The following is a 71,597-nucleotide window of genomic DNA, read 5'->3' on the forward strand; positions in this document are numbered from 1 at the left end:
TAGTATACAGTCGTCTATCTGTACGAATACCATTCGTTGGAATCTGGTTCACATGTAGTACTTGGATTCAAGCTTAGGAACATGCCTGCATGGGCATCATGGAAGCCAACCAAGCACTTGGCTTTCCTCAAAACGAATCCCAACAAGCAGCTGCAGTTGCCTTCATCATTTGTCTTCAAGAATCCCAACAACCACATCATAAACCCAATGACATTGCAGGCCAGATAACCCCAATTTTTTTTAATAATAAACATATTTAATTGGTATTATATGACGATAAAATTATAGTACATACTTTCCTTTCAGTTTGTCTTATCCATTAAGTTGAAAGAAGTCTCATGTTCGACTCATAAAAAACAGAACGCGCTCAAATCTGTTGTGGATACGTCATCCCGTTTAAAAAGTGTTTAGTTGATTTATCTAAATGCATAGAATTGTTTAAGATCTTCATGAGTGAGCACCTTTAGATCAGATCAAGTTAGATGGGCGAGAAAATTTTCACCAAAACATTAGGCATTTTAATAAAATTAAAGAGTTCAATATCCCATTTCTCCTAGTTAAAATTAAGTGAAAAACTTCAACACACTCAGTATTCTCAAGCACCTGGTCTCAAATGCTATATGCTAGTCTACACTAAGCAAATATGCTCAAAGGACCCGTCTTGTTGGTTGCTCCCAGTCCATTTTCCGCATTTTGCATTCCTCGAATCCACGTCCTGCAACACAGTTTTTCGACTCAGTTTATAGGCGGTACATAAATGATGAAATCTGCTTAGTTAACTCAAAATGGCAAACACAGGAAGCTGTTCTTATGTATTGAAAATTAGTTCGAAACGTTTAGCAGCGTTTGAAAGAAGGGAATGTATTGGAATGAAGATGAATAAATATATCAAGCACGAGACTATTTTTTTCCGCTTACCTTCCAATACTTTCGCTGGCCGGATGCGTTATAATAGTCAGTCTTTTTGCAGTTTTCATAAAATCACTGCATTGCAAAAAGGAGAAGGGAAAAAAACCCAATAAATAAAAAGTTATACTGGAAATGTAAGCTAGGTTTTCATGCATAGTTCAAAGGCATACGACGATTTCAAGACAAGGAAGATAAAAAGTTATACCTGAATGGCTCAACTCCAGTTTGTTTAACAGCACCTGTTACATCTCGGCAAAGAACATGGCTCATCATCTCTGGTTTTTCTATTCCAAACATGTTAGCAAGCCTCCTATATAGCTCTTCATAAGAACTAAGAGCCGAGAGGTCAAGAGTCCGTCCCACATCTTCCGACTCCATGAACACCTTGCAGTGACCAGTTTCTAGGTCAAGGTCAGTAGCTTGAAAATCCTTGTGCCATGAGAACCCAACGCTAGATGATTTTTCTAGCGGAAACTGTCGCCCAAGTGCTGATTCTGAACCGTTAAAGAAAACCTTAGTGTTGTCTTGATTTCCATCTTTTGAACAACTCCGAATAATCTGCTGCTCAGTAAGTATTGGTTGACCGAAGAGTAAAAACTGGTGTTTCTTCACATTATCAGTCTTCTCCGAGTTCTGACTAGAATTCCCCATTGTTAGCAAGCAAGATAGATTCTCATTGCTGCTTGTATGGCCTGCCCTGATGCCATTTGAGATTCTAGAACTTTGATTGAGCCGCTGGAAACTGGATGAAAACAGCTCCGACTGCAGTTTGTTGTTAAGGTGGAGATCTGATAAAGATATTCTAAATTGAGCATGCCTGGCTCCCTGTATGCCTGCAGGAGTATTGTTGGGTAAACAACACAAGGGGCTGCTGGGCCCGAAGGGGTTGCCTGAAAATGACGGCAATGTTAACTGCCCGTCAAGAGAAAAATCTGGGTGTTGCGGGAGACGCAACTTCTTTCTTGGTGGTGAAAAGGGTGACATTTGGATCATGGGAAAATTTGATACTAGCTCAATCAACCATGGGCTGACACATTTCACATTCTGTAACAAATCTGGCTCGTCCCACGTCACCTGTAATATTGTGGTTTGTTAATAAATGTATAAGCCAGATGATCAAATGGAAGGATTTCAAGAAGGTTACACGGTTTAAACATTTGGAAACAAACAGAGAGAGCTGCACCAAATCAACAACGGTGGAGAACGTATAAAACAACTGAGTCCAGAACGCACAAATTATTCAGACATCTCAGACACTGGAGTTCTTACTGACATAAAAAGTATTCTACTTGAGATAAGAGTTAAAAAGTCTCTTTCCATATAGAGTTCATACTATTCTCCCGAGCAATTTTTGGCCTTAAGGATGACGATGTCATGTGTGCATGTTTCCATATCGAATCATGCCGGGATGTGACTGCATGAGATGAGAGTCATGCCAGAAACCTGTTCTAACCGCAACAAAAGTTGGTGCTTCAGACCACATTCACAGCCAAATCACACAAGGAGGGTGGTCGATGACACATATCGGAAGACAAGAAAGTAGAAGCAGAAACTCACAAAAATAATATAGGGAAATGAAAATCTAAAGCAGATAAGGCGACTAAAATTCTAATCGGATCGCAATCAAACAACACTGAATTAGACATGCTATGAATCATTTTTATCTTAGTCCTACAAAGGTTCCGAAAATCTAAACAAACACTCCGATTCACTTGGAAACGTTTGAAGAGCTAAAATCTGAAGAATTCTTAAAGTTATCAGACCAAAAAAAACAAAATTAACAAACGAAATTTGCACAAGAAATACAAGTTGAGCAACAAAATCACAGAAAAATAAAATACCTGCAGAAGCCTCCAAGGCGAATTAGGCCAGGGAATCGGGTCAGCAACCTGAACAGAAGAAACTGTCCCCATGAACCAGCTGATCCTCGATGAGTCCTCAGTCTCGAAAGCCATCTTAAACCTCATTCCGGAACACCACTGCACCCTCATCGCCGCCCTCACTGCCGAGGCCTTCACGCAAAACTCCGGCGTGCTCGCCCTCGGATAGTAAACCACCTCAAACGGCTGCCCATTGGCCGCCATAGTCGCCGCCTCAACGACACTCTCAGGCCTCACTCTCCCCTTCCCTCTCATATTCCCCTTGGGACTCAAATTCCCACCCCCATTTCTCATCATCTTGTTCTCCTCCTCTCTCAAAAATACAGAGAACCCGCCGTAAGGCAGAACACAACCTCCAGAGCCACCGCCGCTGCTGTGGCTGTTGTTCCATCCAGAAGTCAATTCATTTCCTCCACCGCCATCTATTCCCCTTTTCGCCCTCCGAATCCCAACACAGAGATCGCCATTTTCGGCTCTCAGAAACACAATCGAGTCTCCAGCCACCAATTTCTTCTGGTTCACAAATGTGCTCCACCCCGTAGTTAACAAATGCCGCCGTGGCGTACCTCTGTAAATGTGCCTGAACTTCCACACCTCGCCGTGAACGTCCCTCGCGATCACCGTCTGCACCGGCGGGTCCGCCGAGTAATCCAACCTTGGAAAAATGGTCTCGGCGCAGTACCTGGGGACAGAGAATCCGCCGCCATTGTTGGCGTCGGATTGGGTCAGCGTCTTGGCGAAAGACGCCGGCTTTTCCTGATTTTCAGACCCATCTGCCTCCGTACACCCGTCGTCCGCGGCAAAGGCCTCGTTGTTCTCAATTGGGTTCATCCTAATTTTGGCGAACACCTCGTCGGTTTCCGGGTCCGCCATGAACTTGATGGCGGCCACCCTGCAGAGAACGAGCGACGGGATCCTCGGCGAGGCGGAGAAGAAATCGACGCCACCACCAGCTTGGGCGTGCTCGGCGTGGCCTTGCGGAAAGTAGAAGACTTCTGAGTTCACCGGAGGCACGTGGACCATGCCGCCGGCGCAGGCGTGCCACAGCTGAGGATCCAAGCTTTTCTCCGACTCTTTCATGGTTCTGGTTCGATTTCAAAACTACCCAGATGATCAAAAATTAAAAAACTACGACGGATTTCTGGGTTTTTTTTTTTTTTTCTGGATTTGGGTTTTCTTTTTTTGTTGTTAGAACGTTGCTGTTGTATCAAGGCAATGATAAATATAAAGGCTTCAACTTCATGACCACAAAAGGATTTGAGGTTTTTAGAGAGAGAGAGAGAGAGAGAGCGGCTTTTGATGATTTCAGTGAGTAAATGCTGTGAGGAAGAAACACAGAGATTCAAAACAAGTTAATGCAAAAAACAAAGTGAATGAAAAGTGGACCTCCAACAAACAAATCACTGCAATGAATTCACACCCTTTATTTACCTTTCTTTGGTACAACCAAATCTTCAGAAGAATACAAATCAAACCAAACAAAATGTACCAAAAACAAGTCACTCTGTTTTCACTTTTCACTCCAATTTTTCACCCCTACTAAAAATCAACAAAAAATCAGAGAAAAAAAAATCACAGTTCTGAGATCACTACACCACCCAGCAGTAATCTACCCTCGCTTTTCTCTCTCTTCTTTCTCTCTCCTCACTCTCTCTCTCTCTCTCTCACCTGAGTACGCAATCAGATCTGAAGACAGTGATGAGCTTCTCTCTCTAGAACCGAAACAAAACAAATCTTTATAAAGGGAATTTTTCTTAAAATTCAGCAAATTCAAAGAACTTGAAATAAAAAGTCAACAATTCACTAATACAATGTAATGTTATTCTTCGCGAATTCGATAATAAATTAAATTGCATACGGTTTGTTTCTTTAGTGTGTACTAAAACAAAAAGTCGTTTGGTCCCTTGGCAAGATCCCGCATCCCGATAAAATAATGGAAAATATCGGGACCGGAACAAACAGTGGTAATTATAGTACTTGGACTGGCTCCGAAATCACAGCAGTGAAGTGACAAACACTTAAACTCAACCCTTGAGTTAAAACTCCACTCTTGTTCCATTTTAACCTTGCTCCGACATTTAACTGGCCCGTCGGTTTAGGACCGACCTTTGTGTGTTTTCTTGCACGCCATTTTTCCGGCGCGTGCAAGTTTTAGCTCGTGGTTGATGGATGTTGAGGTACACGAGCGCGCGGTAGCGTGGGGTCGTGTCTGGTGGGGAAGTAGGGGTCCGCGATGTTTTGGTCGGGGCAGCCGAGGCGGATTTGATAGGGTGAAAGTGTAGGTAAAAAGGTTAAAAATGTGGGATTTTTTACTGTGATGCGACGTTTCGCAACACAACTTTACTTTGCATTTAAAATTCACTACTTTACTTTATAAAATTTAAAATTCGTTTGATATTACTTTATATAACTTCATTTTGATTTTATTTTATCTTTTGAAATTGAAAATTTATCTTTATAAATCTTAAAATTTGCTTTACGTTGTCTTAAATTTTTTAATTTCTTATGTGAATTTGATTTAAGTGCACCAGGCACATGGAGGTGTTAGGTCAAGCCTTTAAAAGATGAGAATTTTAACGAAAAACTCACGGTACTGTTCATTTGAATAAAAAACCATATTTTTACACTAAAAAGTCAATCATGTTACTATTTACTTTACCCTTTATTTTGTCCTTATCGTCAAAATTCAAAGTTTTCAAACTTTTTCATTAGTTTTCCATTAAAAGATATGGTTTTTTGAGGAGTACAAAGTATGTATCTGACATAAATAAGAACTCGTCACAATTAGAATTAAGAGTGAGAAAAAAGGTTCAGCCAAGGAGACCGAAGATGATATTCACGGTCGAACGTTTCGAGACTTCCGATTAAGACTTTGAGTTCAGACCTCATTGTTTTAAGGATGTGAAACTAGACGTTTTAATGGTTAAGAATCACAAAGAAAAAGAAGTTCAGTTTTTCGAATTGTTATGAATTTTACAATTTGAATCTGAGTCGATGGTTTCGTTTACAATAGTAATGATTGTGTCATAGTTGTGATATAGGAAACAAAAAAGGATCGGTATGAGTTTTTGGTGCTTCATTCATGGTTGTTGAGTCCTTCTAGTCCAATTTATGCAACCCCAAAAATAGACTTAACAAACCAGTTGTGTATGTCGTGTTTTTGTAATATTCATTATCTTAACGGGATCTTAACAGTGACCCGATAACAACCCGATTTGTTAACAAGTTAACGGATCATGCAAGAAATTGTCATATATCTAATAACTAGATTTGACAAATGATATCTAATTAGATTTTTAATAGATGACCCGATAACGACCAAACTCGTTTACAAGTTGACCCGAAACTTGTTATTTTCGTATCGTTTTGTATCAACTTAAAGAATCACACAAAAAATTGTTAGGCCTACCTAGAAATGTAATAAGTTTAGATGTGATTAAAACGCATGCTTAGTTTGTGTGCCCCATGCCCATAGAGTGTGAGCATGGGCGGATCCATAGAGGGACCAAGGTGGTCGCAGGACCATCCGAAAACTGGAAAAATGCCCATGAAGGTCCTTCGGGGACCCTCCAAATGTTTCGGCAGGGGGAGAGATCTACTCCTAAGACTATATAGCCTACGCCAAGGTAATGTCAAATAATGTTATAGTCCATTCAAAACCTGGTCCATCCATGGAGGAGGTGAAGGAATTGCAGGGCTGCAACAGCTTTCTCACGAGGAAGATGAAAGAGACGTTGACTCTTTTATTTTATTTTTTTCCTTCTACGTTGTCGTTTTGGACGTCTCAATTAACATCTTTATGGGCTATCGAATTTAAGAGTGATAAAAGCCCACTAACTTTAAAGACCTTTAATTTGTTTTTTTTTTCTTCTGGAAGTTGCCCATTTTTTAGATAATTTAAAAGAAAAAATAACGGAGTTTAGAGAACTATTATCTTCGTTCATGCCAAAGAAAAGACTTTTTATATTTTATTTATTTCGTAAAAGATAGAAAACTATGAATGTGAGAGAACAAGGGAATTAAGGCTGCTTAATATTATAGTCTAGTGATATTCAGTTTCACTTGTAAGTGAGAGGTCTTAGATTCGATTCTCGCCAAAGGTGAATTCAAACCACATTATTACTAACTCATTGTGAGGTTAAGCTCATCCCCTCCTCCCTTGGTGTAGATATCTTTTGTTAAAAAAAATATGTTTAGATTTTGTAACTTCTTGTTTTGTTTTTACCATGATTTATGGATGAAAAGTTAAGGTTTAACTTTTTAATGTTATTTTCCCTTAATTTGTTTTTGGATGTCTTACATTCGGACCACCCTATATTAGAATCCTGGATCCGCCACTGAGTGTGAGGTTCCATTATTTTTTCTTTCTTTTCTAAAAAGAGATTAACCGGTGTCTTCGATATGGCGGTCCCCCTTTGAGGGAACTAGGAAGACTTACAGAGACATTTCGATCTCTCTCTAACTATCAGAGTGTAATTCACTAGCCCTCCCCTGACATTCCATTATTTAGGTACCAAACGTCTGTCAGAACAATTGCCGTTGCTCAAATGGTTTAAATATAACCCCTCTCAGATCCTTTTTTGGTACAATTTTGAAATCTTTTTTTACGTACAATTTCTTAAATCCTTGTTCTTCAAAAAAAAAAAAAAAAAAATCTTAAATCCTTTTGGGTACAAGTTCTGAAATATTCCAGGCTGGCCTGATTGTCAAGGGCTACAAGACGAAAACGGCAAATTGAGGAAAAACACCAACTACGTTTCAAAAACATTTGTCAACATTACCTAAGTATAACTTTAGACGGGGACTAGAGAATCTCCACAATTAAAAACAAAACCATTTAATTAAAATATTAAGTTGTATCATTACCCAAAAATGTTTTGTGCTATGTTCACTTATTTCTCAAATACAATAAGATAGTAAGACTAAATAGATTTAACGTTAAATTAAGGAGTTTAGATTTTCTGTTTGGTATTGTTATCGTGATTGCTTTTAAAACTACATCGTCATAGATATTTATTTATTAGATTCTAAAAATTATTAAACTCTCAAATGGCTTGTACTTCAATTAGTTAAGAATATCCGCATTTGTGATCCTTCTTCCCTCATATCATTTCATATGTAATTACATCAACACTAAATAATCAAACATTTTCGATTTATTTTCAAGAGAATTCATAAGAATTTTAGTTATGGAGATTCGAAAAGGAATAAATCGTTATCACCTTCTTTGCTTATATTACCAAGAGTATAAGTAAATCCCCAACATTTTTTTTCAATGATTTATATGTTGAATACTTTTTATTTTGTGATTTCATATATTTTGGAAGTCAATAGAAATTATGTAAAGCTGGCAAGTCAATATATTCGTTATTTGCATTAAATTTGAAACTCTGGATGTAGATTAAAGTAATTAAAAATATTTACATTAATTGGACTAAAAATATATATACAACAACAATAATTATAAGAGTAATACACTATTTTAACATTCTTTTAAGTGACAACATCAGACTCGTAATGGAAAAATCTATTTATTGTGAAAAGTTGAAAGCTTCTGGTGAAGCAACGGGACCAACATCAATCCCGACACATATGATACCTCTTGTGGGATTTCATAATCACATTAATTCAATTGTCACCTATGAAAAAGAAAGAAAGAAAGAGTCCCCTCTTATCTAAAAATGTCTGAAGTCTTGCGTTCGGACCATATGTTATTGCGAATTTTAAACACAAAATCTTTCCATGTCTCAACCACCTTCTGTTTAGAGATCCACTAATATTCTATGTAAAGACCCAGCTACCTTCCTCTCACATTATCTCTATGGTCCACGACCTTCTGTTTTGAGACCCACCGCTACCTCATGTAATGATCTCACCCTTTCTCACACAACCCCATGGCCCACCACCTTTGGGTTCTTCACATAAGAATCTCTCCTCTTAGCCTCTAAACATGATTTTAGGAGAGATTCTTGTGTGAGGAACTTGAAAGTGGTGGGCTATGAGGTGGTGTGAGAAGGGGCGAGACTATTACAAGAGATAGTATTGGCCTTAAAATAGGAGGTGGTGGGTCATGGGGGTTTTTGTGTCTAAGGCCCTCACAAACACTTGATTCGAATGCCGGACCTCAGATTTTCTCTGATTTTAGACACCCATTTTACTTTTTAGCTTAACCTACAAATTCTTAAAGTAAAAAATCAACAACGTACCAATGTATGAAAATAAGTCATAGTACATATAACGATTAAATTTACATGTTTAAATCTTGACAACCTTAATCTAACCATTCAAATTCGGTACTTTAGATACATCAATATATTGTGAAAAGTCAAAGAAGTTAAAATTTAGACAAAGATATATGAATTTGGTCGGTTAAACGTACTCCCAATTGATAGCAAAACACAAGATCGAGACAACAAGTGTAAATGATGTGACCTTTGCAATTAATCTAAATTAAATTAGATTCTTTTGATGAAAAATTAAACTAGATTTAGCATGACAACATCAAATTAGGTGGCTTTTGTAACAATTAATTCTTCTTATGTTTGGTCCAATTAACGTACAAATTGCCGTCCCCATAGCCAGGAGGCTAAACCAACCCCTAATAGTACGAGTGTGGGGTCCTCATCATCCCTCTGGATTTGTTTGCTTTTCTTTAAGCTCGTTACTCTCTGTGGTCCTCCAAATTGACCCCTTTTGTTTTAAATTGAGGAAAAACAAAAACTTTGTTGCCGACGTTAATTGAACCTAAATATGTTCACATGATTAATTATTTGTTAAATGTACGTAGATACAGTATGTGTTTTCTTACCAAACTGTTTCAGTATCTTATATTGTTGGTCTGTTTAACCGAACTATTTACTTTAATTGTGAATGTAATTAACTAATGATAATATAACACGTAACATGTACAAATTGTATGAAAAATGAACAAACTCTCCAAACAAACCGCCTTCAACACATTTAGTTACGAGTCATCTACGTGACACATTTAATTACTAATCACGTACGTGATGTTGAGAATGAAGTTCATATTAATGAGATGAGAGATCTTACATGAGCTTATAAGTAAGATGGGCCACTTCCATATTGTCAATTGGTTTTATAGTGGAACTTCAATTTTCTTCATGGTATTAGAGTAAGTTGTTTCATGTATGAAGCCTAAAAGGTCATACATACTTCACGTCACTCCATTTTTGCTTATTGTCTACATGTTAAGCTTAACATTTGCCATACGTAATATGAAATTTTCAGAGAGACGAGTAGAATGACAACTTCAGACAACACTGATATTGTTTCAGATTTGGTAATTATCACCAGCACAATCTGACAGGTGTGAGGTTTTATGACTAAAGGCCTAGGTATTGGTTAGAGCGGAGTTAAGTTATTTAAACTCTTTTTTTCTTCAGAGAAGTAATCAATATGAGTTATTTGAACACGTAAAAGGGCGTACTGGATTGTTGGTAGGGTTTTCCACCATGTGAAGAAGGCCAAGGATATGAACGTTTATATCAAGTGAGCTGGTAAAGTAGCAAACAATCACACCAATACAAGACAAATATCATGTTTTAAACTCTCTAAAAAAGGAGACCGTTGTCCTCCTTTCGATTTCCAATTTTGTTCTTTTTCCATCCGAACACCAAACGGCAACTTAATTTTTTAAAATAAAATAAAATGCCAAGTAAATTAATTTCTGGTTTTCATTGGTCCAAACCAAATGACCCAACGACAGCTTTGTCTTTGTCTTCGGCCCTTAAAAACGACAACCCAACTGACGCTACTACCGGTTAGACTGTCGTTGTTCAGAACAAAAAATACAAAATAAAATAATAAAATTTGTGGGGTTATTGCTGTCATTTGCCAGCATTTGCTAACATGCGCCGTGGGTGCGCCCTTAGCTCTTTGGACCTCCTTCCGTATATCACAAGGCGGAGTGAGGAGTTGGACAGCTAGAGACAACCCATGAGGATGAGCTGACAGAGAGAGAGATGTCGTACGAGTTTTGACTTGAGTGATTTATGATGACCTGGCACTGCCACGTCTGCAGAATTTTTAATGGATTCTCATATTGAGTGCATTTTTGCTCATTATCATTTAGTGTGATGTATGTTCATTATCCTAAATGAGTTTGAATTTTGAGATTTGTTCATATCCACCACACGAATTTCAAAATTCAAACTCATCTAACAATGATAAATAAAATGATGAACATACACCCATTAAATAGTAATCCACGAATCTCTGTGTTTAGTTTGAGTTCTGAACAAACACGCTTGGGCGGAGTTGGGTTGAAGGCTGGATCTGGCGACACCCGTACGCTGAGGATCGGGAGGTGAATAGAATACCCCACAATTGTCTGAGACACATCGTTTCGGAGTCGTGTCGTGGGCCTGCGGCTCCACTCTGTCCTTGTAAGAATGTCGGACTCACACTCATTGACCCAACCCAACACAAACCCAAAGAGATGTAAACATCTCACCTAATATAAGAGACCAGTACACAGTGGTAGCGACGTCTCAGTTTAATAACTTAATATTATTTATGTATATATAATTATCTTCGGCCCATACCATAATAACATATGCAATATCGATATGTATTATTGAACCAGAACGTTAACGTAAACGTATACCTAAACCATATTAAGTCCTTCTAATTTCAACAATATAATGACACAGACTTCATCATGTGCCGTGTTTGAGACCTCTTTTAATTAAAATAAAGAAGGAAGAAAAACAGACGGTAATGAATGGGTAGATAGTACGTAGGTATCATGTTATCATAACCTCTCACAATACGTGGACACCTGCGTTTGAGTCTCATGCTCATTGAACGGTTCAAATTATAAAATTTATATAATAAAATATATATTATTCATAAATAATGAAATAAGCGCAATCTCACGAAAAGGTGCAGATATTACTTTTTTACTCAATGAGTAATGCTTGTCTTAGAACTAAAGAATAAGAATTCTTTTGGAAGTGATTTTAAAATGATTAAAAGCGTTTTTAAATAAAATATTTTTGAGTTCCAAAAACACTTGTTATGTGATTCTTGTAGGAAGCACTTTAAGTGCTTTTCCATGGCTCACTTGCATTTTTATTAAGATTTGTTCCAAAAACATTTCTACCAAAAACGTTTACAGTCATTTTAAAAGCACACTTCCAAATGAGCCCTAAGAGTAACAAATTAATAACCTTAGTTTTCTTTAATAGTTCGAACTGCTTAGTAATATGAAAAATGAACGGTCGAGATTTTTCTTTTTAAGCAATAACAGTCAAGATTGAGTTTTGGTCGAGAAAAAAAATTGACAGCTTTAATTCCATGTGGCTCTCAGGCTTATTCTCCGTCTGTGTAATTATTTTTACTTACCTACCAATCTAATTAATATAAAATCGGACTACCCCATAATCCGGACTATTACAGACTTACCCTAATAACCTGTGTACAATTACTAACTAGAGTGTTCTGTAAAAGTAAATGTAGGGATGGATTCTGGTCCTAAAAAGATCAGGGAAACAGTTGTCCAACTGAGAAAATAATGTTCAATTTCGTGGGGAAAATTTGAAAATCCTTGGACAAAAAGCCTTTTACTCTCGCACAAGTCAAACAGAGAGGTTGCTTGAGGGTTGTGACCATTTTAGCAAGTGGTGATGGACCATGGAGGAGGGGCCAATATTTGTACCAGAGATTGATTGGTATACGCTACAGCATATCAGACAGAGATATTTCGATGTATTCAGAATACAATATAAACCTAAATAAGATCTTTTTTTATAAATATTTTTTCAATGATTTTATGACACATGATGTGCTGCTTTGATTTTCGGATTCACTGAAAATCTCAAGAGTTGATGAGCACACGTGAACAACCTTGCTCCAATACTCCAATTTTATCTATTAATAATTTTTTAAATCCAATTAGTCCTACAATCATTCAATTGAATAATATGTTGCTTCTTATTTGGAGTAAAACATACGTAATAACCGATAATAATTGTATACAGCTTGGCTTTTAAATCAAAATAGTTATTGAGATTGGTATCTCCTTACTTTGGTCTTTAAGATTTAAATCGATAGTTGTGATCTCTGATATTATCCACTGTCAATCATTTTTGTAACATCCCACATTACTCAGGGGAGTGAATCCTGTAAGCCTTATATGTATATTCCCATCTCTACCTAGCACGAGGCATTTTGGGAGCTCATTGGCTTTGGGTTCCATCAAAACGTCGAAGTTAAGCGATTTCACGCGAGAGCAATCCAGGATGGGTGACCCATTGGGAAGTTCTCATCTGAGTTCTCAGAAACAAAATCGTGAGGGCGTGGTTGGGGCTCAAAGCAGACAATATCGTGCTACAGTGGAGTCGAGCCCAGAATGTGGTGGGGGCTTGGGCCGAGATGTGACGATTTTGATCATTTTGAAAAGTCTCATTTAAATTGAGTGCCTTTTTGTCAAAGTAAATCCTCCAATTGAACTAGTGGTTTCTTTATTTCAACAAAAATTTTTTTCACAAAATAACTAAAATAATTAACGATGAATAATCTCAAAAACCATATAAAGAGATCATTTTGTTTTTAGTGATATGCGTGTTACACAAAGAAACACATGCAAGCATGTCAACACACGACCAGCCAAATGGCCGTGTGGCCGCTGCCCACGCTTTGTCTTGTGCGTTGGACTTTTTTTTATACACTTCCGTTGAAAGTCGAAACTCTCTCTATTCATAATTCACGCAATTTATTTTTTTAATTTGTTATGCTTTGTGTGTGATTTCAATATATCATTGTGCTTGATATTCAATGCTCTCCTATTCACTACCTTATCCATTTGTTTGCATCCACTTGGTTCTAACCCTTGGAACTCTCTTGGGTGTTCACATAGAAAAAGCTTATAGTCATTAGCGTTTTTGTTAGAACTACTTTTATTTATTTAAAGTATATTTGTTTTTATGAAAATTTAAGTGTTTTTTTTAAAAGTATTTGGAAGTACACTTCGTCCAAATACTTTTCCAAAGAGCACTGAAAAGTTCTTTTAGAATCTGCACATATTTTCATATTATGCAAAGTATTGTAAAAGTGTTTTTGATTACTTGGAAGTGTTACTAGCCATTTCATACACATACTAGTTCATGTTGAGTTTACTTGTGAAGATAAATGTATTATTATTATTTTTTGTTGTGGACCCTAAGGGCTGATGAGCCCAATAGAAGTGAAGATGATATGGGCCGTTCACTCTCTTTTTCTTAGGCTTTCTCTAATGCACATTTAAGTTACACATTATAACAAAAGTCATCGATCTCGTTTAGTCAAATGATCTAATGGCTCTTATTCATATGTATATTTTGTTGTTGTGGACCCTGAAGGCTGATGAGCCCAATATAAGCAAAGATGCTATGGATCATTCAATCTATGGCTTTTTCTAATGCACATTAAAAATAAACATTTTATTTACACATTCAAACAATAAGCCATTAGATCTTGTTACGTGAAATAATTTAACGAATCTTGTTCATATTTGTAACTCAAATGTGCAGTTTTAACGTGAACTACAGAAAATTGACTCCTTTTCATTCTCTCCATCTTTGCTAAAATTGGATACAAAATTAGGAAGTTTGTTCGTAGTCCAAGCTCTTGACGCATGGCCCAACCCATTAGAAGCCTAACGCTCACAAACGGAACCAGGAGTGTCCTATCTAAGTATTACAAAGAGGTACAAAGAATTTGTAAATAACTTCTTCCAAGTAGTCATTTGCAAATCGATCCCAAGAATCATTTGTTATATGTACTCTTTAAAACGCAATTTATGTTATGTTTTCATATTTTTCACGAACACCACATGGACTACTTAGCTATGAGGATGCACAACTACCACCAAACAAAAGTCTCGCCAATTTAGGACCTGTTTGGTATCCTATTTGAATTTTTTTTATCATTTCTCAAAACATTTATTAAGAACATTTCTTGAAAACAATTTCCCTTAAGACTAAAAAACTTGATTGGTTTGTGATTTAAAAATTTTAAATCTTACAACTTAAACTAGACAAAGAGATCTAAAAATATGGGGTTGCAGGAGAGGGAGAAACATGAGAGAGGAGAAAAGAAAGTAAGAGATGATTGAAGGAAAGAGAAAGAAGAGAGATGATTGGACAAGATAGAGAGGAAGAAGAGTGAGAGAAAGAACTGAGAGAATGAAGAGAGCAGATTGGAGGAGAGACGAAGAAGGTAAAAAAAAAGAGGAGAGAGAAAAAAGAAAAGATAGAGAGATAGATTTGGAGTGAGAGGGGAGGAGGGAGAGAAAAGAAATAAGTGAGTTTAAATTTAAAAACTCTAAAAACTCACTTTTTATGTTTTTAGAGAATAAACTACATTTTTTAGTTAGTCTTGAGTTCAAGTTTTGAAAATAATCATACCAAAAAAGTTTTTAAGGCTTAAAACTTGAAAATTGTTTTTGAGTTTAAAAAGTTGGATTCAAGTAGAGTACCAAATATGCACTTACTAACTAGACTCTACTTTTCGTGTGGATGTACCACTTCTATCAATCTTTACTAGAAATTTCATCAAAATACATCATGTGTTGCACATTAGCTTGAGCACTTTTCATATGTATTTTAACACTCCAAGACTCCTTGATGACTTCGTGTAAGAATTTCGTAGATTATAACTTGTCTTCAAGAAAGCAGAAGATATGTGAGTGCTTCAGTGGAAAACACTTAATAAATTAAAGGAGGTGGTAGATTAACATTGAAACATGATTTTTTTTTTCTTTTTTGAACAAAACAATATTATCTATTCGGAGGGATGTGGACTAAGCCTCACAATATGCTAACAATAATGTGGTTCAAATTCGCCTTTGGCTAGAATCAAACCTAAGATTTCTCACTTACAAAAAGGACGCTAGGCGCTAGTCGGGCAGTGGGCTGGGGCCTAGCACTTAGGCGGGTGCTGAGGTGGACTAGGCGGATTTATGTAAATCTATTGTATTTTGTGTAAATAAGTCTCCTTATACTTAATATATATATAATTACATCATAAAACACAAAATAGAATGACATATATATTATGAAATATTGAAACATAATGAAAACATGGGTAACAAGCATATAATGTCCGTTCATTTAAGTATTCAACAAGTCTTTTACAATTTATTGAAAAAAAATAAAATGCAAAATGAAAGTTAATTATTTTCTATCTAAGTGAATTGCAACCTAGGTGGGCGCCTCAGCAGGTCTAAGTGCCCTTTCTTAATTTTCAAACGCCTAGACATTAATCGGGGCGGTGGCCAACCGCCTAGACGGGGATTTTTAGAACAATGCTTACAAGTGAAGATGATTATCACTAGACTGTACTACTAAGTGGCAACACTGAAACATGAGTTGGAATGGTAAATTGACAAGAGTCATTATTTGAACAGTATGTGCACACGCCTTTAATCAAAGTAGCGTTTGTGAAATTTTTACTAAATCAATTTGGTAATTTAATCTCTTGCCGTTGATGTTAATGTTTCGATTCACATTTCATCACGAATAAATTGAATGTAATTTAGTTTATTGTTGTCAATCTTATTGGCTTTGAATCAAATTGGATTAGAAATTTTGAGCACACAGATTGATAAGTGGATCACCTTAACTCAACAATGCGCACATGCAACTGATAGTTTAAGCAACTCATCTCATCATCATCCATCAACTCTCCATGTGAAACTTGGTCAATATCTCCAGTATTCTACCCCAAAACAATAAAGTTAGGTGGTAAAACCTCTCACTTACAAGTGAAGAAGATTACTACTAGACCGTATTGTTAAGTAGCAACGCTGAAACATGAGCTGGAATGGTATATTGACAAGAGTCATTATTTGAACAGTATGTGCACACCGCTTTAATCAAAGTAGCGTTTATGAAATTTTTACTAAATCAATTTGGTAATTAAATAAGGAAAAATTAGGTTCCCATTCCTATTTTTCCTACTCCATTAATTAAAACCTTATTCCTTTTCAATTTTTGATCAAGGTCCTTAGATTTTAATAAACGTCATTAATTATTTCAATAATAAAAGGGAATTGTTATTAGCACTCAAAAAATCTTATTCTACACTCCAAACTTTCTATATTAGGAAAGAAAAATACACTTGTGAGGAGTGTAGAATGAGATTTTTGGAGTGCCAATAACACTTCCTAATAAAATACTTTTGGTTTCTAAATATATTCATTTAGTGTTAGAAACGTTACATTTGGTATATTTATATTTATGACTGAATTTTTTATAATATATTTTTATATTTAGTTTGTATTTTTTTTTTGCAAGCCTTTTTTTTTTTTGAATTGTACCAATTTTCCTTTTAGCTTTAATTTGTACCCATATATTAATTCCTTTTTGTGCTCATATTTTTTAAACTTTTATTTGTATTTGTACCCATTTTTCATTTTGCTAAATGTACCCATGCTAATTATATGTATTAAAAAATATTAATATTTTTTTTAATATTTTAATAATATGTGGGTACACTACTTTTTTGTTATAATTTTTGTGAAGAATAATATTACTTTAAATTTGATTTTTAAGTATTTATTGTTGTATGCATAATTTACTGAACAATTATAGAGGTAATAAAGAGAAGGGGTGCGGCAGATAGAGAGAAGAGAGAGAGAGAGATGTAATTGTGAGGTGTGTGTTGTATCACCTCATTGTGCCTTTAGTTATAGTAGTATGGAAGGTTAAATCCTTACCCTAATAGGATAATATCTAGTCTAAGAGATATAGTAGAATCCCATAAGGATATCTTAGATATGTTAGGATTTACACAATCACATTCATAATCTAATAGGACTACAACACTCCCATTTGAGTGTGTAAATACTCAACTAAATGGCGCATCAGGTTTTCAGCGATGAAGCAACTACAGTTGATGAAGTTATCGCCACGATGAGCGAATGCGAGTATCAGATCAAGGGAAGAATGCATAAAAGGTAAAACTCACAAAACCACGCTATGGTAAAACCCAAGGTGAGAGAAAAACCCATAGACTAAGGAGAAAAGTGAGAGGTTGCATTAATTCAAAACTATACGTCTTTTAGACCTAAGTAGAAGAGTTCACACAAGTATAACCAGCCCAGGATGGGTGCCTTGTCAAAACCTAGTAAGGTGGCAAAAACCCAGTGGGAAAAATGATCCTAATCATGGAGAAAAAAAAGTACATTAAGATGAAGTGAGTATACTTCTAGATACTCCCCCTGCGTTTGACAGAACTTCCAAATGAGAACTACAAGCATTGCATATGAATGGTTAGGCATACCAATTCCTCAAACAAGTTTCTGAAAGGTTGACTTCGACAGTGATGTCGTGTAGAGGTTAACAAGGTTGTATGGGATCGGCTACCAAGATATTGTGATATCCCTAACGGTAAATACATAACAATTTTGGGATTTACCTTGTGCGGGTTTGATAAGTAACATGCATCAACATAGCAAATAAGGCAAGCATCATTTCGAGGATCAGGGGGTCATATCCGCTCGGGATGCGTTGGGATTAGCCCAAATCCGTAGTACCTTTCAGGGTAGCTGAAAAACCTCTTTAATACCAATTCAGTGGTTGCGTGTAGGCTGTGTTGTATCTTTACCAATAAATCAACAGCAAATGAGGGTGTCCTTTCTAATTGCAATGAGCTAAGTACAACAAAGCGCAAAGTTGAACTCAGATATGGAAGTTTGGATTCCATAACCTTTTCAAGGGTCTCATTTCCATATAGTGTATGGAAGATCATAGGTATACTCAAAGGTAATACCTTCGGGGTATAGTTCGACTGGTAGACCAAATTACTGTCAAAACAATGCTTGAACTTCAGGTCAAGGCATAAACGAGTTTTCCTAAGATTCTTCATCTCAAATTCCGTCTTCAGGTTCGAGATAGTTTTCTCAAGCTCTTCCAGAGTCTTAGTGAGATTCATGTCAACGACATAAACTGTAACTCTAGCAATTTGGAATAAGACTTCATAGTTTAACACACAAGGGCATAATTCATATCCTTGACTGATCAAATAATCACTTCAACGGGTATACGGATTGCTTCAATCTGTAAGTGAACACCTCAAATGAGTCGAGAGGGTGTTTTGTGGTTTGGAGCTATTTGAATCGGTCTATGTAATTCTTCGAGAACTTACATGTCAATCTCCGTTTCAATATCCTCAGGAAGAAACACTAACCACATTTCATAATGCTGCTATCAATTACAGGACGTTTGAGAAAAATTTTGCGCTGTAAGGCGTGCATCATATCGCACTATCCGGTAATCTAGGCTATAATAAACTTACCCTACTAACCTTTGTACAATTACTAACTAAAGTGTTTTGTAAAAGTAAATGTAGGGTATGGATACTGGTCCTAAAAAGATCAGGGAAAAAGTTGTCCAACCGAGAAAATAATGTTCAATTTCGTGTGGAAAATTTGAAATCCTTGGACAAAAAGCCTTTTACCCTCGCATAACATATCAGAGAAAATAATGTTCAATTGCTTGAGGGTTGTGACCATTTCAGCAAGTGGTGATGGACCATGGAGGAGGGGCCAATATTTGTACCAGAGATTGATTGGTATACGCTACAGCATATTAGACAAAGATATTTTGATGTATCCAGAATACAATATAAGTGTAAATAAGATATATTTTTTAATATTTTTACACTGATTTTATGACACGTGATGTGCTACTTTGACTTTCGAATTCACTGAAAATCTCAAGTGTTGATGAGTACACGTGAACAACCTTGCTCCAATACTCCAATTTTATTTATTAATAATTTTTAAATCCAAGTAGCCCTACAATCATTCAATTGAATAAAGTGTAGCTTCTTGATTAAAACTTACGTAATAACCGATCGTAATTGTATACAACTTGTCTTTTAAATCAAAATGGTCATTGAGATTGTTATAACTCTTAACTTTGATTATTGAGATTTAAATCGATAGTTGTGGTTTCTGAGATTGTCATTGTCAATCATTTTGTAATTCTATAAAAAAATCTCTGTTAAATTGAGAGCATTTTTATCAAATTAAATCCTCCAGTTGGACTAGTGATTTCTTTAATTCAATAGAAATTTTTCACGTAACAACTAAAATAATTCACAATGAACAATCTCAAAAACCATATAAAGAGATCATTTTATTTTTAGTGATATGTGTGTTACACAAAGAAACACATGAAAGTATGTCAACAAATGACCAGCCAAATGGCTGTGTGGCCGCTGCCTACGCTTTGTCTTGTGAAGGAATGGGCGTAGTCAGCCTCCTCTTTCATAACAAAGCCGTTATTTCCGACTAACATAGAAGTCTCTCGTGCGGGCGAAGGAGAGGCATTTAAAACGATTGCCATAGAAAGTACATAATGAAAATGTGCAACTACTTTTTTATGCACTTTCGTTGAAAGTCGAAGCTCTCTCTGTTCATAATTCACGCAAATTTTTTTTTTAATAATAAATTTGTTATGCTTTGTGTGTGACACTGTGACTTCAACGTATCATTGTACTTGATGTTCAATGCTCTCTTATTCACTATTTTATCCATTTGTTTGCATCCATTTGGTTCGAACCCTTGGAACTCTCTTGAGTGTTCACCTAGAAAACGCTTATAGTCATTAGCGTTTTTGTTAGAATTGTTTTTATTTATTTAAAGTATATTTTCTTCATGAAAATTTGAGTGCTTTTTTTTTTTTTTTTTTTAAAGTACACTTCGTCCAAATACTTATCCAAAGAGCACCGAAAAGTTCTTTTAGAATCTACACATACTTTCATATTCTGCAAAACATTGTAAAAGCATTTTTGGTTACTTGAAAGTGTTATTAACCATTTCATACACATACTAGTTCATGTTAGGTTTACTTGTGAATAGAAATGTGTATATATATATATATATATATGTTTTTGGTTGTGGACCCTGAAGGCTGATGAGCCCAATAGAAGTGAAGATGATATGGACCTTTCACTCTCTTTTTCTTAGGCTTTTTCTAATGCACATTTAAGTTACATATTTGAACAAAAGTCATTGATCTCATTAGATCAAATGATCTAACTGCTTTTGTTCAAATGTATATTTTGTTGTTGTGGACCCTGAAGGCTGATGAGCCCAATATAAGCAAAGATGGTATGGACCATTCACTCTATGGCTTTTGCTGCACAACAAAAATAAACATTTTATTTACACATTCAAACAATAAGCCATTAGATCTTGTTAAGTTAAATAATTTAACGAATCTTGTTCAGATTTGTAACTCAAATGTGCACTTTTAACGTGAACTAGAGAAAATTGACTCCTTTTCTTTCTCTCCATCTTTGCTAAAAATGGAAACAAAATTAGAAAGTTTGTTCGTAGTCCAAGCCCTTGACGCATGGCCTAACCCGTTACAAGCCTAATGCTCGCAAACTAGTATGGGCTAAAGTGTTATTTAACACCGATTGAAAATTAATTCCGAAGGCTCTTTAAGGGGCCAGTTTAGCCTCGTCTCTTGCCCAAGGGTTTTTAAGGGGTCAATTTGCAAAGAAATTATAGAAAATAAAAATTAGCCACCTAACACTTTTTAATCCCTAGCATATCACAACATCAGAACAACAATAAATTAAGAAGGCATAAATCACAAACGGAACTAGAAGTGCACTTTTAAGTATTACAGAGAGGTACGAAGAATTTGTAAATAAATTCTTCTGAGTAGTCATTTGCAAATCTATCCCAAGAATCATTTGTTATATGTACGCTTTAAAACGCAATTTATGTTATGTTTTCATATTTTTCACAAACACCACATGGACTACTTAGCTATGAGGATTCACAACTACCACCAAACAAAAGTCTTGCCATTTTACTAACCAGACGCTACTTTTCGTGTGGATGTACCACCTCTATCAATCTCTATTAGAAATTTCATTAAAACACATCATGTGTGTGCGCATTAGCTTGAGCACTTTTCATATGTATTTTAACACTACAAGATTCCTTGATGACTTGGTGTAAGAATTTCGTCGATTATAACTTATCTTCGAGAAAGCAGAAGATATGTGAGTGCTTAGTGGAAAACACTTAATAAATTAAAGGAGGTGGTAGATTAACATTGAAACATGATTTTTTTTTTTTTTTTTGAACAAAACAATATTATCTACTGGGAGGGATGTGGACTAAGTCTCACAATGTACTAACAATAATGTTGTTCAAATTCGCCTTTAGTTAGAATTGGACCCAAGACCTCTCATATATAAGTAAAGAGCATTACTACTAAACTGTACTACTAATTGGCAACACTGAAACATGAGTTGGAATGGTAAATTGACAAGAGTCAATAATTGAACAGTATGTGCACACCCCTTTAATCAAAGTAGCGTTTGTGAAATTTTTACTAAATCAATTTGGTAATTAAATCTCTCGCCGCTGATGTTAAAGTTTCGATTCACATTTCATCACGAATAAAATCAGTTTATCGTTTGAAAAACGTTACTAAATTGAAAGTAATTTAGTTTATTGTTATCAATCTTATTGGCTTCGAATCAAATCGGATTAGAAATTTTGAGCACACAGATTGATAAGTGGCTCACCTCAACTCAATAATGCGCACATGCAGCTGATGGTCTGAGCAACTCAGCTCATCATCATCCATCAACACTCCATGTGAAACTTGGTCAGTATCTCCAGTATTTAACCCCAAAACAATACGGGAAGGTGGGGTTCTGAATTTGAATAATTTTGGTAAATTTAATCCACCAAAACAATTTATAAAATCTTTATTTATAGGCGGGACTTTCGATTTTCTTTTTCCCTTCAAATTTTAAAATACAATTGACCCTTTTAACTTTCACACACTAGGTTTTTTATGTTTATAAGAGTTCGAATTGGTGGAAACATTCATGATTCATCTAATCTTTTTAGCAGCGTTATCCACACTCCTTTTTATACCTATTGTTAATTTATATCCGTCAATTCATACATTTGACAACTGAAAATTAAAAGATGTGTGAATAGCACAACCTTTTTCTTCAAAGTTTTACCAATCTAATGAGAGGAACAAGACTCATTATGAATGTCAAATGTCTTGTGGAAGATAAATTGATTATAACCCTCAACAAACTCTTCCCCGGTTTTTTTATTTTTTTTATTTTTGCAACTTTTTTTATCGACGGAGGAAGAAGGATTTGAACTCGGAAATTACGAGCCAGTTGGTAATGTATTTTAGTTCCTATTTTCTTCAAGTTTTTCCCTCCATTTAGGTAACGAGCAATTTCGACGATAGGGTTAACGACCTCTTATTCCATCATATGTACATGAAGAACATATCAAATAAATTAGAACAGAAAGCAATAAAACAGAGGCAAAAAGAAAGGTCTCTCAAATAAGAAGACTGTTCTCATTTTCAAGATAAAATGAAATAATTGCTACCCCCTACAACTACTACTATTACAACTACTGCTACCTGAATTTCCTACTGGGCCGACGATAAAATCCCCATAACCGCCTCCTGGCAACCCTTGCTTCTCAGCTCGATGACCTTCTTGTGCGAGTTCGAATGCACTGCTGCGACGAATGTAGGGCTTGCTGCCGGGCGGTACTCCGGGAAGAGACGCCCAGACCTGTACCTAACTCCACACGCATTGCAGAGAGTCTTCGGCCCTAGTGGCCCTTCTCTCCACTGAGGGGTCTTCGTCACTTGACAATGCGTGCATTTTTTAGCCTCACGGCTCTCACCTGGTTCATCCGTGGTGAGCTTTCCCGTTTTCTTCTGTTTTCTTTTGGTAGTGTTCAACATATCCTCTGTGCGAGAGGATTCTATGTCAAATTTACAAGCATCCCAATGATACAAGTTTTCGGTGGCAGAGGAATTGGATGAGGTACTGGGGATGAACTGTGTACTGAAAATAACAGGGTTTGCACGCCTGCTTCGTGAAAGCTTGCTTCGGGTGCGCTTTTCAAATTTGGGCTCAAATTGGGCAGCACAAGAGCCAATGCTTTCATGGTCATCATTGCGAAGGCTACCTTTGCTGCGGATGGTTTCACATGTAACACTTGGGAATTGCGGTTGATACATTTGTTCATACTGAAAGAAAATAAAAAACAAAAGAGCGAGATGAGCGAAGAACCTACGTTGGCAATTGTTGGCTAAAACAGCATAAAACCGCAAATTCCTTGACAAGAAACATGGCAAGAAAAATACACACATCTTTAAAATACAAAGTACAAACTAGGTATCCTATAATACCTAGATTCAGTTAATTATCATCTGTTTCACCATCAACTACATGAACATTGTCAGTCATTTATATGAAGGACCACAAAGCCATTATCCGGACGTAGAGTATTCATAGGATAATCCAAAATTCAACACCACTCAGACGGATGTTCAAAATGAACGCTTCGAATGGAAGCCTGAAATTACTTTGAGACAAAATGCAGAAGCATATAAGCAGTTTTCTCTAAAGTGAAATAAGTTTATCTTCTATAAATCTTGTCAACAAGAACAAGCCTGGTTGTTAAATTCTATTTGTTCTCCGAGAAATCCATACCAACTTCATATATCGTTCAGATTCTTTTACAATTTAAACTCTAATACTCATATATCATGTTGTCAAGAAACAATATGCTCTATTGATGCTAGGTTTGATGGAAACCTTTCTTCAGCATCCATAAGCTAGATAAGAAAACACCACTGAGAGAATTGGAATGCCGACGCTACTTTTTAGAACATATGTTACCATGAATCTTTGGTCTTTTTCACCATGACTTAGTGAGTCCAAGAGTTCATAACCTAAACAAAAATATACGTTTAACAAGATTTTTACGGCTACAAAAACAACATATGATTTACAACCTTCAGGAACATGTCATATTTGCAGGGACAAAGTTTCACTTAAGGAAAAACAAGAGTAGGCACAGAAATTCAACTACCTAACAGGAAATCACATATCATGGAAGCTCCGAGGAATATACATACCTCTATCCTCTTCCAAAGTATACATCCATCATCACTACACTTTGCTTAACCATAAAGTTCGCAATACAACAAAAGGGTTAGGTGCATTCATCAAGCACTCGACCATAACTAGTTCTGCATACTTTGTGCATCCAACAAGAATAAAATTGCCTATGACGCATCACTAAATCAAATTCTTGTTCAAAAATATTGCTACAGTGCAAGAGACAGACTAAATAGTTATGCAGGGAAGAAAAATTCTTGAAACCAATTTCCGGGCCACGTTAGTAGAAAAGTATTAAACACAATAGTGCCAAGCGAAACAACTTCACAGAGTCATGCATATATACTGTAACACAAAGACAGTTCCACAGCAAAAACACAAACAGAATAATAACCCTTATGTCCCTAACATAAGATAATAAACTCACCGGAGTGGAGAGGTTCGTATGTTTCTTTTTGTCATCATAGCTGAAAATCCCTGAACCAAGCAACTGATCAATGTTCGGTGGTGGCTCTATGTCTTGGAACTTTGTATCCCAATCGTTATCTTCGACACTGTCATCAATGTCTTCCATGGGAAAATCGAGAGCGCTTAGGATGTCGTTGCTGAGGACGCTCTCGTAGTTGAAAGCCCCATCAGTGGGCAAAGAACCATCCATGTCACTAATATTCTGTTGACAGTGGCAAAAGACCAACAGCAGAGGAAGCAAGAATTCAACTACGAAAACTCTTTAATTAATTAAGATGTATAGGCAAACAAGAGAAGCATGGCATTGCTTGTTATATATACAGTGCTAAAAAAATCGAAAAAATATGCCAAAAAAAGAAGAGATATCACAGTAAGAAGTCAAAACGGAAAAGCTATCTCAAGGGATTGGATTGGATGGGATTGAATAGTTGTGGTTTTTGGTCATAAATTCAGAGAGGGAAAGCGTTTTTAATTGGGTAGAAAATCGTCACTAATTGAAGGTTACCCAAAATAGGCCTCTGAATTTCTCAATTCGAGAAATGTCAAAGGGATTTTCTCAACATGAGACTTTTGGCACCTCATATTTTTGACACAATGTTTTATAATATTGGCACGCAAAACATTTTTGCTCACAGCTGCAAACTATGGTGTATGCTCATCATACATTTAATCATCTAGCACGTGTTCTTTCACTTAACCTAGTTGATTTTGTTCAAAATTGAAAAAACAATATTTAATGTGAAAATTAACCTGAGTTAAGTAAAATGACACATGACAGATGATTAACTCACCGTAATTATGGTTTTAAGTATAAATCATAGTTACGGTGGTGAGTAAAAATGCTTAAACAGTGAGGTGGCAGATGGGTGAAATAGTCCCTTTTGCATTTCTCATTTCATTATCCAATTAATTTCCTCATCAATGTTGAATCAGAAACAATAACACAAAAAGAGGGTGACTTACTTTTACCATGCTAAACAAGAATAAAAACAAAAAATTAAAATTAAAATCTTACAACTGCACACGCTCGAATTCCCAATTCCCGAAGCACCCTGTTTGGCCTCTGAGAAAATGCCGGGAAAATCAGAAATGCTTAAGAAACCCAAACGCTAATTCGCATTGCATGCCAATTGTACAGTTGCAGCACCAGTACAACATTTTCCATGAATACTTAAATTTAAAAATATTCAAAAAAAGAAGAAAATTGAAAGCGGAATGTTGGGCATTTTTCGAATTCCATTTTCTGTCGAACCAAACAGGATAAAAAGCAAAATGCTAACAGAAAATAGAGAAAATGCAAACCTCTGAAAAACCCTAAAAGCGGCGAATGAAAGCATGACATTCATTCATTCATTCACGAAGAAGAAGAAGATGAAATGGTAAAGAATATATATATATATAGAGAGAGAGAGAGAGAGAGAGAGAGAGAGAGATGGAGAGGGAGGCGAGTGTTGGCACCTCACGCTTCGTTAGCTTGGTGACGTCAGCGGATACCGCCGTCATTGTCCCTGTCAAAACTTCCAGAGCGTGAAAGAGAGAGCTGGTGGCTGTCTGTGTTGCTTGAGAGGAGAGAGAGGAGAGAGAGAGAGAGTTGCAGAGGAGAAGGAGGAGGAGGAGGAGGAGATGGCTCTGAGCCTCTTTGCGTTTGTCTGAGATTGGAATTTAGGTTTTCTTTCTCTCTCTCACCAGGGAGGAAGGTTCACGTGCAGCGCTGCCCCACGCGTTTTTACGGTGAGGTCTCACTTCCCAACCAGATTCAGATTTTGTTCATTAGTCAACGTCCCATAACGTGCGTACTTTTAACTTTTGAGTTTTCTAGTTTCAGACTATTTTCCTTTGCCAACACTATTTCCACATTATCTTTTTTATTTTTATCAGAGTATTATTATTATCACCAATTTTTAGTATTTTTATTAAACTCTGCATATATAAAAGTTACACCCTTGAGGCCACTCAGTTCTATGGTATGATGATATTTCTCTTCACTTGGAAATGAGAGGTCTTAAGTTCGAATCTCATACATGGCGAATTCGATACCAAATTAGATTATCATTTGTGTGGCTTAACCAAACTCTCCCTCCTCTTAGTGTAAAATTATATTGATGTACTCAAAAAAGCAAAAAAAAAAGCATCATGTATTTAGGATTTAGTGATTAATTTTGAAGAATGAGTCAGCAACTAAGTGGCAATAACGTAGGTAGAAGGAAAAGCACATTGGAGCCGCGACAAGGATTGGTGTTCAAAAGGCAATTATTAGTGTTTATGAACTCAAACCTAAGCAATTGACTCATGATGTTGGATCAAATTTTAATGGTTAGCGACTTAGCATTCAAACTTGGTTCAATTTCAAGAATTTCTTTGTTCTTTAATTAGACTTTAATTCAACCATAAGTGATAGTAAATTTTCATGTATCAGCCGTATCAAATATATTATTATTTCTCTCACTACATTTTCTCATGTGACTAGTAAATGATCATTATTGTCACAAAATATGAACACTTCCACTTCCATTTTTTTTCTTCTGTGTTTCTCTCGTTTATAACACTATTGCTATAGATTTGTTATGCATTGTCTAGTGAGGATCCTTGCCGGATTTTCTTTATGAGGATTTCATAGACCTTCCAACACATCTATTCATTGTACATACGATCAAAAATTATTGTAAATTTTTTTATTTGAAATTGAATATAAATAGTACCTAACGAAAACTGACCGTATGATATACGATAAACGAATGTAATTGAATGATTCCCGTGATCCTTACAAATAAGATCCGGGCGTGTATCTTCTCTCTGCTTTGTCCGACCATAACACCTTCATGCTACATAACCAGGTTATGGACTTCGGCAACAAATTTTTCTTTTTATCAAAATTTTGATGCTGCTTAAAAAATTAAAATTACTAAATACCAATCATAAAACATTTTAAATTCAAAATAAAAAAATTGGAAAAGATTATATTTTATTTTTAGAAAATAGAATAATTGATTGTTAAGATTAGAAAATTTTAACGAAACACTCCGGGTAATGTTCACTTTTAACGAAAAAGACATTTTTACTTTAAAAAGTCACTGCTGATATTATTCACTTAGAACATATTTTTGTCCTTTTGATTAAACAAAGTTTTCAATCCCTTTTAATTGGTTTTCTTTTTTTTGGAAGTTTTAACAAAACACTTCAGGTATTGTTCACTTTTAACGAAAAATATATATTTTTGGGTCATCGTTAAGATTATATTAACCCTAATATATTTAACCTGGCAAATAGTCTTTTACTAATCTATTATCTAATATAATAAAATTCATCGTTTGATAATATATATATATATATATATTAAACCTGGATAAGCGTCGGTGGTTGTGAATTGTGCGATAGGGATTCAAATGAGTTTGGTGGCAAAAGTCACGTGTGGGCCTTCATTTTTAAATACCAACAGAGCATTACCGGTACCATCAGTACTCCACTCACACTGCATAAGCCTTAATAGTTCATCACCGACGATTGGGGTCTTATTTTATTTATTATTTTGGTCAATGTTTGGCCACCAAAATTCAAATCCTTTTTCCTTGAATTATCCTAATTCAAGTTAACTCTCGCGGGTGTACTTTTTGGGGTCCATCATCTCTGCCTTGATGTACGGTTTGACACAGGGATTAAAAGTACGATATTGCTTCATATAGTAACGCAACTGTAAAACGAAAGTAATTCATCCGTAATTAATGAATGGTAAAATATATCGTATATTGAAAGAGTACCAATAACTCATTCTTTATCCCTGTCCTTAGTGCAAGGAAAAAGCCAACTTAGATCCAAATGGTGAACTTGCTTTTACTAGTCATAATCCTTTTGTAAATTACATTCAAATGTAACATCCTAATGGGAAGATGGAACCTCAAATTTCAAATGACTAATTAGTTTGGCGATCCACTTTCTTCCTTGTAACATCGTAATAGCTCACCAATCATATTCAAACACTATTTGTGTGAAAAAGATAAGGAAATCGTGCCGGGAACTTAATCATCATTCCATTTCAATTATGTATAAAAAAAAAAAAGGTAAAGTACAAAAAACTACCTCAATTATTGGTGTCACGACACTTTCATACCTTATCTTTTTAAAATGACAATGTCATACATCAACTTACGAATTTGTGTCAATGTCAGACCTCCGTCAGTTTTTCTGTTAATTTTTCTGTTAAGTGCTAACGTGGCTTAAGATGGGCTCCACTCCTTAGTCCAACTAGATTAAAAAATAATTAAATATATTTTTTAATAATTAAATATTATAATATTAAAAATAAAATTATTTTTTTATATAAAATTGTGGGATCCACCCTCTATCTCTCTCTCCTCTTTCTCACGCCTTTCTCATCTCTCACCTTTCTCTCTTCTCTTTGTCTGGACAGCAGCATCCCCAAAACCCAGAAACCCTTCCCACTCGTCCCCCCCCAATCTTCATCCACCATCATCTCTCTCATCTCTCTCTTCGGTGGCCCAGGAATTGACGAAAGGTCGACACTTTTTTCTCCCCAATGCCACGATCTCCCTATCCTCCTTCACGAAGCTACTGTGCCTCATGCTGTCGGGAATTCTGAAGCTCAGATTCTCCGCAACCAAAAACCCGTCGTCGTCCTCGTCGAGCTCGAGAGGAAGCATTGCTCGTTACCCACCACATCAGAATCCGGCGATGTCCATACCTGGGAGGTACACACTCGTCTGGGAGCAGAATTCGATGATGTTCGACTCACTCATTGGCGACCCGGTGTCCTCGAACGCGTCGAAGATTTTCCAATTGTCGTGGTTCAAAATGAGCAGCGTGCAGGAAGAGTAGGTTGCAGGGATAGGGATGGGGGAAGAGTTGCAGGTAGCCCAGGGAGAGAGAGGAGAGAGAGATAGAGAGAGAGAGAGAGAGAGGAGAGAGAGGGTGGTGGAGGAAGGTTGGGGGGATGGGTGGGGAAGGTTAGGGTTTTCTATTTGAAAATGGGGAATTAGGATTAGGGTTTGGGTTCGAAAGGGATGGGAAGAGGTGGGGGATAGGGGGTGGGTTGGGGAAGGTTGGGGGGAAGAGTTTGGGGTTTGTCGAAGAGAAGAAGAAGGTTGGTGCGGGTGGAGGAAAGGGGAGGCCCCCACCCCTAGGCCATTTTAATTTATTTTATTCTTAATTTTTTTTAATTTTATAATATTTAATTTTTAAAAATATATTTAATTAATTTTTAATCTAGTTGGATTAGTGAGTGGGCCTCGTCTCTAGCCATGTCAGCACTTAACAGAGAAATTAACAGAAAAACTGACGGAGGTTTGACATTGTCACAAATTCGTAAGTTGAGGTCTGACATTGTCATTTTAAAAAGATGAGGTATGAAAGTGTCATTCGACCCATAGTTGAGGTAGTTGTCACATCCCGGCCCGAGGCGGATCACTTCCTGGGCCCACTCCACCACCGTAGCACGATATTGTCCGCTTTGGGCTTACCATTCCCTCATGGTTTTGTTTTTGGGAACTCACGAGCAACTTCCCAGTGGGTCACCCATCATGGGATTGCTCAAGCCCCCTTCTCGCTTAACTTTGGAGTTCTTACGGAACCCGAAGCCAGTGAGCTCCCAAAAGGCCTCGTGCTAAGTAGGAATGGGAATATACATTTAAGGATCACTCCCCTGGGCGATGTGGGATGTTACATAGTTTTTTGTAATTTACCCAAAAAAAAATAAGTGTATTTATATCTCAAAACAAGGGCAATAATCAACGGGGTAAGCGAGACCAACCCTAGAAAGAAATTGTCAATTGAACATCAAAGTGTGCGATGACAAACAAACAGAATATAAAAGCATGAATAATGCATTGTTAATGGAACTGAAAGAGAATAGGGTAAATTACACAAAACTACCTCAACTTTTGGGCCAATCACAGTTTCATACCTCATCTTTAAAACATTTCAATGTCATACCTCATCTTACGAATTTGTTACAATATCAAACCTCTGTTAGGTTTTCTGTCAATCTTACTGACGTGGCTTGAAACGGGGCTCACTTCATATTCCAACTAGATTAAAAATGAACTAAATGTTAAAAAATTAAAAATAAATCATTTTAATATTTTATAAAACAAATATGAGACCCACCCCTTATCCCTATCACACTTCTTCCCCGCTCCTGTCTTCCCCCAACCCAAAACCAAAACCACCACAAACCTAGATCCCACCCACGCCAACATCCCCCCCCCCACCCAACCCTCCCCGGCCACTCATTCCACTCCCCCACTCTTCTCTTCTTTTCTCTCCCCAGAAACAAACAAATTTTGAAACAAAAAAATCCAGAATTTTTTTTACAGGTGATCGATTCCCCCAATTCTCTCCCCACTATTTTATTCTCTTTTGGCCAATTCCGCCGTCGCTCCCCCCCCCCCCCCCGCCCCCGCCCCCGCCCCCGAGCCCCTACGACACGTCAATGTCGTTCCCCGCCTCCTCTCCCGAACCCCAAACCAAAACCCAATCGAACCCGCTCTCCCTTGACCCCAAAACCCAAGCACAGCTGCCTCCCATCCCCTTAGCCAAAACCCACAAACCCTTGAGGAAAACCCGAAGCTTTCTCCGAAACAGGCTAAAGGGATGATTAGTGCTAAGAATTTGAAATTTAGGGCTAGGGTTTGGGTGAAATTGGGGTATTTTGTTTGAAATTGGTTACATGGATTAATTTGGTGAGGGTCATGGGGTGTAGGAGGAGGGGGAGGGAAAGGGGGAGCAGCGCCATGGGAGGGAGGTAGAGATGGAGGAAGAGAGGGCGGGTGGGGTTCTGGTTTTGGCGGTGAAGGAAGGTTGGGGGGACACGGGTGGATAGGGAAGAAGGGGTGTAAAAAATTCAAAAATTAACTAAATATTTAGTTTTTAATATTTAATTAATTTTTAACGGAAGAATTGATAGACAAACTGACAGAAGGTATGACATTGCAACAAATTCGAAGATAAGGTATGACATTGAAATGTTTTAAAGATAGGGTATAAAACTGTGATTGGCCCAATAATTGAGGTAGTTTTATGTAATTTACCTTATTAATTTGTCAAAATAGCTACACAAACCGCAAAAATATATTGTGACTAACTTAATTCTCATACTAAACTACAAAGAATATTTATAAAGAGTAAAACCTAAAAAACCCTAATCAGATAAACAAGATTCACAAACAATAAAATAAATAATTTTCCGACAATGTTTGCACAAGTGCATGTGGACATATAAGATAGGTACAAAATGAACATCTAAAATGTTACTGTACAACGAACCCAAACTGCTCTCGTGAAGGACAAACAGGCAGGACAATATTTGGAGAATGAAAATAGCCTTGATGGTCGCCAAGCCAAGGATTTGGATCCCATCTGGATCTTTACATCTTAACCGTTCATGGTACATCGTACGGTCAGAAATTATTTTAAATTTTAAATATAAAATTAAACACAAATAATACTTAACGAAAACTAATTGCATGATGTACGATGAACAGTTAAGATGTGACGATTCCTAGAATTCTCATAAAGAGGATCCGAAGAGTATCCTCATCCCCAAGCCAACTCCCTTTGAGGTCAAGCAACCATCTCAACACTCACAAACCTGAATAAAGTATGATTTATGTATTTTAAAACCATCAAAACCAATCGCCAAGTTTTAGTTTCAGTTCTCCCTTATATATACAACACTGGTCTCTCTAAACGCACATTACGCGTGACTCAATATTTTTTGTTTAGATCTATTTTTTTAGACGTTTGGATTTGTCAAGAGACGTTCACATATAATATAACTTACGCGCGGGACTGTTAATTAAAGAAGCGTTTTTATGCATGTTAATGCAACATTAAGTAGGAGGACTCATGAATGAAAGCTTCAAAAGAACATAGCTTCTCGCTCAAGTGGAACGCCATGTAATCAAACTTATGGTTGATGTTGTGGAGAATGTAAATGCCATATGCGAAGCGAAAAAGGTACGTCGAAGTAGTAGTATGTACGGCCAGAGATCGTCAACAAACATTAGCTAATCGTTGGTTGATGCATAAGCTAAACGATTAGTTTAGAAATGTTCATTTGGTAAGCATGCGCAGAGCGTTTTAATTTGTGCTACACTGCTCATTTTCCGACATAGGGCTACGTTTGAGTGAGAAATTTTCAAGTCATGGACTTTAAAGCCAAATTATAAAAAAAAAAATTGATCACAAAACGTCGGATGTAAGGAAGTAAGAAATGCACAATAGAACATTGCAAGGGCATATGTATAAAAGGGATTTGCAAATGACTTCTTTCAACTTATCCCCCTCATATGCCTTATAGTGCTTATATAATGCATTTTCTAACCCTCCTATACAACATTTTGTGATATTTTCTTCATAGTTTGACTTTCAATCCCGTGACTTGGAAATCCATCACCCAAACATATATGTCTACACTGCTTACTTTTTGACATTATCTGTTGTTAACAATGTAACCCTTGAGATGTTGATAAACTTAAACTTAGAGACAACTTTCTTAGTCATCAAATTATACAAAAACAAACAAATACAGTAATAACATTATGAACGGTCTATCTATTTGCGACAATTGATTAACTTAACAAACTTAGTTCTAATTAATTTTTTAGTAAAAGATGATATTTACAAAGTGATTTATAATAAACACGAAGTTCTGTGAATCCAACACGAAGTAAATTGATGAGTAACTCCTCCCCAACCTTTAGGAGCCAAGCTCCCATCTTTTGAGTATAAAAAGAAAATGCTAAACGTTAGCTGCCATCAGTTGTTAAAAGATGGGTGGTGCTATCCACACACCATTTTCAATTTTTAGCTGTCGGATCGAATGAATCGAAAAACATCAATGGATGAAAATTAAAAACGGTGTGGAAGGTAAATGACCAAAGAATGAAAACCCTCCACCGTAATAAATTGAACCTATATTAACAAAACCCCATAAAACAAACACAAAGGATGCAAACTAAAGCAAATGCGACACCTTCTTTCCATCAGGTTTCTCAATAATTTTAAACCGGTGTGATGTTTCCAGTCTATCAAGATACATTCATATTTTAACTTTTGACGTTCTTCTTCGGGCGTTAACAAATACATAGAAGGCCAAAAGGAGTAAAACAAGAGTTCCGCCTAACGAGAGGACCTTCATGCTCGTGCCATATGTGCTGTTCTGCATCCTCTCCCAAATTCCCTGCAATTTAGATGCATTAGTTAATGGAACTAAGTTTGTTCAATCAAATTATTTGGGGTGCTAAAACGGCTAAATTTCTTCCCCTTAACAGACAACACAGAAATACAAATTTCAGTTTTCCGTAAACAGCTAAGCAAAATAATGAAGCAGTTATGTTCAGGAACATGCCATGTGGCCAAAGCATTCCAATCATAATGGCATCCTGTTTTTGTAAAAAGGCAAGAGTACGGGACCAGTTTGATGGTTATGTACAGAATATGTAAAACAAGTTGGCAACATGTTCAAGCACAAGGGCATCGCCGCACTTCAATCATAATGAAGCAGATATGTTCAGGAACATGCCATGTGGCCAAAGCATTCCAATCATAATGACATCCTGTTTTTGTAAAAAGGCAAGAGCACGGGACCAGTTCGATGATTATGTACAGAATATGTAAAACAAGTAGGCAACATGTTCAAGAACAAGGCCATCACCACACTTCAAAGCGATACATAAAAGCTCGAACTCCGCATATGCATAAAAGAAAATAACCACATACGTCCCAACAAGGACACTACATAGAGGTTCTCAGTGAACGTCTAATGGTTACTGTAATTGTGGGATAAACCCAAGTGACTCTCTCATGACAAACAAACAGAGGGATATGATTTGGATAATGAAAATAACCATGATGCTTGGTTGAATACAATTCACAAGATAGATTTGAGGTCAAGCAGCCTCAGGAAGGATTTTCTATATTCTAAATCCAAACCACCATTAACAATTTCCGGCAACAATTACTACTTCAGTTCCAAACCCCCATTATAACAGAGTTTAAAAGTTAATGTTGGATACCACCTGTAAAACATCTAAACATGAAAGCCCATAAAAGGTTTCAATTTCCTAAAACATCGCAAAGTATTTTCTTCAACCACAACTACATTTTCCCTTCCAAGCCCAATTTTGAGTCTGACAAAACTAAAAAAGTCATGGTTGACTGTAAATTTATCAAATTAAGAGAAAAGCAGACACTATAAAATAGTCTAACACATCTTGCCACATGCATATGTATTTATTTAACATAGGGAATTATTAGCCTTGAAAAAAAGAAACTTACTGTGATGCCAAAATTATGCTTATGTTGATTTGCAAAGATATTTTGTGCATATTTATAAAGCTCCACATCAAGGTGGTTAAGTTCCCTTATCTGCTGGAGGACTATTTCAGGAACCTGGAGGCGTGCCTGTAAATGTTTAACGGTCAGAATGACATTCAAAAGGAGAAGAGAGAGCCCATTGAGTATTTTGCCTCTTGGCACGTAGGGCATGCCAATTGGCCATCCAATGTAGTCCCCTTAGTTTGTGTTTAATTATTCAGTTTACTAATTTATCCTTATTATATAAGTGTTTTTTTTACTCTCCACTTTAGCAGTTTTTTAAACTAAAGGGTTTTTTTAATTTTTATTTTGATAGTTCCACCTGAAAAGGCAACATGCGGTTTGCAATATTTATATCCGATAAATCAGAGGTTCTATATGTTATAGATTACAGGTGCATCTAACCAAGAAGAGAATTGAGTACAAGGATGAATGGATGCTGTGCAGACATTAATGAATGATGTAAAACATCATCTATTGTACCATCTACTTTGAAGAAACTAGAAACTTAATGCTACCTGCTTAGTAAAGTTTGCGGGGGAGATTCTCTTCAAAGAAGAGGTGCGCCGGTTTGCTTGGGTCTTTCGTAAACTAGAAATGCAGTCTTCATAAGCTTTCATAAGCTCTCCCACAGTCATCTAATAAGGTGTAGAGAGGGTCAAAGTCAACAAAGTGGAAGCCAGATCAACTATCATTGTGCCAATATGAAAAATGGCTTACATTTCCTTTCACTGCTTCAACAGTTTCAGGTGAAGCAATCTCACTTTCCTTTCCATCTAGGGTTCTGTTCTGTCATATTAAAAAAACAGCAGTAAGAAAGCTGCTAAATCATTATGAAGCAATCCACATACTGATGATGGCCTTTTCTAATTACCCGAAGGTCATTATTATCTGACTTGGAATCTGAAACTGAGTAGCTCTGTTCTGTAGCACAAGCAGAGGAATAAGATGAATGCCAGGTTTATAGTGTAATTTGTGTAAATCAACCCTATATAGCAATTATCAAAAATCAACATGCCACCCCAAGCAATATGCAACATATAATTTGGTAATACCCAAACTCAGCTTGAGGCATTATACAGTTCAAACTCAAACTAAATATTCTCAACTTTGTGCTACAACTCCATTTTTTTTAGAGTACTGCACCTGAACAAGGTTAAATAACAGAAATTTTAAGTAGATGCCACACTGACCGGGTTTGCTTTCAGTAGCACTCTCCTCACTAGAATTTGATCCTCCTAGCTGTGAAATCACCTGGGCGCCAACTACATTTGCAAACATGGTTGCAGATTCTCTGTGCTCCTCAGTGAGACCAACATATAACATATCATCCAACCTCTTCTGAAAAATTTACAAATCGCTACAGATTACAACCATAGGGAAAAATGGATTATGTGATAAAACATTTATACAAAATACTATGGAAACCTTACTTTTGCAACTTCCAGGACATGTTCACCAAGATGTTTATACCTCTGTACACAATGGCGCACTTCATGTGATTCTGATAGATAGGAGTTGTTTGTCAATCCTGCAACCTTTTGAACTAGAAAGTCAACCATATAATAAATTAAAGTATTATATACATATGTGTGTGTAATGATGCTTCAACATAAAGAGATCTCATAAATTCATCATTTTCTAGCCACTGAGGGGTCCACATGTGATAGGTTTCTACCCCAAAGAAGGAGCCTATTAGGAAAAGTGAGACAAAAAAGCAGCTGCCTGTAGTTGCTTCAGGAAACTACTAAAGCATTTCAAATTAGTCGAGATTCAAAAAGTTTTAACACCCCCAAAGATTGCTGAAGTTTCAACAACAAAGTGGAAGGATATCCCTTATACACTAGATTCTGTGTTGGTACCACCAAGGTCAAAATATTGGCTGATATCTCAGTACCGCAGCCAATATATTGACATTGGATCATAATATAAAAACATTAAATCAGTCAAAGTAGAAGAAAAATCAACAAAAAGGTTTTATGTGCGGAATCTCATTATTAAGAAAAATAAGCAACTATTTAGTATCTAAGACTCTAAGCAAAGCTTTCTAGCATTTTCACAACTTACGGATGGAGCAAAACTAAAAATAAGCACTAACAATTTCCACGATGTTCTAAAACTATAGGAGAATAAACAACCTGGAATGTTTCTCCGTTGTGAACAATTTCTTGAGCTATAGGGTCATTGATGTACTCGTGTAATGGCATCACAACTTCCTCCATGTTGTATGGGTCATTGCTCTGAAAATCATCTGAGCCTCTATGCTCTTGACCATCTCTCTGTCCAAAAAAGTCAATACAATCACAAATAATGTGCAAAGGAGAAATACAGCACTTTAACAGAAATATACCAAGCATGAGAGCTGCGGAACCAAAAAGGTCAACTAGGTCCAAGCAGTACAGAACCAAAATAACATACCCGGGAAAAAAGGTCTTCCCTCATCCATGGAACCAAATATTTCCATGGCCAAATATCCAGTGTGCTTACTCCTTTAGTCTTTGAACGTATACGTCTTGCCATTTGTGTTGCAGAAGTTAAGTTGGGATGTACCAGAAACCTAGCAGCTACCTCTACCGAAAATTCGTACGTACTAAAAACACGGTCAACTGGATCCCTAAGTATTGTCACTACTGATGTTCTCTCCCTGGGAAGTTTGGACATCATGCTATAGTCATCATGAGTAACCAACAACCTGCAATGTCGCTTTCTGCAAAGGGTACAGAATTAACACCTATTAGAAATGCAAATATATGAAAAATTAAGAAAGGAATAGGTAAATGAAAGGGCAACAGACTATTATAGATCTGTAGGCCTCCAACTTAGTTGCTGACTTCAGGCTTGGCATTACTTTTTAAAATGCAAGCCTAGTGAAAGCAAATATGATACCCTTGTGAAGTAAGTTTCTATGAAAATTTACGCCTATCAGTCAAAAAAAAAAAAAGAAAAAAAAGTGATGCTGTAACAATAAATCATAAACCCTTCCCCTTTCCAAGTTTATTTTCCATATAAGAACAGCCTTCCTGTAAAACTAACTCAACACAATTCTAGCCGCTCTAGCATAAGGACATCTGAGCTGTAAGTCTATCACACCTTTGTAACAGTTCAATGCTCAATTATAAAAATGGTATAAACCTTGAGTTTAGTGGTTCTTTGTTAACCAAATTATTTGAATTCTGGAACTCACTGAACTGGAAATGTCAAGAACAGAAGTTAGAAAAGAGAACACAGTATCTTACCTAGGATCAAATCGAAGCTTATCATAAGATCGAGGACATTCCAGAGAGCTATAGTACAGCTTTCTCAAGAAACTGCAAGTGTACATATAGCCAAAACCACGCATTAATACAGTTGTCAAAATTATGGGTGTCAATCTATAGGTTAAAAAGTTGGACTTATGTGGAATTACCAGTGGAAATACGTACGTCCTCCTGTTCTGGGCACATGAAGGAAAAACAGCAAATCCCTCAGTCTGTGTTTGTCTTCTTTAACTTCTTGTTCAAGTGAAGAAGAGGCCCATTTTTTGACAACTCTTTCACAATGACCAAAATCATTCGTAAAAGACGAAGCATTCACTGATACAGAAGCTGTGGATGAGTTATGAGAACCCAAAGAATAGCATCCTGACCAATATAACTACCCAAGTAATGCAACGAAACGAACCAAAAGAAAACAGAAAGAAAGTAACCAAAAAATGATTTACTCAAGACAACACGTCTGCCATTTCGTTTGTTACTCAAATTGGTTCACATTGCATAATGTTAATCTCCAAACAATCCCACCTAAACTGCCCGAACATATATTTAAAAACTACATTGTACGGTATTACCAAGACCAAAAGAGCTAACTTGAAGACTAAAAACTAAGAAATGATAAAGAATAAATCAAGAGCAAGCATAAGAGACATAAATTGTGTTCAATACATACCGAATCCGAGAAGCAACAGCAGGATAGAGAATTTCAGAGTAAGATCCATACGCCTTATTCCTATTCTCCAACCACTGCTACAAGTAACAAATTTAACAATATTCAAAGTTGGCATCTTTCAAAAGAGTTCAATACAAAACATATATATCAAATGAAAAAAGAGTATCTATCAGCACACCTTTAAACTAATTCTATTTGCTTTGCTTGTGCAAAATTTTCCCAGAAAAATCTCTTCTTTTCCTACCAACCAAACAGGATTAGAACCCAAACCCCCAAAATTCAAAACAAAGACCAGACATTTCCGGAACTACAAAGCTGGGATACGGAAATATGCAAACTTATAAGAACCCACAAAATTGAAAACCCTAACGACAAGAAAGGAGAGCGAAAAAAGGGGGCAATGGAACAAAATTCGATACCTGTATCGAAACCGGGGGTGTTGTGTTCATAAAACGGTGTTGGGAGTGTAGCAGACAAACGGAAGACGATGAATGAGGGATGAGGGCCCCACCTTTCAGAACCTTCCCGAGATCCTGAAAAGGCCGGTCGGTCCCACCCGGATTCAAATTTTCTCAGCAGCCAAAGACCCCGATTTTCTCAGGATTTTGTTTCTCTCAAAACTCTCTGCGGTTGTGAGTGAGGATGGTCATGCAAAAGATACAGTGTATGATGTATCTATCTGTGCATGTGTCCGTATAATTGTGCGCGCGCGAGACTCCAAATGGAAAGTTTCGCTGTATGGAATGAATTGAAATATTTTGTCCTGGCGCAATCTGTTCTCCAGGGGCAAACTCGTCATATGAAAATTTTAGAACACCATTCTTCTTATTACAGAGCGATATTTTACTCTAATTAAGATCGAATATTTTAAGAAACAAACATAATATTCGTGATTCGCTACGTCGAGACCCAACTATAATTGGTCTTGTAAACGATAAGCACCATGGCTATGACTCTAGTTATGGTAGCCATAGCCATAGGACACAACCACCATTATATTGATCAGGGTGACCGTGACATTGTTGTTCAAGGATTCATTAATTAACATTGATAATATTGTAACTCATTTACAATAGAAATAAATATGAAAACTTTTAAATTCAAGACTGGTAAGAGATGTTATATTTGTTATAGTAACAGATTAACGTTCATAAAATTTAATCTCGAGACGTTAAGGGATATTATGTTGTTTTATTTACAAACTAACGTTCATGAAATTTAAACTGAAGATGTTTCATCCAAATAATTAAGCAGAACAAAATTGTGGGCTTAATTAAACATCTGAAACATCTGAAGGCCAAAATGACTAATATCCCCAGGCCAAAAGGCAGGTTAAGAAAAAAGATGATGGTTTTTAAGTTGGAAGAGTGGGGCAGAGGTGTTGGTAGTGCGACACGGTGTAGCTCTCATGGTTGGACAATGGGGACACGGACTAGGATTCTCTTCTATTTTTTTTTCATTTTCTTTCATTCTTTCTTTTTATATTTTCTATTTTATTTTGCTTTTTTCATAAAAAATTAATATAAAATATTGACGTGACTTAATCGTTACCGTTCAAATAAGAGAAAAGATAATTTTATCATGATGTACTCTGGTCTGGTTGGTGTGTGTAAATATGATATGTGTTTGTATGGGGATGGGGCCCAAAAGAAGAGTGGAGCCCTCTGCCTATCCCCTCCCCACACCCCCACATGATGTTTTGTCACATGCTAATGCTAATGCAATGCTCATTGTGCCATTGTTTCTTTCATTTTCTTAGTGCTACATACATCCTGTGGGAGTGGGAGACCCATCAACTTTACAACTACTCCACTACTTATATTTTTATAATTAATTGAATGATCCTGGTCTACTGAAAATCTTCAAGTTGTCAAAATAAATTTAAATTCAAAATAAATTTTGAATTTAAATTTCATAGATGACAATTAATTTAGAAAATTGTTATTGATACTTCTAAAATTTTATTTTACACTCTAAATTTTCTATAATTAAAAAAAAAAACATTTGTAAGGAGTGTATAATGAGATTTTTGGAGTGCTAATAATAGTTCCCTTAATTTATTGGTACTTAATTTTTATTTGGTTAGAGACTTAACTTTTATTTGGTTAGAAAACATTTCTAAGTTCAAAAATTATGAATGACAGTTATCAAAGTTAGTCTTAATTGAAGGTATTGAAGATAAGTGTACGAAAAATAAAAGTATATATAACCGTAGTGATAGTGTGAATGAGCCACTAGAACATGTACACATGGAATATGAGAATTTCATGGAAAGTTTAAGTTAAAAAAAATGTGCAAAACAAAGTTAGAGTTTTCAAAAAAAAACAAACAAATCATGTAATGTCATCACAAGTTAATAACCTTACCAAGATCATCACAACCACCACACCCGCTAGTATCATCGCTATCACCATCACCATCTTACAAAAGTCGTCATAATTACCACTCATTATCATCATATCATCATTGTTGAACATCTTCGTTTCCTCCACTACTGCCATCGGCAGGACCGCCGCTGCCGCCATAATTACCTTAACCACCATTTCCGCCACCATCCACTATCATTGCCGCCACCACCACCACCCGAATAACCTTTTCCATGACTCACACCTGACTCCCATTGCAATTGTTGTCACCACTACCTCACTCACAAAACGCATATTTCCTGTTTCTTTCATTTTCGACACACTTTTCATAATTTTCCTTTTCAGCTTGAACTACCAGACAATATTCTCAAACCTTTAAAATGCAAAATTTTGCTTGTCATTTTCGTTTACCAAAACAATTCTTACAACACAAATTCAAAAATCTTACCACCATAGATGCCTTTTATGCACTCATTAGGGGCAGAAAGGGAGTTACGAAAGGAGAGGTGTTACAATTAGCACTGGTTTGTGTGGAAGATATTTCACTGTACTGATTTTGGTATTTTAATAGTTTTATAATAACTTCAATTGATTTGTGAATTCTATGAAGATCATCTCAAACAATAGACAAGAAACATTTGATAATATGATGAAACCAAAAAAAAAAATGAATCGAAGAACGAGCATCAATGAGAAATGCCATCTTTACAAAGGTGAAATATCAAATCCTAATGAAATCTACAGTGCTTGCTACGCCGTGTTCCCAACATCGAATTGAATTGATTGAATAAGAGCATCCCCGATGAGGGCTCTATCCTCCATGAGGTTACAACATTTCAAGCATTAGCGAGAAATTTCATCCCTAATGAGCCAGAAAATGGGGCTAGATCCACCACCGGGGCTAGCAACTTTGTTTATTGGGTAGCATAAAATCGGGCTATATCTAGCCCCAAAAAACAGTGGGTCCCACAAAAAAAGTAGCTACCCATATGAGAAAAATTCTATCACTCTCCCTCCACTTGCAAATACATTTATACTCACCTTTTTTTTATTATTTTTTAATTCTTTTTTCTTACTTATTTTCTTGCAATTTGGCTAAAATTGTGGATGAAATTTCAAATTGATTTAACGTTCACATGTATTGGTGGATGAAATTGTGGATGAAATTTTCAAATAATTTTTTTTCAAAATTGTATGATACTAATTTACCAATTGGTGCTAGGTAAATTGTTGTGTTATATGTGAAAAATCAAATTATTTCAGAGGGCGAAGTGGGGATTTGCTTTTTTTCAACGGATGAGATTGAGATAAGAGAATCTAATCCAATGAACAATGATACGTGATTAAATCTAACCTTGTCACATTTTTAACTTTTTAGTTGAAAGGTCCATAAAAAAAAAAAAAAAAAATTAAGATAGCACGTCCAAAAATCAACTTACTCAAAGTTAACACCAAAAAAAAAAAAAAACATCGCTTAATCAAACCCGAAATATATAGCCCTTCATTGGAAGAGATTATTTTATAAAGCCTTAAAGATTCCTTGGAGCTCTAAAATGAGCTATATCCACCACTTTTCTAGTCCCATATAGAGCCCCTCGCTGGGGATGCTGACCTCTGCCAGTAAGTTTGCAGAGAAGAACCAGCCCTGAATTTCCGTTATCTAGGCTTTATGTTCAATTCAACAGTATGACAATACAGATATTACCACGGTTGAACTAAAACAGCCTTGGAGGCATCAAGGTGGTTAAGGCGGCCGGCTCCAACAAGAAACTCCGGAAGCTCCTCTGGCGTGTTTGCCTGAGCAACAAGCACCGGAAGTCAAGCATAAAAATGGAATAAGTTGTCAAGGGAAATCGATTTTTCTAAATAGTTAAGAGTGCATTTTAGGCAACATTTAACGTGCACATGAATATCTTTACCTCTTTAGATAAGAAACAAACTGATAACATGGATGTTTACCTGTATTAAAAATGCCAACTCAATGACCAGATTGTTTAGGTACCCAATGCAAAGACTAACCACGCCCCTGGCAAGGGTGGATGATCCGACGTCGATACCAAGCTGCATGATAGCCAATGATTTCAGAATTAGCATGTATTAGATAAATTTGAACAAACGACGTCATTTTATTACTACAAATTTGATTTGGCTGCATGCAGCCAACAATAATATTTGTGAAGTATAAAAAATTACCTCAACTATTGGTATCACGACACTTTCATACCTCATCTTTTTAAAATGACAATGTCATATCTCATCTTACGAATTTGTGCCAATATCATATTTCCGTTAGTTTTTCTATTAATTTCTCAGTTAAATGCTGACGTGGCTTGATTCATGACCCACTTTCTATTAAAAAATTATTAAAAACTAAAAAAAAATCATTTAATATTTTTTAAATATTAAAATAATACAGAAAAGTTATAAAAAAAAAACCAAACAAAACTTCCCCTCTGCGCGCTTTGTCCTCCCCCCCCTCCCCACCCCCAGCGCTCTCTCTCTTCTCCCCCATCTTCATCTTCTTTCCTCTTCTTCCCCTTATCTGCTACAACCTAGAAAAAAGAAAAAAAGAAAAAAAAAACCAATTGTCTTCCCCCGCACCCACCCTCTTCCCTCCTCTACACACCACACTCTTTAAATCCAAACCCATTCCCCCCATTTTCTCCGCGCCCAGGTTCTCCACCCACGGAATCGGCCTGGCCAACGGGATCCAGGTTTTTTTTTTTTCTTCTTCTTCTTCTTCCTCCTCCTCCTTCTTCTTCTTTTTGGGTTGTAGGGGGTTGGATTTGTTTTTGTTGGGGGGGGGCCGACGAACTGGATTGGGGTTTTTTTTTTTTTTTTCCTTCTTCTTCTTCTTCGAAGATTAAGCAGGGAAGAAGATGAAGATGGGGACAGAGAGAAGGGGGGAGGGGGGTGGAAGGGACAAAAAGTTTTGTTTTTTTGTTTTTTAACTTTTCTTTATTATTTTAATATTTAAAAATATTAAATGATTTTGTTTTTAGTTTTTTTAATATTTTTTTAATTTTTTAATAGAAAATAGGGTCTGGATCAAGCCACGTCAGCATTTAACTGACAAATTAACGGCAAGCTAACGGAAGGTATAACATTGACACAAATTCGTAAGATGAGGTATGACATTGTCAATTTTAAAAGATGAGGTATGAAAGTGTCGTGACACCAATGATTGAGGTAGTTTTTTGTACTTTATTGTTTCTGCTTCAATAATTGTTTCTTCAAGTTTACCTCCAAGTAGTTTTTCCCGTGGAAATAATTGATTTTAAATGCCTGACCGATGAGGCACGCTTTGTTTCCCACACTCTGCTTCACAATCCATGGACCCTGAGGACAGAAGTAACAGTTAAAATTTAATTGATCTTAGTTAGACGGAGAGAGAAAGGTTTAACAGAATTAAACTTAGTTAGAGATCAAAATACTTGAACAACACCAGTAAAAGATGCATTTTCTTTTCAACAAGATGACGGGAGAAGACCGAGTATGCCATTCCAACAGGATTACAGCAATCATTGCATGTACCAACCTTAGATATGTATGGTATCAGCTTAAACCTTGAATTTCTATAGGCGTCATCCCCCTTGATAAAACTCTCTAGCAAGGGTGTATCTTCAACTGGAGAATTCATCATATAGTATAGTGCCAGGCTATATGTAGTTGAGCTTGAACCTGGGATCTGAGTCAAAACAGATAATTTCGTAAATATTGATAGGTGACAGGCAATAACATGCAAATAGTAATAATAGGAAGAAAAAAAAAAATCATATAAGATGGATTTTACCCGAAAGTTCACAATGAAGAAGAATTCTCCCCTACCCTGTGCCGCATATTTCTGCAGAAACACAAGATTGTGAAAAGTGTGTAAATTACATTCGTCCTTTTCTTAATTCTATGTTTTTAGTTAACCCTATATGTGATAACTGGCTAGGAAAAATCTTAGCAATTACAGAAAAAACCACAAATCCTCAGTTAAATAAAGACCTGAACAATGCTCCCTGGGCGACCTCCAAGATCATCTTCACACTTGTCAGATTTTAGCCAGTCCGCAGCTACCATTTGCATCAACGTGCCCTTAGCCTTGACCTGAACAAAAGAAAGCAGTGAAAGATAAGGACTAGAAACGCAGGTTAAAACTCCAACTGCCAACTGACGTATCAGCAACATTCAAGAGGAGAAAGAAAAAGAACATTTAAAGAGCCCGGGATTAGAAATTCCTATAAACTACAGTTGGAAACTATTATTATGAAAACTTTACGCTTATTAACACCATGGTTACTAAATGAAACTGATATTGAAAGAAATTTCACAACCAGCACCTAAAATTCATTGATCATAAAGCAACACATAAATCAGCATACCAAGAACATGCAACCCAAATCAGCATTCAAAGGATATACAACCTCAAAGCTCGACTGCAAACCATTTGGTAATTGGTATGATGAACATAATTGTAAAACGTGAGCAATTTTTTCCAAAAAATCATGCTAGACAACTATATCTAAGACATTTCTGTCCAAACCTTCTTATGGTCTTCCAGATGACTTTTGCCACGAATTAGGAAAGTAGAAGGATCTGCTGAAGTCCAACTGGAAGCCAAATTACAAGCTGAATCTTTTGGAAGGGTAGACCCATAGTGGCAGGTAATGTCTTCCGTCGCCATCTCTTGTAGGTCCACATAGCCCCTCTTCTGAACTGCAGCACACAATCACACAGAAAACTAAATCAACAAGGGCGATATACAAAGGCATAAAATGTTAAGACAAAAATATTAAACACCATAATAACCTGCAAGATCATGCAATCTTTTCACAAAACCAGCAGCAGTTGACAACTTGGGATGATGTATGTTCTGCAAGGTGCAATCAGAGCCAAGTTAGAAACTCTTAGAATACGAAATAATTGTTGGTCCACATCCTAACCGCGTAAGCAAACTAACAAGCTTATCAAGGTACAAAAGAAGAAGATCCTGAGCCAAAATCCCAGCTACCGCAACCTCCTCATATAAGTTATATAACTTATATTCCACATGTTGGGCTCTAAAGGTTGAAGACCCACATGTGAAGAGCATAGTAGAATACGAAATAATTGTGGGTCCACCATCCAGATGGCAAACCAACAATATAGATACAAGCACTAGTGTGGAACTTTAGAAGGTAAAAAGACATGAGAATAAGCTACAAATACAAGTAACTAAGCAGGTCAAGATTTCTATAACAAGTTATGAGCAGTGCAGGATGTAGTGGACTGAACTATGGAAGACTATGTACAGAGGTCAACATGATGATGTTTTGGACCCAAAATGAGTTTTTATGAAAATTGTATACACGAGAGGGAGAGAGAACATTGGTGGCAACACACAAGAACCACCTAGTAACCGCGTAGAAGTAAAGGAGCATAAAAGTGGAATGATTGTCTAAATGTCACAAATTTATGCCCACATCGTTTACCTGTGAGTGCATTTCTGAGCCAAAATCAGGAATCCAGTCAGTTTCTGATTGATCACTGTATGGTGGTTCTGGCACATCAAAGAATTCATCAGAAGCATCACTCAAGCTAACAAGACTAGAATGTTCGGAAGGTGCTTTTTCTACTTCTTCAGCAAATTTTTCCTTCGTCCTCCCATCCCCAGTCACTGTTGGAGCATCAGCCTCACCTTCCCCTTCATTCTGTTGCAAACTAAAGTTTCTCCTTAGCTCTCCCAATGAAAATTCTGAGGACGAATAGTTTCCTTGTGTTCTGAAAAACTCCCGTAGTGCTACAAATAAATTTATTCTTTTGATTCAACAAGTAGACCTCAAAATAATGTAAACAATGAAGAGCTTTGTAAATATATAAAGCTCTATCAATCAAGAGTATAGAAATACCAGCAACTCTCCCTAGCATTTTGATGGTCATAGATCGGGCTGAAGAGCTTTGTAGATAAGATTTCCAGAATTTCAAATCAATAGCAAGCATGTGCTTCACAACTGATTGTTTCCCTTGTTTCACAGGGGTTACAACATATCCTCCACCTGCAGAGAGTGGTAAATGTCTCAAAATCTTTCCATTATTAACTTTCAAATTATGCACCTCCAGCCGAAAAGATCCACTAAGCAATAACCACTAGAACTCACAATAAAATCTTGAACAGGCAGTTGCACAAATTAAATTTAAACTTAAAACAGGAAGTGGAAGGAGAATATAGTTCTATCAACTCTGGATGTATCACAACCATAAAAGTTGTACCTATCCACACTAATATGCACCAAAGTTATAATACTACCACGTTGACGCTGTATCAAGTTCAACTCATGCACATACTATTGTACGCGAGTGCACACACACACACATGCAAATTCGTTGAAGGAATGAATACCCCAATGCTTCTTACTCATATTATTAAATGTCCAAGGTCCGGACAACTATCCTATATTAAACACTTGTAAAGTCTAGGAGATCTATAACTATGTAAAATCTAAGCATACATTACTTTTAAGGCAGGCACGGACGTAGCCTTTCTGCGGTGGACACCTCTTAGGAAACACAGAATGGTAGAGAATAACTGTGAAAGAAGACACCAAAGGAAGCTAATTTCGGTATCAATATACTTTTAAATGTAAATGCAAAAGAGAAAAGAAAAAAAACAAAAAACAAAAAAAAAACCACCATTTCAATACTACCATATGTCCCATCATCTTCCCTTCTCCAATAACGCCGCAACAATAGATCTCTTCGCTTCATTCCCCTGCAATATATGAAATGTTGATTTTGTAACTATAAAAAGAAACACTTACACAACTGCTTCAGAACATAATTCAAAATTATTGTAGGCCAGGGGCCTGACCATGGTAACCAATCGCTGTATAACTGCTTGTGAATGATATCCGTATGACCATCAAGGTGTTCAACCACATTTCCCTTGTAGAAACAGAAGTCCCATCTACAACATGGTTTATCATTGTTAAGTTCAATTACAAAAATGCTTCATATAAGGCAATTTGGATAAGAAATTAATGGATACATGTATAATACAGATATGGTCAAGAGGAGTAAATACAAAGACAAAAGGCAGACCACTCACTACATCATATAGGTTACCGCTTCAACGTTCAAATGAAACCACTGGTAATATAAAGGCTAAGGAGTTATGATGGAGATCATGATGTAAGCCTAGACAATTTGTACACAAAGGCACAGGGTGTAGTTTATGCCTCATCGTTTCTAACAATGTATAGGGGGGTGGGTGGTTGGTCTTAAGTCTTTTAACATAATGTTTGACTTTATTAAAGTATTTTGAGCTTCCATATTGGATTTGTTTTGGAGCTTCCATTTTCGGATTTGTGCAGCATCATTGCCATTGTGTTGGACACTTTTTTGAGCATGAAAATTTCAAACAATTATAGTTTCAGTTTCAGATTAGTTTTTCTCATCTTTTGTTTCCACAGTCTACATAAAGTTCTCAACAAACTTACTCTGATCTTGAGGGACCAAGGGACATAAGTGTCTGGAAAATGCCTTCTGAAGTTCCATCAACAACACCCACAGCCATTATGGCAGGATGATCGTCCCACTGCTCATGGTAGGAACATAATCAATAGAACGAATCTTTCATACAACCAAGTAGTGAATATTAAACCTACCAACCTTCCCATGAGAATCCCTATCTTTTGCTTCTTTAAATAGTCGTAGACCTGTATTACAGTAACAAAGTTCAGCATGCAGATTCACTACTTCAAAATGCAGAAAGGAGAATAAACAAAGTTCAGCACACAGTTTCACTACTTCAAAATGTACAGAGGAGAATAACTCTTACCATTCTGACACCCGAAAATTGTCCAAGGTGAAGGAGCAATTACATCGGCTGTCACAGCATCGGTTTGTGTAGAAGAACAAAGGCTCCAGTCTATAGAATTAATGCGACTTCTGCTACTAGATCCACCTAGTCTGCGTGCATGAATACTTTAAAAGTACCCAGAAGAAGAAAAAAAAAGAAAAAAGAAAAGGGGGGGCGAAAATGAAGAATCATATCAGAGCCACAAAGATAAACCATAGCCCACGACCAGTTTACCAAAGCCGCCAAGCATAGTTAAACAAAGTTACTTCCAAATGAAGAAACTCACACCAATGTGCATGATGAGGTGAACAAGAAAACTAAATAAGAGCAGTAGATAACAAAATATCACACCTAAAGGACTGCCATATGCTATTGGAACCATGCAAAATATTATCGTTTAGATCTGGACCACCCTGCATACATGCATAGACATTAGACTCATATTTAGCATAATCATCTACAGTAAATTACAAATACTGAGGATTTGAAAGTTAAGACCTGTAAAGCGATCTCTTGAAAGGAAAGAATCCACCTTGCTGCTTCTTCTGGACTGCTTGCTCCCAACTACGAAATTAAAGTTTCAATATTTTGACATTAATTTGTAAGAGAAACAATTGGTTGAGGATAGTTACCATACCTTAAGTTGATCATTGTGATTTGACGTATTATACAGTGTGAAAACGAAGAATACCTATAAGTTGTACAAACAGGTGTTATATGCATATATCACTGTAGCTAAAATAATCAAGAAATATGAACACGATGCTAAAGTAGGACAGTCTGCAAGACTCATACTTCTCTTTGAATGCTCTCACGTCCATTGTCTGTCACTCGACTGCAAGAGTCTATGATAGCACTTCTTAAAGGATCCTGATACACAGAACAGGTGGGAAAATATCAAGGCTTTTTTGCACTTACGCCTACCTAATAATGTTGTAAAATCTATATCACAAAAGGCCAGAAAACAGTTCTCACTTAAACTGTCTGTAGGCCAAATTATAACTCAAGCGTTCCTCATTCAGTTTGTGTTAATATAAAAATAAGCAGAAGCACAAATAATTCATTTTTTCTTGAGTTAATGATGGACACAATCCTAAAAACAACAAATGATATATACCAATTGAAAAATTCAAAAAGCTCTTTAAATGAAAAGGACAGTAGAAAAACATAATACATAATTCTCCGCACAAACTTCTAAAAGTAGGATTCAAACGGCCAAATTCCAACAAAGGCATTACCAACTTCTGCAAGCCATGGGTGTACGAAAAAGCGTGTACAAGGAAAGAAAAAAGAAAAGGCAACTGAGCCCACAAAAGTGTCAAACTACCTAATGAGTTCTTGCAAAATTCTATCCATTTTTTCCTTCTCACTTCTTGATTTTCAGTCAAGTTTTCACAGGAAGATTATTTCCTTGTACCTCAAAATGAAACTTGTCTAGTTTTTCCAAAGGGAGATTTATATGTTCTTTGGAAGCGGAGCTAAGGGGAAACTCTAATAATCCCAATCACACTTACTGTTTGAAGCCCTCCATAGATGTAGTTGCATTCTAACACTCTTCAAGTATCTCATATGCTCATCCAAAGCAGTTATCATTATGTTACAGACTTTAAACGCATAGATATATTCACAAGCATATATACATTTTTAAACGTAATATATTCACATAATCAACTGCATAGTGATCCAATGAAAATTAAAGGGAAAAAAAACAGATCATTCTCCAACAAAAGTCAGTATGATCGATGCATAATTTTGATTGCTCCATCAACGGCTTTCAAACAGCACATTCCTGCCAATAACGATCAAAACTCGGAAACCATTCTATTAATACAATACTAACTAAAAACCCAAAAAGTCGCCAATCACTTGAAAACTTGCAGATAAATTTCATTAGCTTTAACTCTTGCTAGTCATTTATTTTTTCTAGAAAGGCAAAGAAAGGGAGGAGCAAGAACCTCATTGTTCGAAACGGGAACTGATTTGAAGCTTTTGAGAGAGTGGCCTTCAAGAACAAAGTAGCGTTTGCGGGAGTACTGTAGCCCAATCCGATTCGAACGAACGAGATAAAGCCAACCCTCCATTCTTTGATCGGTTTGCGACATACCCATTTTGCTTAACCACGATCCCCGATAAACCCACCTCTCAAATTCGATCACTTTTCAGTATCTCAACATCCATGCAGAATCTTGGGCTCCGTTTGTGTGTGGGTCGGAGTCAGACCCGGTTCGGCTCGTTTAATAGCAGTGGAAAGAGAGATTTGAGTGCGGATGAGATAGCAGTATGGTGATCCTCCGAAGTTGTCAACTCATTCAAGCTACTGAATACAGAGAATCGTGGCGTTCGTCTTTGGAAATGTACGTGGGATTCTCTCTTTCCCACTCTTTCTCTCTGTTAAAGCAACTGAATGAGTGCATATATGAGACAAAAACTGCCAGGCAAATAAATAATAGTATTAGTACGTGGAATTACTGATTTACCCTTGGATTTGAATGGACTTTTGAAATTCTATTATTATATACTAGTATATGGGCACACACAAAGTGTGTGAGAAAATTTTTTATTTTTGTTTTTGAAATAGAAGGAGAGAGGAAGAGAGTTTACATTTCTGTCCTATATTTCTTATTCATGTTCTATTTTAATTAGAGGGTTAAACTGATAATTTTATAAATTTTTTATTAACAATGAGTATTTTATTAATTACTAGAGATTATACAAGAAAATGTGAGTGTGAACTTACGTTTTTTTGTTGTTGTTTGTGTATTTCCCGCTCAAAGGTGGAAAGTTAGTTGTCAAAATATATTTTCTTCTTTTGAATTTAGGTTTTGACATCAAGCTAAAAAATTTGCAAAATTAACATTAGTCTAAGGAAAATTCTATTTAAATCCATACAATTTTTACACGCAACTTAGTTTTATATTGAAATTTCAAACTTATCTCACAATTCTCTTCCTACACTCGAAAAAAAAGGAAACCCAAAGATTTTAGCCATCACTACCTAACCTCGACCTTTGCCCCGCCACACAACAGCTAAAAAAAAAGGAAACCCAAAGATTTTAGCCATCACTACCTAACCCCGACCTTTGCCCCGCCACACAACAGCTGCCTCTTCCACATAGTTCTTCTAGCATGCTCGAGTTTCGCCGAAACTGTTGGACAGTCAAATCTAATTGCGTTGGACCATTGAGTGTGTGATATATTGTTTATAATCACAATTTGAATATTATCATATTTTTCTTTGGGGTCTTTTTAATGGTGGATTGTTATGGGGATAAGGGTGTGTATGAATAGTGGGTCGAGATGGGATGGTCGGAGGTGGTTCTCCTAATTTTCACTTTGTAGGTGGTAGGGGAGGTGGCAATCAAGGGTTGGAGAGGGGTAGAAACTGGTTGGGGTTTAGAGATGGGGTAGCCAGAGTTATCTATTCATACTCTACTTATGGTAAAATTTTTGCCCATCACCTTCAAGAGATGGTGATGCTCACACTCTATTTATTACCGTTCGAGATCTGTGTAGTACATAGACACATATCTCAAATTTAAACTCATCTAATGATAATAAGTAGGGTGATGAACATTACCAACACTTAAGAGTGGTGAGTAAAAATGCCCCACAACATTGAAATAATTGAGAAACGTAGAGAAAACGAAAAGAGGAAATGAATTTTAGAGAGACAATGAAGTAATATTTGTTTTGTGAGGCTGTTTCCAAGGGGGGCGAGACACAAAAAAACCCAAAATTTGGGCCAAGTACCTTTCCAAGGAATGTATTTTTGGGGTGAGAATTTTGAGATTTTGGGTTTGAGGTGCAAATTTGGGTCCTCTTAGTGCGCAGATGGATAAAGAAACAAGTGGGTCGAGGACCCTAGCTTGTCTACTGCAACATGTGAAGACCAACCCACGTGGGTCCCGTCAACAGATGCAACATGGTAGACGAGTCTCTGCGGGCGAGCGCACGTAAAGCATGCTTTTTACGGTCCAAATTACAGCACTATTGGCATCCAATATCTGGCACACCTCCTGAGTTTTGATCCAATGTGGCTCGCTTAGCTACATCCCTTTTTAAATCTCACGACTCAAATCCAATTCAATCAATTCTAACGATAATAAAAAAGATCCAACAGCTGAAATTTAAATCCAATCGTCAAAAGAATATTAACTAATTAATCTAAATCTGACCTAGCACCAAAACTCCTCCGAAACACTAAAAATACTCATCCATTTGCACACTAATCCATAAAATAAAAAAAAATAAAAAATAGTTTTCTCATATATCACTACCAATTTCTTATTTCGAAATTTGAATTTTTTTACATTAAAATGTTGGTAAAAATAAAACAAGATAGATTATGCAAAAACTAATTCTAAAATTGTTAGCAACAAATAATTTAAAGAAATACAAAAGTTTAACAAATTATAAAGTTGGGGGTGGGAATTATGTCCCTTATCATTGGAGGAAAAAGTTGACTACCCTCATATGTACAGATGTATAGTTAAAAATGCAAGGCTAAATTTTGGGATTGATCGATCTTAAATTTCAAAGATCAAGATGAAAACTTATATAATTTCATAACTATTTGTGATAAAAAAAAAACCCAATTAATAGAGGTTAAACGGAATTCAAACTTAAGACAATATTGATGTACCTAGTTAATTTCTAAAATGACCTGTTCGATGTTTCACTTGAAGAGGTCCCAATTTTTCAAGGACTTGGCTTTTCCGCCCTCCCTGTGACATCCCACATCACCTAGGGGTGTGATCCTTAAATATATATTCCCATCCCTACCTAGCACGAGGCCTTTTGGGAGCTCACTGGCTTCGGATTCCGTAGGAACTCCGAAATTAAGCGAGAAGGAGGCTAGAGCAATCCCATGATGGGTGACCCACTGGGAAGTTGCTCGTGAGTTCCCAAAAACAAAACCGTGAGGGAATGGTAAGCTCAAAACGGACAATATCGTGCTACGGTGGTGGAGCGGGCCCGGGAAGTGATCCGCCCCGGGCCGGGATGTGACAAATTGGTATCAGAGCCTAACCCTGGTCATGGTGTGCCGACGAGGATGTTGGGCCCCTAAAGGGGGTGGATTGTGACATCCCACATCACCCACATCACCCAGGGGTGTGATCCTTAAATATATATTCTCATCCCTACCTAGCACGAGGCCTTTTGGGAGCTCACTGGCTTCGGATTCCGTAGGAACTCCGAAGTTAAGCGAGAAGGAGGCTAGAGCAATCCCATGATGGGTGACCCACTGGGAAGTTGCTCGTGAGTTCCCAAAAACAAAACCGTGAGGGAATGGTAAGCCCAAAGCGGACAATATCGTGCTACGGTGGTGGAGCGGGCCCGGGAAGTGATCCGCCCCGGGCCGGGATGTGACACTCCCACTTTCCATACACTCTTATCCCCTCCTATTTTGTACGGTTAAGCCACGTCAACATTTTATATTGATTTTTTTTATAGAGATAATAAAATAAAAAATAATAGTAATATAAAATGTTAACGTAGCTTAACCGTGATCGCACAAATATAAGAGAATGAGAATGTATGAGAAGTGAGAGGGCAGAGAAGCCATGTTACATATATGTATATTTCCCAATACCCATAGTGCATTACTTTTGTCCTTTTAAATTATTGACTTCTGAAAAGTAAGAAAATAATAGTTTTAATGGTAAATAAACATAGCATTACGCTATGAAACGAATCTCTTAGATCAATTTGGTTATTTCAATACAATTTTACCATAATTGTGTTCTTCATGAATTGTTGGAATGGGAAATGGTGGGTGAAATTTTAGGCAAGTTTCTTTTTCTTCATAAATAAAAAAGATGAAAGCAAAAGCTTCTTATTTTGTTGTTTCCTTGTAAGATTAGAACGAGGTCGCTATTGCGTCACCAAGAGTACCGTTGGGAGTCCGGAAGCATCTGCATTCAAAACATGTTCATTTTTTTTTTGCAGGCCAAAAAGACAGAGACGAATATCTTTTTACTGTTATATATATCACTTTTATTTATTTATTATTATTTTTTTTAACACTATTTCTTGCTTGGATATCCATGGATTGTCCTCATGGAATGCAGCACTATTTAACGAACTTAACAATAAGTGGTATTGTGGATTGTCGTCTGGAGAGTGGATCTCCTTCGACATGTTGCATCTCGAGTTAAAAAATTTCTATTCTTTAATTTAGTTTAAAATGGTAAAATGTCCAAAAATGATGAGTTCACAACAAATTATAATAAAACGGTAATGATTATGTCAATTAAGGGTAGTGATCTATTTTCCATGTGGGGTGGTAGAAATTCTTAGAAAGCTCAATCTTGGCTAATCTTATTACTATAACTGAAAACAAATGAAGCCCATTTGAGGAATAAAATATGGAAGGAAAAAAAAAGTGACATAATGATACAGAAAGATGGAACAAAACAAGTAAACATGGTAGCTAGATTGCTTCCAAGTTCAACTAGAAAAACCACAAGAAAATAATTAAAAAATAAAATAAAAAAAATATAGCCCCTGAAGAAGAAAAGTAGTTTAAAAAAACCTCCCCCTGCCAAATGCTGCCCTTGGCTTTTTTTTTTTTTTTTTTTGTCAAACAATAGATTTGTTAGATTAGATATTATGTTAGCCATCGATGGCGTTGCCGTCTTAAGCTTTGGAGTTGGTGGCAATCCTCCTAATCTTTTTCCTCTCTTTTCCTCCATAGGTCTCATATCTTTTAACTATATCTATCTCCTGGGTGTAGTCACTTTAATCCATCTGTCAATACAAATCTTCGTGGTTGTGGTCGATTTCTTGCTTAACCTCAAATCTAGAGCACTGACTATTGTTCTTTTGTATATGATTTTATTGTTGATTTCAAGAATTGACGTTTTGTTGGAGGTGACTTGTAATGGTATTTACTTGTTGATGATTGCAAGTTCATTTTTTTACTCGCAGTGCCTTTACATCTTCAAGCATTGAAAAAAGAAAAACAGTTGAGTTAAGAATTAATTGGTTTTAATACTGTTTCGTACATTGAACTCTCTTTAGTTTTCTAGTCCATCAGGAAACAAGAGTATCTTTTTATTGCAAGGACAAAAGGCACGCTATGTTATTTGGTTGATCAATCATTGTTCATCTCTGAAGAAAACTAATTGGTGGTTTTAGGGTGGGTTTTATATGATTTAAGCATGTCACCAAGATTAAAGACAATGAATACCCAGCCCTCACGTCTTCATTTGAGAGAGATTGAGGGAGCGGCAAGGTCAACAGCAATTATGACCATTTTTATTGTCCATCTCATTTTCAACCTATATATATATATATATATATATACATAGAGAGAGAGAGAGAGAGGTTATATTAAAACTTTAGTTCACACGCTACCGCGGAAATGTCAAATAAATCACAAGCATTCAACATAAGTGTTAGAATAAGAAACCATATGTGTTGTAAGCATTGCGCGTAGATATGTAGAAAATATGGGTAATACTAGGAAAACCAAATTTCTAAACCAAATTTTGTAAACCAAATGATATGGATATTGATGATTGAATTATTATTTAAATGTTAATTAACGTGTTTATTTCTTATTGGTAACACATTATTTAGTTTAAAATTTTGATCTTCCTAACATTATCCAGAAATTATTTACATGAAACATATACAAAGTATTTACATAAAATATATATAATAATTGTTGATAGCTTAACTATCGATTTTATTTACATATACGTAGGTTGAAATTAAGAAAAGACCAAATGAAGATTGTTGTTTACTTTCACATCCTCTATATCTGCATTTGAAAAGCTATAAAATTGTTGTGTACGCATGCATGTACAATCAAAATCTTCGTCCACCATGCACTTCTTTAGGTGACATGCAAAAGGAAACAACTGCAGCCGACCAAAAAAGCACTAAAATTGCATGCATCAATTATTTCGAATTCAAAGTACGTATTCCCCTTTATACATACACTATAACTCACGTATTAAAGCTATACAACCTATGAGCTCTCTCTCATTTACTTCTCTCAAGTTCATCAAAGTCGTTTAAGTAATAAAAGGTGAAGCTACTTGTGCTCACAGCCTCACATTTCTGCGTGAAATTGCGAATATAATATACGTCAATGCAAAATATCCCCACGTTGTTTAGCTCCTCTTTGGTTGAAACCCAGTAGACACGAAGGACCTGCAAGTGCGACGTTTTGTCTAATAAATGACTTGGGGAAATTAAGGAAAAGCATTACCTAATATAACTCGCTATAAGTAATATTGCTATAATGAGAAACAATGTATTTGTTACACAATTTTTAAGGGTGATGCTATTCACAAATTCTTTTTTACTTTCTACACACCTTCTGTTAATTTGTCATTTGATCTTCTTCAATCATTCGATCGATCACTGAAATTTGATGGGAGTGTGTGGAAAGTAAAAAGATGTGTGTGGATAACACCACCATTTCTTAATAATTTCAAGAACATTATTTGATGCCAACGAAGGTTGGTTGAGTTAGTAATGATCGTTCTCTTTGCTAGATTAAGGCCGAGGTTCGAGTTTTGTTGCAAGCAATCCTTCTTGGTGGGCGAGCTGTAAAAACAAAAAAAAAAGCTAAAACCCCTTTGTAAGTTCTCAAAGAGACTTGTGATATGCCATGACCTCGAGATGGATTAGCTCCCCCTCCCCCTAAACTTTAATTAACAAAAAGAACATTATTTGGCTCTTTATAGATGCAAGAATACTATTTAACTTCTTACGGGAATGAAAAACAACAAGTGTTGGTGCGATCGTTTCACTATGAAATTTCTCCCTTGTTTTGCCTTTGTCATTGAGATGTGGTAGGTAGGTGCTCTAGTAGCTGTGCACAGCTATATATTAAGACATATGTTGCTGTTGTGCAAGTACATAGTTAGAGGTTTTAGAGCTTTGTGGGCAACTTTGCATAAATAATTATGGATTTTTATGGATAGTTGACTATTTGACATCAAAGTCAATGACATGCAATCTTCTCGACTCTTCCGAATTGACTTGATTGGGCTGGCTAGCTAGCAAGCTCAAAGGCTATCGAGCCCATCTCGGAGCAATTGCCAATCAACTTATTGGAGTTTCTTTGGCATTCATGTTCCATACCTTCCTCCACAATCATACATCCATTGTGTTTTATCTTGGCTGGCAATTGGCATGCTAGTATATTGCATGTTGACAAACAAGACTAATGTTTGAAAAATGTGTAAGCGGATGCGTTCGGGGTTTAGTCTAACTTACCTTTTAGTGCTACACGTCTCGTTTGGCATGCAAGACAAGACTCATTAATGTTTGAAAAATGTGTAAGCTGATGCATTCGGGGTTTAGTCTAGCCTATCTTTGAGTGCTACACGTCTCGTTTGGCATGCAAGACAAGACTCATACGACAAAGAAAGCTAACTCTAAAACGTCTTTGTTTTGTACACGACATAACTTCCCAAATTAGGTCAACTAAAATAACTGCTTAAACTGGAACTTAAGCCAAGATTGAGGATTTTTTTGTATGTTTAGCTCTGGTTTGATACTGATGTGCTTTTGAAAAAAATTGGTATAAAAAAAAGCTGGGAGCTTTTTTATGTTTAGTAAACATTCAACTTCAGCTTTTTTTTTTCACAGTTTTGGGTGAAAAAAAACCAAAAACACAAAGCTGCAAAACTCAGGTTTGAAAAATCGGTTTTTTTTGCTTGCCCAGCTTCTGCACAAACCGATTTCGCAAGAGGTGCTGAGGCCCTTAATGAAATTTTCCAATACCCAAAATGACCTCTAGCAATTAAATAAATTATACATTATACCCGTCGACGTCGTTGTCAACCCTACCACGTCTCTCTTCAATCCTCTCACAATTGTTTATAAATAGTTTATATAAATCTTACAAATGTCATAATAAAAGAAAAGATAAAAAAAATTATTATATAATATTGAACATCGTATCTTTTTTAGTTATTTTACACATTCGCAGCGACTTTACATAAAAATTTACCAAACACTTTAACACTACTTTTTTTGCTATAAGCACTTTTACAAAAAAATTTACCAAACACTCTACTGCTTTATTTCATAGCTGTTTATTCTCGCAGCACAATATAAGCAGTTTTTTTTTTTAAAGCACAACAATACTAAGCTAACCCTTAAAGTGATATATTGTAGAGTTTTTATTGGTTTCAATTTTAGATAAAGCATCATGATTAAGATTTAATGGCTTACAAGTTATGGAATACACGATACTCTAAAGCATAATGAATTTTTGCTAAGACTCTAGTCAAGAGTCAAGACAACTACTCCAAAGAAAAACAATTAGCGTAGAGGAACTAGAGTTTGATGTTTGAACGTGTGTTTATTAAGAGTAGATTTTATATTATATATTTAACCATATTCTTAGTATATTTTGGATATTATTTTGGAAAAATTTTGATACTTTGAATTGTATTTTTAATATAGGACTGTCAACTTTTTCTGGAGCAAAACATGATCAAATGGACGAATTTTGGAGTAATTCTAGTTGGAGGACGTTTGTGAGTCAATTAGCTTGATCGTTCAAAATATCATATTTTTCTACTAAGTGGTGATTTTCTGGCGATAGAATAAAGCAGCAGTGCGCGATGCTGGAATAGTGACGTTTTGGGCTTGAATTATGTTTTTGGAGCCCAAGATGACATCTGATGGGTTCATGGCCTTTTAGAGATGTGTTTAGAATGTCCTGATCTTCAAAACAAGCTATTATTGACACACCTCGACTGAAATCAAGGCGTGTTGGCCGTCACGTGAGGGTGACGTAGTCAAGTGCACAGTGTGGAAGCTAAAAAAAAAAAAAAAAAAAAAGTTCCGAATAAATACAAATCAACCTACTAAACAATCTAGTTAAAGTACAAGTGCACGTTTAAGTGTGATAACTAAGTCAGAGCAAAATAACCTAAGTGCAGTCCAGAGAAACAAACGCTAATTAAACTACATCCAAATGTGGTCCTACACTGGTGATAATCTGTCAGAGATGCCGTGGATTCCCCGTCAGCCACCAAAATAGCAATCCAAAATAAAACCTAGAGGGGCGCAAAACAGAAAGTGTGAGTGGGTAAAAACAAAGCTTTTGAAAATCATTTCATTATTAAAAGTTCTAACCCCTCGCCGTAAAACCTGTATAGTTTTCCAGAAAATAGAATATACACATATATCGAAAACATGTTCAGAAACATGTCGAATGCCTCAACATAAAATGTAAGTAACCCAGGTAATGTCAATCAATGTAAATAACATATCAGTCGGAGTCACTTAACGTGATCTGTACGGCTGAATCTAGAGCTTAAAACCATAACTCACTAACTACACTTGCACACGAGTCAGAACCACCTAAAGTGGTCTGTACGACAGGATTGGGTGTAAATAAATATGCTCAAGTGCTACGATCACGTGAAGACTGGGCGAATAGTCGCGGGTGGCCTACGAGTCGGAACCACCTAAAGTGGTCTGTACGACAGGACTGTGCATCTAACTTGGATCCAAGGTGAGCGTACGGTGCGGGAGGTGAACATCACATGAAGGACTGTGCTGTAACTCTAGGCGGGAACACTAATACAGAGGGTGCAGGTTATGAGCTCTTTATGCATCTCACATAACTACTACATCACAACCATAAACTATAACTTACTTGACACTTACCTGTGCATCTGCAGCACCAAACATACATATATGTTACTACACATGCATAAATAAATATGTAATCACTATACATGGCATTTTAAAACATATAAACATTCAATTTCATTTTCCGGGAAAAACCACAAGTATATAGGTATATACAGAAAACCAAAAGCCCACTCACTGATATGTGGAAGGGTCGTAACCCTTGAGCCTTGAGTGACTGCGCTCGTCCTCAGGATAGGTCTCACCTACGTGCGAAACAACTATAAAATGTCAATTAAAGCACATAACCAAAACTAGGTAATAACTTCTCATACAATGCTCAAATGGGGTGTTTGAATACACCAACGTGATCTACCCAACCTCATGAACATCCCCAAATTTTTAAAATAGTTTTCCGAGGCCCCACGCGCCGGCGAGTGCACGGACCTACGCGCCCCCCACACGCGGCCACGTGACAATCACACCGACGGTGTTAGTTAACGCCGTCAGGAATATTCCGTTAAACCCTAATAGATTCCATTAAAACTGACTGATGGCCTCAGCATTTTCCGTCCAAACTGACGGAATATTCCGTCTTTGTCTCCGGCGAGTAGTCGGTTGCCGGAAACTGGAAAATCTTTAAAACCTTCGTTTCTCACTTGTTTCTTCACCATTTTCTATGAAATTGGCACCAATGGAAAGCTGGAGATGAGTAGAACAACGTTATACCTGTTTGAAACCTCAAAGATCACGGGATCTTGTTGGAGAAATTCAAGAAAAACCGGCCAACTTCAAAACTAGCTCTCCCGACGTCCAAATTCACCCAACGAACCACTCCGAGCTTCCTGAGGACCTCACTAAGCTTCCTATAAGCTTCAAATTCCCTAAAAATCAATATTGCATGTGTGCATGAACAGTGAAAAAATCGGAGGGTCATGGTTTGACGTGAAATCGAAGGATTCCTTACCTAAATTTGGTATGGTTGAACTCGTATGGTCCTTACGAACACAAAGGTACCATTTTCCACTTCGATGCGTCATATTTGCAAGGGTTTTGAGTCCCGTCCGTACAAGTGTGCAATAGAGAGATAGAGCATGGGAGAAGATGTGGGTGTAGGTGTGTGGTCCAAATGTAACCAACCAAAACAAAAGAACACTTATTCTGATTGGGTCCAATTTCTTATCCAAAACACAAAACACACACCCAACGCTCAAGGGTAATTTCGTCTTTTCACATCTTCCATAAATTATTTCCAGGACGGGCTGTCACAATTATGGGCCAGATTTGGAGGATATTTGAGGCTAAAATGTGGTTGGACTACATTTTAGGGTTTGTGCAATGGCATAGCAGCATATATTGCTTTGCCGTTCTCAGTTTTAGGCTACATTCCTTATAATGTGACTTGGAGAACAAAGAATTGCTAGGGTTTTCAAAGGCTCTCATATTTTTACATTAAGGTGTTTTCAATCATTTTCTTTATAATAATATTTTCTATGAATATGCGTAACTAATTCGTTTTGCTAGGACGAAGCCTTGAGCCCTAGCATGGATATGTAATTTTTATCTAATTGCTTATGATTGATTGCATGCATAATTTGAATTATTGATCACTATTTTAAACTATCTAATTGTATTAATGCTTGGCCACCATTAGGATCTTTAGAAAACTAATTTGATGCAATTTTGGTCGGAAGGTTCCCTGAAATTGATGCTGGCTTCTTGTGATTAGAATTGTAATTTCACTTAGTACTGGCTTGGTATTGAGGCGCCTTTATAAAAAGTGGGTATAAAAAAAAGCTGAGCTTAAAAAGGTGTTTGGTAAACACTTAAAAACAACTTATTTTCACAGTTTTGGGTGAAAATAAGCTGAAAACGTAAGCAGCAAAAATGAGCTTATACTCACAGCACAGCAGAAGCAGTTTTTTTTCTTCAAAGCACAACAATACCAAACCAGCTCTTAAGATGAACACTATGTCTTAAGGGTTGCATGGTTTTTCAAAGGGTTTTCATAAAGCATAACGAGTCTTTCATGTTTATATTTGATCCGAACGTCCGGACGGATTACATGTTAGATATATGTTCTATTTTGGAGGTTCCAAGTAGAGTATAAATTAGGAAAACCAAACCTTCAAAGTGGCATGTGTAGATCATAAGTAGTTGGTAAAAATGCATAGGATTGCTAGGTGATGGTGGAACCCTAGTGCTTTTATAAATTGGTATTTAAAACTCTTTTCTTTTATCATATTAATTTAGACAATTTACTATTGGTTTTTAATTAAAATTCGTTTTTCATTTGACCCAAATTCAAAATCTATTTTCTCAATTTTTAATTCTACGTAGTTAATTAGGAATTGTTTTTACATAAATTATTAAAATAGTCTTGAGGAGAACGACCTTGCATGAGCATCTATACTACAACATCTTTGTATTCTTGCAAGTAGTTCATTTGATTTTGACCCTATTTGCATAGATGGTAAAAATTCTATCATTCAGTATTTACAGGGCTTAATTCAATACTAGTTTTATCATCAATAAATTAAACTTTTTTTTTTTTTTTTTTTTTTTGTGTGTGTTAAAGAATGCAAAGCATCACATCGAACGCTTGACTGAATTAAACATATATTTCATTTTGAATGCTTCTACTACTAACTGAATCGAAAGTTTTTGTATATAACCTCACACATATGAATGTGATTAATAGGGATCTATTTGACTGTCTCTGAAACTTTAACACTATGATTTAGACAATGCGAATTATATTTGAGATTTACGAGAGTACTAAAATTGGGTTTAAGCAAGCATGTGTGTGGAATTTTCATTTTGTACCTCTTTTTGTTGTAAAGTTTCATTTTGTAACAACTCTTCGCATACTATATATAACAAGTGTTTGCGCTAAAGGGGGGTCTATATTTTGGACTGACAAATTACTCCCCTGTGCAGGTTCTAGCATGGGCAGTGTAGTTGAGTTAACCAGGCTTCTCATTTATTTTGAGTTTTAGCCCAATTACATAGTGATACAACAGTCTTCAAACTTATGCAATTCAAGTACCAGAAATAGAAATAGATTGTTCAAAAAGAAAAGAAGAAATAGAAATAGAGGAAGCTAGACATAAGCATTCAAAATTTACATTTTCTAAACATTTGTGGGTTTTCAACTTTTAATCAGGGTGCTTCTACCTTTATTCATGCCATTTTTCTAATTTCCAACTAAACATTTATATATATATATATATATATATATATTTTTTTTTTTAATAAAGAAAATAAGAGTTCGTAAGAAAACAGAAATCTTCCTAAATTCATGGCATTTGAAATTATTTTTGAATTGTCTAGCAATTGAAATTCTTTTTGAATTGTCTATCAATTGATTGAGAAAACCGTGAACTAACTCCTTTTCTTTTCTTTTGTTTCTCATTTTTGTTTTTGTAAAACATGAGTCCTTATTCCAAGAAGTAGTTGTTAAGAACTAATAGAATATTTTTAGTACAACATTTTAATATGAAAACTTATATTTTTTAGGGTTACACATAATGTACCATTATATTTTTATACGTATCAAAATTAGGATAACACAACGTAACAATAACTTGGTAATTACCAATAAAGAATTACATAATGTACCTAATGTTGCAGTCCTATTAGATTATGAATGTAATTATGTAAATTCTAGTTTATCTAGGGATATCTTTGAATATTCTCTTTAGTAGTTAATATCATATTAGAGTTGTAATCCTAAAAGGGTAAGGAATTAACCTTCCCTACTACTATATAAATAAAGGCACAATGAGGTGGAACAGTGGAATAGAACATAACTCATAATTACACATCTCTCTCTTCTCTCAACTATTGCCGCACCCCTCTCTATGACCTCCATAATTGTTTAGTAAATTATGACTATAACACATTATCAGCACGCTCTTGACGCTGCGCTAAAGAGAGTTTATTCTTCAATTAGGGAAGTATTATGTTTTAAGCATTCTTTTTATGATTAATTTATTGTTTTATTAAATTGATCTACATAATATTGATGCAATTTTATTTTTCTGTGTTGAATGTGATATAATGTGACATCCCACATCGCCCAGGGGGTGATCCTTAAAATGTATATTCCCATCCCTACCTAGCACGAGGCCTTTTGGGAGCTCACTGGCTTCGGGTTCCGTAGGAACTACGAAGTTAAGCGAGAAGGGGGCTTGAGCAATCCCATGATGGGTGACTCACTGGGAAGTTGCTCGTGAGTTCCCAAAAACAAAACCGTGAGGGAATGGTAAGCCCAAAACGGACAATATCGTGCTACGGTGGTGGAGCGGGCCCGGGAAGTGATCCGCCCCGGGCCGGGATGTGACAATTTGGTATCAGAGCCTAACCCTGGTCGCGTGTGTGCCGACGAGGAAGTCGGGCCCCTAAGGGGGGTGGATTGTGACATCCCACATCGCCCAGGGGGTGATCCTTAAAATGTATATTCTCATCTCTACCTAGCACGAGGCCTTTTGGGAGCTCACTGGCTTCGGGTTCCGTAGGAACTCCGAAGTTAAGCGAGAAGGGGGCTTGAGCAATCCCATGATGGGTGACTCACTGGGAAGTTGCTCGTGAGTTCCCAAAAACAAAACCGTGAGGGAATGGTAAGCCCAAAGCGGACAATATCGTGCTACGGTGGTGGAGCGGGCCCGGGAAGTGATCCGCCCCGGGCCGGGATGTGACATATAACGCATTGGAGATACAATTCTGGCTTTTCGAGAAGGATCTTTTACAAATTCAAAGGCTTTTGTTGTTTTCTGCCAATCAGGTACTTTTAAAATAAAGGAAGATATTCGAAACGACCATGAAGCATGAAAACATTCTCCATAATGCATGAACCCCTTACATTTATATTTACCTTCCAATACACACACACACACGCACACGTATATATTTCATATATTTGTCAATATATATATATATATACACGTTTTATGCATTACACAATTTTTGCTATGTGAAATTTGTGAGTCAAAGAATCGAAAGAAATTAGAAGCAATTAGAGTTTTTTTTTTTTTTTTTTTTTTTTTTTTAAACCCCTAGGATTTTTCGAAAAAGAAAGAAAAGAAAAAAAAGGGGAAAAATCGTTGAGCCGCGCCGAAGCAGTGAGCCAAGCTGCGCCTAGCTGGCCTGAAGCCAAGACAAGCCGTGCTGTAAAGCCGCGCCGGTAGCTGGAGCCACTCGCTCGCGCCATGCCAAAGCCAAGTCGCGGAGCTCAGAATCTGGGCTCCAGAACGATGACCTAGCCGTTGTCTTCTCGAATCGATTTGGGCCACCACCTGGTGAGCCCAATGTCCAAACTCATCACCGCCGACGACCTACAGTCGTCCTTCAACGGTATAATCAGCCGTCTCCGACGACAAATCCACGAAATTCCAGTCGCAATTTCGTTGGAATTCTTGGAGATTCAACTCAAATCTCCAATTTTTATTTGAACCTCTTCGACGTCGAGATCATTCTCCATCTTTGTGCAAAGGTTTTTCTGACAAACCCACAATTTTCCCCGGTCTCCGTCTGGTCTGTATCATCGCCATATGTGGCGGCGCCACTGTCTTGCCTGGCAATCACACGCACCCAGCAAAGCTGGGGTGCCCCGAATCAAACCCAGACCCTTTTGGGCCTTGGCCAGGCTCAGCCCACTTGGGCTTCAATTTTTTTTTTATCTTTTTTCTTTCTGGGCATATTGCCCTCTTGACCTGCAGCCAGCCTGAAGCTAGGCTGATTTTTCCTAACAGCCCACTTGGGCTTCTTTTTGTTTTGGCCCGTGACATTGCAGCAAGCATGCGGCTTGCTTTGTAGGTTATTAGGCTACCCAATGAGGGCAACCCGAGCCCAAATTTGGGCCTACTTTTTCCTGTGGCCTGCAGCCCACATTAAATCACATATGGGCTTAGACAATTTTTTTAAGTTTTCTTCTACGATCTATCTCGAATGGTCCTGATATATTGAATTAATTAAAAGTGACCTGCAATCCATTAATCCGATAATTAATTCAAAATTATTGACCTGAATATCACTTTTGGACATTAACGATTCAATAATTTAATTCTCTTCTTTGAACCGTTAACATCCTTTCGTAGTCCTGAAGCTCTCACACTTGAGTTCCCGAAGAAACTTAAATCAACATATTGCATTCTGTGTTTTTGCAGAAACCTCTCTTTTATGAACTAAACGTTCATAAACTAAATTGAATATGTAGTTTCAAATTTAGTGCATTTGAAACTCAAAGTTTTCATAAAACAAATACAGCCATGAAAACTTGGCATTTTTCATGAAAGCCATGTCTTAGAACACTAATGTTCTAACTTTGATGCTTATGGATGATTCATTCCCATAGCACCAATCACAATCTTGTTCCCTCCAATTTAGTGGATTGTCGAACAGTCATAAGTTCGATTTTGCTGATTTGGACGTCTCTAATAGCAACCATTTTATGTGGGGGTACAAGACGTGAATCTCCACTTGACTATCAAGAAGTTGAGAAACCATTGTAGCCAACAATGGAATAGAAGAGCTGAATAAGCCTTTACCATGATCTTCATTCGACGACTTATACCCGAAGCATTACCCATGGAAATACTTCTCGAACGAGGATTCCATGGCTATTTGGCTTGCTCTTACTGATTGTTTAATCATGAAAGATATTGCCTGAAGCACACCATGATTATGTCCATGAATGAGTATAATTCTAAAGTTTATAAATCTGATAGAATTTTGATTAGAGAATACTTCTCTTGTCATTCTATGTTTCTAACTCGCTCTTGAAGCAGCATTGTCGAAGTTTTCCACAATCTCAGATCTAATTACTACCACAAATGTGAGAGAAAGGTATAGACTTAGTTCGGCTAGAGTCTACTTAATGGCTTAAGCCAGTTCGGTCAAAGCCTACCGAATGATGATGCCCTGCTTCGGCAGGGCTGTACCCAAGGGCATGCTCTGCTTTGGTAGAGATGCACCGAATGGTACGCTTTGCTTCGGTAGAGGCCTACTGAACATACCCTTTTGGCTTTGACTAAAGCCTATCGAACCTAATTTTGGGTTTGTCTTTCTTACAATCCAATTTCGAGTTTGTTTTTTTACAACATATGGTAGAAGCAGGGCCTGCCAAGGTGTGACATCATGCCCGAAGTGTGATTCTTGGCACCTAAGACCTAAAACTTCAAGAATAAGGGATAATATTCCTGAACCTCAACCCTGCATAATCTACTTCTGTCTGGATGGAATAGATCATTGGTTAAGCACCAGTTCGTGCCCCTACCAATGTTGTTGAGGAGTACTATTCTAGTAGTCAATATGTGAAACTAATTTTGCTCTATCAAACATCGTTGGAAAAGCATAATTTTGACATGGATGACCTTGTTGGCCGAATCCCCTCAGTAAACCATATACTTTGTGAACATTTTTTCATGTCCTTGGATTCAAGTTTGGTGTTTGGTGTTTGTTTTTCGTTATGGATAATCTTATTGATATTGTCCTTGAATATGAGTTAATTGAATCAAGTTTCTTAAAACATGTGACCGAATTCAATTAAACACCTGATTAGGTACGAATGTGGGAAAGTTAGTTGTCAGGATGAATGCGATACTACGCACACTAACTTTACACCTAAATCACATCTCTAGCAACGACTTTAGGTCTATCCAACCTGATTAAGAGCCTTGGCACGCTCCTCGTTGTATGAATGGTACTGAATTACCATTTAATAGACCTTATATTCTCCCTGTTCTGGAAGAGCGTTGTTGAGTTTTAAAGGATATTCAAGATGACAATGATCATGAATGAAACCACTGAAGAAAATAGAGTGAAATATCTTTGCACCATGTTTGTCCACACACATTGTCCACTAGGAACATGTTTGTCCACACACATTGTTGCTAAACCTCCTGGCTGATTTTAAGGGTTTACCACCCTACTTATCCCTTAAAGTCTGGGAGACTGGATAATGCCGGAGAGTTTATATCGACAGTTTTTGATAAAGTATTGCATGTATTTTGGGTTTATAATTGAACATCGAATTCCTATGTTCACCCCAAATAGCCTTACATAGTGATCATAAAGCGCAATTTAAATGATCGCTCGGAGTGCCAAGTTTTCGATTTCTGCCTAGGGCTATGCAATCTTGTACGCAACTATGTTGGTCTGCCTTGAGGCCCATTGTCACCCGACTTATTCGACGTTACAGTTGGTTACTGGGTACAAACTTGACGCTTCATATTTACGTGATTTGGGTGTGCATTCCATGTGCTAAGTTGCACTGCCGCAACGTACCAATATAGGTCTTCAAAGAAGGATGTGAATCTTTGTCGATTATGATTCTCCTTCACACTAGCTCTCTTGGAGCCCTTGCACGCGATCTCTTTACCACTTATTGCGGGTTGTCACTTTAATGAAACAATCTTCTCGTTGTTAAGGGGAGATAAGAACGTCGACGTTCATGTATAACGACGCAAATTTGTGTGGATGTTGCCTACGATGTCTCATCTCGATCCCCATACCGCACAATTGTGATAAACAAGTGCGATGTATTCTAGCTTTCAGAATGTTGCTCTAGATGCATTCCTCTAATCTAGCTAAAGTGACAAGATCATATACCAGCTGCAAACATGACTACAAGGATAGACGTATTTAACTGACATCGAGTCAACATCCCTAGAAGGTGTGCCGCCCCTGTTGGATGGTTTGGACGTCCCTGTTTGACGGTCTGTTACACTGGCGGATAGCCAATCAATCTGTCTTAGCCTGGAGCATGACAGATCACTCGGTTCATAGGATTCACTTCCCTAGATGAGGAAGGTCATGACACAACAATGAATCTATACTAATCGTTGTCTCAAATCATTTCTATCTCATGAGATTAATCCGGATTATTCCTGGGACTTGAAGTTCTTGGTCCAGTATACTAGTTTGGATGAGTTGATGGAATTGAAATGAGATTACCATCGATGATGTTTTCACTTATATGATAGCTACCGACATAAATGAAAAACGACGATATCGAATTGTGTTCCGTTGATTAAGTGACAATGTAGAATTGATTGAACAACTGAAATTACAATCGCGGTTAAAATTCCTTACCAAAATGTGTTTTGGACCTATCGTTCCTACACTACCCAAGGTAGCCTTGTTGTGTTACAAGTGGGAAAGAAAATGTTATGAGATGAATGAAATAGTGCAATATGATGTATGCTTTACAGTGCAAGGTTTCTCTCAAACATTCTGTGATTGATAACAGCATTATGAAATGTGTTTAGTGTTTTCTCCATGGGGATATAAATATGGAGATTTACATGTAAGTTCTCGAAGAATTATATAGACTGGTTCAAATAGTTCCAAACCATGGAACACTCTCTTAACTCATTTGAGGCGTTCACTTATGGATTGAATCAATCCGACGGATGTGGTATACCCGTCTAAGTGATTATTTGATCTGTCATGGATGTAAATGAATGCCCTTGCGTGTTAAACTATGAAGTCTTATTCCGAATTGCTAGAGTTACAGTTTATGTCAATGACATGAATCTCACTAAGACTTTGGAAGAGTTTGAGAAAACTACCTCGCACTTGAAGACGGAATTTGAGATGAAGGATCTTGGGAAAACTTGTTTATGCCTTGACCTGAAGTTTAAGTGTTGTTTTGACAGTACTTTGGTTTACGAGTCGAACTACACCCTGAATGTGTTACCTTTGAGTATACCTGTGATCGTCTATACGTTATATGCAAATGAGACATTTGAAGAGGTTATGGAATCCGAAATTCCATATCTATGTTCAACTTTGTGCTTCGTTGTACTTAGCTCATTGCATTAGATATGACATCTTTTTCGCTGTTGATCTATTGGTAAAGATGCAACACCGCGCCTACACAGAACCATTAAATTGGTATTAAAGATGTTCCCTGAAGGTACTACAAATTTGCGTAAATCCCAATGCATCTCGAGCGGATCTGACCCTCCTAATCCTTAGAATGATACTTGCTTTGTTTGTTATGTTGACGCGGGTTACTTATCAAACCCGCACAAGGCACATCCCCGAATGGTTATGTCTTTACCGTTAGGGATATCGTAATATCTTGGAAGTCCATGATATGACCTTAGTTGCGAAATTTTTGAATCGTTCCAAAACTCACCTTACTTCACTACGCCATACGTGAGACATGATTAGGAGTTCTTGTTGAGCATATTCGAAGTACTTACTGTTTTCATCCATTGTTGAGTCCCAACAACGATCCGTGAAGACTAAGTCGCATGTATCCACTTGACCAAGACTTGATACATCAACGAAGTCAACACTAAAGACATATTGCGTCTACATCTACATCATCAAAGCATCAAG

At 36.7% G+C, this 71,597-nt stretch overlaps 4 protein-coding genes across 24 annotated transcripts; all 4 read right to left on the reverse strand.

Annotated features, from left to right (window-relative positions):
- Positions 1–495: 495 nt before the first annotated feature.
- LOC137741840 (auxin response factor 18) lies at positions 496–4,500 on the reverse strand. 2 transcript variants are annotated; one of them, XM_068481546.2, is made up of 5 exons: positions 4,221–4,500; positions 2,751–4,108; positions 1,115–1,983; positions 919–984; positions 496–715 (listed from the first exon to the last, which is right to left on the reverse strand). In XM_068481546.2, exons 2-5 carry the CDS (start codon positions 3,867–3,869, stop codon positions 634–636), a joined length of 2,136 nt encoding a protein of 711 aa, XP_068337647.2. In that variant the 5' UTR covers positions 3,870–4,108; positions 4,221–4,500; the 3' UTR covers positions 496–633. The 2 variants fall into 2 exon arrangements, with proteins under 2 accessions (XP_068337647.2, XP_068337646.2); XM_068481545.2 differs by having other exon boundaries at positions 2,751–4,313.
- An 18,532-nt stretch (positions 4,501–23,032) lies between these two features.
- On the reverse strand, positions 23,033–26,879 carry LOC137742390 (GATA transcription factor 11). 2 transcript variants are annotated; one of them, XM_068482245.2, is made up of 4 exons: positions 26,649–26,879; positions 26,206–26,253; positions 25,150–25,392; positions 23,033–23,845 (listed from the first exon to the last, which is right to left on the reverse strand). In XM_068482245.2, the coding sequence occupies exons 1-4, from the start codon at positions 26,691–26,693 to the stop codon at positions 23,234–23,236; spliced, it is 948 nt and encodes a 315-aa protein (XP_068338346.2). In that variant the 5' UTR covers positions 26,694–26,879; the 3' UTR covers positions 23,033–23,233. The 2 variants fall into 2 exon arrangements, with proteins under 2 accessions (XP_068338346.2, XP_068338347.2); XM_068482246.2 differs by lacking the exon at positions 26,206–26,253 and having other exon boundaries at positions 26,649–26,877.
- A 7,273-nt stretch (positions 26,880–34,152) lies between these two features.
- LOC137742685 (protein-tyrosine sulfotransferase) lies at positions 34,153–40,181 on the reverse strand. 14 transcript variants are annotated; one of them, XM_088679986.1, is made up of 14 exons: positions 39,863–40,176; positions 39,622–39,683; positions 39,444–39,517; positions 38,926–39,091; positions 38,756–38,827; positions 37,938–38,226; positions 37,658–37,798; positions 36,953–37,057; positions 36,713–36,860; positions 36,394–36,443; positions 36,240–36,308; positions 36,038–36,157; positions 35,481–35,606; positions 34,153–34,383 (listed from the first exon to the last, which is right to left on the reverse strand). In XM_088679986.1, the coding sequence occupies exons 3-14, from the start codon at positions 39,490–39,492 to the stop codon at positions 34,243–34,245; spliced, it is 1,476 nt and encodes a 491-aa protein (XP_088536112.1). In that variant the 5' UTR covers positions 39,493–39,517; positions 39,622–39,683; positions 39,863–40,176; the 3' UTR covers positions 34,153–34,242. The 14 variants fall into 14 exon arrangements, with proteins under 14 accessions (XP_088536112.1, XP_088536107.1, XP_068338718.2 ...); XM_088679981.1 differs by having other exon boundaries at positions 38,926–39,103; positions 39,863–40,154; XM_068482617.2 differs by having other exon boundaries at positions 39,444–39,520; positions 39,863–40,152.
- Positions 40,182–43,149: 2,968 nt separating this feature from the next.
- On the reverse strand, positions 43,150–52,050 carry LOC137742594 (protein ENHANCED DISEASE RESISTANCE 2). 6 transcript variants are annotated; one of them, XR_015953176.1, is made up of 21 exons: positions 51,590–52,048; positions 50,430–50,504; positions 50,272–50,325; positions 50,133–50,198; positions 49,986–50,047; positions 49,614–49,759; positions 49,445–49,491; positions 49,273–49,370; positions 48,645–48,740; positions 48,481–48,545; positions 48,291–48,362; positions 47,686–47,832; positions 47,269–47,576; positions 46,607–46,670; positions 46,341–46,513; positions 45,803–45,904; positions 45,603–45,653; positions 45,348–45,490; positions 45,053–45,148; positions 43,769–43,870; positions 43,150–43,606 (listed from the first exon to the last, which is right to left on the reverse strand). XR_015953176.1 is itself a non-coding variant. In XM_068482503.2 (21 exons), exons 1-21 carry the CDS (start codon positions 51,740–51,742, stop codon positions 43,511–43,513), a joined length of 2,223 nt encoding a protein of 740 aa, XP_068338604.2. In that variant the 5' UTR covers positions 51,743–52,050; the 3' UTR covers positions 43,150–43,510. The 6 variants fall into 6 exon arrangements, 3 of the variants coding, with proteins under 3 accessions (XP_068338604.2, XP_088535514.1, XP_088535515.1); XR_015953174.1 differs by having other exon boundaries at positions 45,244–45,497; positions 48,291–48,387; positions 48,467–48,545; XM_068482503.2 differs by having other exon boundaries at positions 45,348–45,497; positions 51,590–52,050.
- Positions 52,051–71,597: the final 19,547 nt, after the last annotated feature.

Source organism: Pyrus communis, chromosome 11, assembly GCF_041283825.1.
Source record: "Pyrus communis isolate YQ-2024b chromosome 11, ASM4128382v1, whole genome shotgun sequence".
In the NCBI taxonomy this organism is placed as follows: Eukaryota; Viridiplantae; Streptophyta; class Magnoliopsida; order Rosales; family Rosaceae; genus Pyrus; species Pyrus communis.

Excerpts from the sequence above, each read along its gene's own strand:
- LOC137741840 (XM_068481546.2), bottom strand. The coding sequence starts at position 3,869 with ATGAAAGAGTCGGAGAAAAGCTTGGATCCTCAGCTGTGGCACGCCTGC. Across the intron at positions 1,984-2,750 it reads CGCCTTGGAGGCTTCTGCAG|GTGACGTGGGACGAGCCAGA; the intron begins GTATTTTATTTT and ends ACAATATTACAG. Across the intron at positions 985-1,114 it reads ACTGGAGTTGAGCCATTCAG|TGATTTTATGAAAACTGCAA; the intron begins GTATAACTTTTT and ends TTTGCAATGCAG.
- LOC137742594 (XM_088679388.1), bottom strand. The coding sequence starts at position 51,742 with ATGGGTATGTCGCAAACCGATCAAAGAATGGAGGGTTGGCTTTATCTC. Across the intron at positions 50,199-50,271 it reads ATCACAATGATCAACTTAAG|TTGGGAGCAAGCAGTCCAGA; the intron begins GTATGGTAACTA and ends TTAATTTCGTAG. Across the intron at positions 45,498-45,602 it reads TCTTCATTGTGAACTTTCGG|ATCCCAGGTTCAAGCTCAAC; the intron begins GTAAAATCCATC and ends GTTTTGACTCAG.
- LOC137742685 (XM_088679981.1), bottom strand. The coding sequence starts at position 39,492 with ATGGATCTTACTCTGAAATTCTCTATCCTGCTGTTGCTTCTCGGATTC. Across the intron at positions 38,828-38,925 it reads GGACGTACGTATTTCCACTG|TTTCTTGAGAAAGCTGTACT; the intron begins GTAATTCCACAT and ends GTACACTTGCAG. Across the intron at positions 36,444-36,712 it reads TGCTACTGAAAGCAAACCCG|AACAGAGCTACTCAGTTTCA; the intron begins GTCAGTGTGGCA and ends CTTGTGCTACAG.
- LOC137742390 (XM_068482245.2), bottom strand. The coding sequence starts at position 26,693 with ATGACGGCGGTATCCGCTGACGTCACCAAGCTAACGAAGCGTGAG. Across the intron at positions 26,254-26,648 it reads CCAAGCTAACGAAGCGTGAG|AGGCCAAACAGGGTGCTTCG; the intron begins GTGCCAACACTC and ends GCATTTTCTCAG. Across the intron at positions 23,846-25,149 it reads ATACGAACCTCTCCACTCCG|TATGAACAAATGTATCAACC; the intron begins GTGAGTTTATTA and ends ATTTTCTTTCAG.